Here is a 72,089-nt window from a genome sequence, read left to right as displayed (position 1 = left end):
TTAATTTCGACCTTCTTGTAAAATCAGTTGGTCTTGGTTTGAAGCCCACTTCACTGTCATGTAAAATGATTTGAGCCTCTCTGTTTTTTATATAGATTCAAAATATTGAAATCCCTACAGGATGTATCTAAAATTAAAGTTTACAACTGGTGCAAGTTTACTTTAAATGGACTTGTTGAAAATGTTTATAAGTGGGAAGAAAAAAAGACATCATATTTCCATGGACCACTAACGTTTATTTTGGTGAGTGTAGAAATTTATTTGATGTAGGTTCTAGCTTAATAATTTTTCATTTAGTTTAACGTAATATATATTTAAACAATGTTAATGTATCAGTTGTGTTACTTGGACTGGGTCGTTGAGTACTAGGTAAACAGTAAGATTTAAGGACTTTCCCTATTTTGGGATGATGGGATGACCAGAAGATGTACGACAAGATTGGTTATTAGGCTGCCCATGGGGGTTTGGACATGGTAGGGTCATTACTCGCATAGCCATTCCAAATGACCAGCCACAGATTCAAGAAACTGTGGATCCTCCACTAGAACAAGTTAGGGATGACAATCCTAACACTGAGCTGCCCACGAATGAGCAGCCTACACTTGAACAAGCTCTGAATGACCAAAATCAGAAGCCTAGGAATGAGCAGCCTCCACATGACCAAAATTGTAATTCTCATACTGAGCATTTTAGGAGTGACTATACATCCAATCTTGCATCATGTTTGTGGAAGGTTGCGACCGCTTCAGAAGCATTGGCACGAGGTGCTAAATATCTAAATGAGATGCACCACATTAACGCAATTGAACTTGTACAATCTGCTTTTGAGCCATTTACCACGGTCGTAAACTATAATTCAATCCCGAGGGAAGGCTTAACAAGGAGATTAGACCAGACAAAACATCACCAACCAAGAGAACAAGAACATCCTCCCACAATCCAAGCCAACAAGAACATCATTACTCCCAAAATCGAATCCAACAAGAACATCATTACTCCAACAACCCAAGCCAACAACAAAACCAATACTTCCACAACAGAAGCTAACAAGAACATCATTACTACCATAACCCAAGCTAACAAGAACACCATTACTCCACAAATAGAAGCAAACAAGAACATCATTACAACCACAAACCAAGACAAAAGAAACACCATTATCCCAACAATCGTAGCCTTGTCTCCTACCAAAATTTATCAACAAACAGATGATGGACCATCAAAGGCTTTAAATTTGTGCATAAACTCCCCCGAAATTTGAAAACCGATTAGTTAAGAGAGGTTATAAACACCGAAACCAACAACAACTCTCCTTTATTGTCGATATTAAAAAGTGAAGAACAATGCATCTGTACACCACCACTTAAACCTACATTGTCTCGTCTACCAAATAATGATGAACAAATGAAGGAATGGCTTGAAGGATTAAAATTACCCCCAGTATTGAATACCCCCTATTACGAGAAAATGTTTAGGGATGTCAAGTAAATATCAAACATTTAGAAGATATTTGTGGCGTTCATATTTGCTAAAAGAATTGAAAAAAGGTAATGTTTCCTCTACATTCTTATTTATTCTGAAAAAATATACTTTGTACCTCATTCTGAAACATTTTTATGGTCTTATGCAGTGATATGTTTTTTTTACTGATAAACTCACTCTCCACTTGACGCGTGCGGACATGCTTTCAATGGCTGATCAACACTAGGTAGACAGTATGATTGTTAATATTTGGTCGTATATATTGAACGACATTTGTAGCAGAAAATTAAAACATACACACAATAAGATTTTCTTCACAACCGTGATCACCGTAAGTTGTACTAACACTATTCTTTATCAATTATGTTTTTAGTGTTATAATAGAGACTATGCTGTAAACAAGCTTTTTCTGCAAATGTGATTAATTCGAAAGAGCAATTCGATTTGAGATTCTGTCGTGAATCTCGGTATTTCAACGTTTCGAAACTAGACCTCTTGAATGTGGTCCTTGTAAGTAAATCTCTCGTTGTTATATCATATAATAGCATGTACACCTCTATGCAATCTTATTTGCTTTAATTATATTTGCAAATGTTTTTCCCAATCATTGATGACCCCCATTTTTACTTGGTTTGTTATAATATCATAAAAAATAAAATTCAAGTAATTGACAATAGGAAGGTGATACAATCGCCCTCCGAGAGAAGATATAAGAATGTCCTAATTTTAGTAATACACTAAAATTTGTTTTTTAACATGTTCAATCACAATTAATTTTTGGTCTTATTTACCTTACATCATTTTGTTCATTATGTACCAGGATGGCTACATTAAAAAATATATGAACAACGTAGACCCCGTTCTTGGTATAAAGTATGACAATTTGGGAATGAAATGTTTGAAATTGTCATGGCAGGATGCCAAGAATTTCAATGATTGTGGGGTTTATTGCATGAGACACATGGAGTCATATGAAGGTAAAATTAAGGGTTGGAGAAGTGGCTTCGACGTTAAAAAATCAGTGCGCACACAAATAAAGACCTTGAGGATGATATATAATTGGCGTATCATTGGGTCGGATCTAAACAAAATAAGGACAAACTTCTACGAGGACTGCAATAAATGGCTCAATGGATGAATTTAAAAATGTATAAGATTGTGAAATTAAAATTTTCAAATAATTTTACTTGACATTTTTACATGAATGAAAATGTATACAGATTGTTTTAAATGAAATTTGTTTTTTATTAATTAATTTGTTTTCAAGACATGAACATTCAAATTCATAATTTTTACATACAAATTGTTTTACTGGACGAAGAATGTTTCGCTCGATACAGAAGCGAAGCATGCTTCACTGAAAACTGTGTTTCCATAATTTTTACATTACTCCTGGACGAAGAATGTTTCACTCGATATAGAAGCGAAGCATGATTCACTAAAAACTGTCTTTCCATAATTTTTACATTGCTCCTGGACGAAGAATGTTTCGCTCGATACAGAAGCGAAGCATGCTTCACTGAAAACTATCTTTCCATGATTTTTACATTGCTCCTGAGCGAAGAATGTTTCGCTTGATATAGAAGCGAAGCATGCTTCACTGAAAACTGTCTTTCCATAATTTTTACATTGCTCTAGGACGAAGAATGTTTCGCTCGATATAGAAGCGAAGCATTCTTCACTGAAAACTGTCTTTTCATAATTTTTACATTTCTCCGGGACAAAGAATGTGTCGCTCGATATAGAATCGAAGCATGCTTCATTGAAAACTGTATTTCCATGATTTTTTCATTGCTCCTGGACGAAGGATGTTTCACTCCATACATTATCTCTACTTTCCATTAATAGTGTTTATGGTTTTACATAGGAAAACATAGACATAAAAATTAATGCTTCATTTCTGGTTGACATGAACTAATCAATAGGTTTTCATTAATTTGGTCATTTTTTACATAAACCTCCCATGCATATATTCTACCTTGTTCATGGTTTGAAGTTAAATTTACATACAAATACATTTCAGCTTTCACATGAAACTGGAATTCAATAGTTGAGATGATAAAAGAATAGTTAACGGAGTATCGACGTCCATGCTAAAACTTTCGTCCCATTGTTGAGGAGTTGAGAATTGAGTAGTTGTTGTTGGCATTTCATTTGATGGCCGGAACGGTATAACAATTTAAAGGTTGTTAATAAATGAAGAGTAATAACCCAATTATTCTTAAAGTAGTTAAGCCAGGAAATTCATACCGGATTTATTGGTGATTCACTTATTTTTCTTGTTGATTTTCTTTTTCTTGAATTCTTCTCTAGTCCACCTTTCCTTCTCTTACCAGACTTTGTTGTCTTTTAAGTTTTTATTTCTTTCGCTCGAACATGGGCACCCTCGGCAGAACTTAATAAAACTGGTGGAGTGCGTATTTATATCCTCTCGTAATTTTTTATCCACAAACTGACACTAGCTAAGCATAATTTCTTTCACATGCCTATACGTGTCATCTTTTTCTGCTGCCTTTGTAAGTAAATGCACGGACAAGCGACACAAATCTCTATATCCTATGTTTTGAAGGTCACTCGGATCAACATTACTATTGTCCACCAGTGGATCAGTTCCAAAATATCCATCGTTTTCTGTTCTTGTCCACCTCTTTAATATCAACGTGGGAGGAATCTTCAACACGTCAATAGTCGTGAAAATCTTTAGAATGTGAGCACACGAAATCCTGCCAAATTCAAATTTACAGCAGCTACACTCGATAGTATCATCATTCTTATGAACTGTAACTGTATGAGAGTATCTCATAGTGTGAGGGTTACTTTATATTTTTTGTGTGTGTCGACATCCTCTAACATTTCTACACCACAATCATGCGACATAAACCATTGTTTTCAAAGGACTTAAATACTTCTGGAGCGTAAACATTGCATGCATCCTTTAAGATCAAAACTGGATAATTCAGACTTGGTTTGCTGATAATTGATTTGAAATTAGCCTTCAACACATCATATCTTCTTTCGTCAATTAGTCTTTTAAAGTGTTTGAAAAATTCTAAGAACTTGTGTTTGTAGGAGCAATACCTTTTCAACACACTGTTCATGCTCTCACTTCTCTGTGTTGTCGTCATATCAGCACAAAACATATATCGTCCATACACTAATTCCCACTTTCGCCTAATGCAAAACATACATTTCAACCAGTCGTTGTTTTCAAGCCCGTAGTTTGTCAACATTTCAATTCAAGCTTTAAGAAACTCTATCTCTTCATCAAAATCATATATACATGAATAAAAGTCATTTGAAAATTCTTTGAAATTATGAAACACATAGCTTAGATGTATGGCTGCATTTTGAAATATGTGCCAAATATAGAGACAATGATTTTTTTCGGGCCATGTAGACGTTAAGGCCTTAGCCATGACCGTGTCTTGATCTGTAAGAATGGTTTTAGGTTTTTTCCCACGCATAGTTGTGGTGAAAGTCTCAAACAACCATTCAAAAGTCATTGCGGTTTCATCATATAATAGAGCTGCACCAAAAATAATAGATTGTTTGTGATGATTCACACCTATAAAAAGCGCAACTGGACAACCTTCCTTATTCTTCTTGTAGGTCGTGTCGAAACTAACAACGTCTCCGAAGTATGAATAATCAGATCGCATGTTGGAATCTCATCAAAAAATATTTGTTATCAAATCGTCCACATCAAGTTGAAGAGCATTATAAAAACCTAGATCATTTGATTGCTTTTTCTGCAAATACCTAATACACTCCCTATATCCCCAAAATTACAGTCTCTATTCTTTTTGTTCGCAAGTAATTTTTGTTAGGATCTAGATCGCGGATGGCGGACCGGGGTCTGGCCGGTTTACTCTTTCTCACAACACTCAATGGTTGGAATTAATCCGGTTAGAGATTAACACCGGGTTTCAATACTACACAAACTGTCACAAACCCTTGAACCGAGTTCAAGTGCGGAAGTTGTTTGTTTCAAGTTGAAGCAACACACACAGGATGAATAGAGATAGAATTTGGAGAAAGTCGGTTTGCGGTTTAGTGAGTCGGTTTGAATGATGTAAGTCGGTTGGGACAGTACGAGTCGGTTACAAAGTAGAGCCGACAGAAAGTAAAGAACAAGACACAGGTTTTTATGGATGTTCGCAGATAAAACTCCTACGTCACCCCTTCTTCTCAAACCGCGAGAAGAATATTCACTAAGGAATACACAACCAAACTACACAATCGAGACTTATTTACTGCTCGATAAACACTCTTACAATTCTCACAGTAATTGTAATCACACTTCAAATGCACACTTAAGCTTTTTAATCTTGTAAAGAGATAAACACAACTTGTAACTTGGGTTGTTGGAACTCTTAATTGTGTAATTCTTGTAACTCGATATATTTTTTTAATAAATCAGATTGATTGCGGCCTGTCTTTCCCTTTTCTATGTCTTCTTTTCACATCATTTCCCTTAAATTTTAAGGTAGTACCATAAGAAGAAGAAATGAACAGACAATGATATTATTATCAAGGAGTGAAAATATTATAATTTTGAACTTAAAAAAAAAGGAACAATATAAGAAAATTGAAATAATTTAAATTTAGGATATTATATGTATTATTAACATGTAGTTAGATTAAGATATGTTTAAAATATCACACACGATTATTAAAATCAAACTAACTTCATATTATATTAAATACAAATTGTCATAAACATATAACTTACTATTGACGCTTTCAAATCAATCCGGATTTTCTGCTACCGATTGTCGTGTTCCTCTGTTGCGGACCAATCTAAATGCAGAAGCATTATTATATTAATAAATAAAGTTGGGTTGAAGAGAAGGGAGGGGGTATCCAGAACCCGGGTTTCATTCCAGATTTACCCTAAACGACGTTAATGGAATGTCTAGATAACGTACGGAGCGAAGCTCCCTTCCCAGCTTCCAGTTTAAAAGGAATGAAGATATATTGTTACGAGCGAAGCTCACTTCTCTCCATGCTCCATGTAATGCAGAATGGAGAGAAACGGTAAGGAGCGAAGCGTACTTCGCTTAGGCGCCCCGTTCAACGGAATGAAGAGTTGCTTTTAGATCGAAGCTAACTTCACATCAAAGGTTTTTAATACCCTGACGTTGATGTAAAACCCCCAACACACTCATGAAACGACCGTTTACCTATCATATAAATACACTTACTCATGTATGTAAATACAAAAATTAATAAAAATGAAATATTTTTATATTAAAAATTAAAATTTTTTTGAAGAGACGCTTTTTAGTGAAGCATACTTCGCTTCATTTACTTATTTTTATATTTTAAAATTTTTATTTACGAGGAGACGTTTTGCAGCAAAGCATACTTCGCTTCCATTATTTTAATAACCTGACGTACCCTGACGTTCATGTAAAAACCCCCAACACACCCATGAAAATACTGTTTACCTATCATGTAAAAACACTTATTCATGTATGTAAATACAAAAATTAACAAAAAAAAATTAAATTAAATATTGATAAATTTATGAAGAGATGTTTTTCAGTGAAGCATACTTCGCTTCAATTACTTATTTTTATATAACAAAAATTTTAAAAATTTATTTACGAAGAGACGCTTTACATCGAAGCATGCTTCGCCTCTATTAGTTTATATGTCTAGGGAATCTAGCGAAAAATACTTCGCTCATGCGCCATGTAAGAAGGAATGAATATACAGGTTTCGAGCGAACCGTCCTTCGCCCAGGCGGCATGTAAAACGTATTAAATTGAATATTTTCAAGCGAAGGCTCCTTTTCCCAGGTGCCATATAAAAAGGAATGATTAGACGCTTTTCGAGAGAAGACTCCTTTGCCTAGGTGCCATGTAAAAAGAAATGATTGTGAAGCTAGCTTCGTTTATGAATTTAAAAACTCAACCTTGTGAAGCAAGCTTCGTTAATGTTATAATTTCTGTGAAGTTAAATTCACTTTATGAAGGATTAAAACATTTTTTTCCTACTACAAATCCCACTCTTCATTTTCATAAGAAACCGTTCATATTCTCTCTCTATCTCTCAGCGATCATCTTTCTTTGAACGTTGAAACCCTAGAGTTTTCTTCTATTCTACAAGGATTGCTTGTGAAAATGTTAGAAAACAAAGGAAACAACATGCAAGTGGATACTTCGGACTCCCGAGAGATCGTCTTGGTAGTTTGTAAGAGCATAAACAAAACCGCCCCCAATCTTGTATCCAACGACAACTTCGGCGATAGACCAGAGAAGTAGGTTATTTTGATTCATATTGTGTTTAAAGTTTTTTGATTAATATTAAACCCGTTCATTCCATTTATTTTGTGAAATACTAATTTATGTTCTCCCACTGAAAATAATGAGTTGGAGGTTTTACATGAATAAATATGAAAGGAAGAGGAAGAGAAATACGAAGAAGAATACGAATACGAAGTCATCGACTAATGAATCAGTTTCCACTATTGTTGTCGAAGCTACTGATATTGCTACAGCTACACCCGTCGATGAAGATTTACCACCACCTCCCATAAAACCCAAAACCATTAAAAAAAGGAAAGTGACATTTCTAAAAAGATCATCCCCTCATGGAATTTTTCACATGATTCCAAAATTGAGCGTAGAACAGAAGGAAGTTATGAAAGAAATCGAGTTTGTTTCACTTCTTACATTGGGTGTCTCCAATTTCCCGGGTCATTTTTCGAAACACGTAGTCAGATGTTTCAACCCGGAGAAGAGTTCTCTAGTATTGGCCAACGGTGATGAGATCCTTATCAATGAAGACCTCGTCCAGCTCGTACTGAACCTCCCGAGACGGCCAATGAACGTAGTTGAGTTCGCTAGGGCGGACAAGAATAAGGACCCTGATTTTTTTTTTAATTTCTTAAGGGATCTGAAGACGAGATGGAGCGGGGAAGAATCAACATTAGATCCTGAAACATGTTCTATGATACCCAATATATTAAGTAACACAAGTGTAGACATCGATATCAAAATCGACTTTGTTGTCTTTGTTGTCTCAAGTTTTTTATGTCTAGTTCAAAATTCACGAGCCAGGTAAACATGTATTCAAACCTATTATATATCTAATTGTATTTGTGAATACTTACACATGTATTATATTAATTCATGTTCAAAATTCTCAAATCATTAATGGATGTTGATAACATAAAGAACCTGAACTGGTGCATCGATTGGTTCAAAGTGTAAGAAGTTGGAAAAAAAAGAAAAAAAAGATTAAAATCCATATTTTGATGGACCTCTAACCTTTGTATTGGAAAATAATTTATCTCTTGTATATGATTTATAGATATAAAATAATTACTAACATGTTTTCTATTCCTTTACTTCAGATTCGCTACCTAGATGGTATTTTTTTGAATGGTGTACGTCAACCTTATGAAATATTTTCCAATCATATCTTGCTAGGATGACATCACATTATTAGAGATTACCACGTTAGAAGCTCGCGCAAGTGGTTTTGGGCTGGGTAGGACAAGGGCACTCCTAATAGATAAAAAACCTGAGATTCCAATTAATTTATTGGAATTACCTGAAGACGATGAGCAAGTATGTTGAAAGAAGAATTTAACTCACATTTGAATATACTTTCTTGTTTTTTAGACTAATAATGTATGTTTTTTATAATCTACAGATGTTAACATCTAAAGTCTTGCAAACTTTTAAAGATACAACACACCAACTTAATTACCTATCAGGCGAGTTGGAGAAATGCAACATCGGTCCGAAGCCTATTTTTGAGTTTGGTTTCCAGAACCTAACAGAGTCTGAAGGGTTCATGAAACACTTGAAAGTGAATAATGATGAGGTTTGTGTAAGTAGGGAAGATCCTCCAAAGGAGGCACTTGGGGACACTTTAGAGAGTGCGGGCTTGAAAATGAATAGTCCCCTAGTTGAATACCCTTGTGAAGATGCAGTTCAGCACAATGAAGATAGTCCATCACTCTCTGTTGAACGGAATGATAAGGCTGAACGGAATGAAGAGGGTGAGGAAACTAAAGCTTTCGAAGCTTTTAAAGCTGATGAATCTTCTAAAGATGAAGATGATTGAGGATGCGTCAACATTAGAGACTATTCTAAGAGAAAGATCACAAAAATTGCGGTTCACCTTCAATACCCTTACATGGTCGATTTTGTGTTTTGTGAAGACCTTGATGAAAAGTAAGTGAAGCATGCTTTTCTAAATTTTAAATATTAAAGTAGTTATGTTCTAAATTAATCTATTTTGCAAGGAGGTACTGTACGAAGGGTCTCCGGATAATTTAACCCATAAATTATTCCAAACAATGAAAGATAAACTAGAAGTTGCGAGCGAAGTGGTGGACGCTTGGGCCATACATTTTCACTTAAAATTCAATAGGTTTGCTAGGCATGAAAATGAATTATTTGTTTTTCAACAATATCATATGTAAGTGCTTCTCTTGATTTTGTGCTATGTATTGTTAAATGTTCATGACTTTGATAATTTAGAGTTTATTTGCATATTAATATGAAGTTTAATTACAACTCATCTTGCATTTGCCTTGAAGAAGACATGAAGAACTTCAAAATAATAGAAGAACACCTAAAAAAACGTTGACCTGGTATGTACATAACAATTCCAAGTAATGAATTTGTTTATGCTTATATGCAATGATATCAAATAATTCATGTTTTTAATATTTTTACAGATATTCCTACCGGTCGTCCATGCAGACCATTTCTTTCTTGTATGTGTCAATATGTCTCTTTCCAAAATCGAAGTAATAGACAATGCCAGTCGTCCGCGTGATGTTAAAGTTGAGGACAAGTATACCAATTTGTGAGTTTCTTGGAAAAACTATGCCTAGTAAAACTAGCTGTAAAAATTAAAAAATATAAGAAAATGGCGCCAAAACTGGATTGGGAAGATAGTTCTAACAAAACCGATTGTGGTATATATTTAATGAGACATATGGAAACATATAGAGGAGATATGAAGTAGTGGGATATTGACATCGCTAGTGACAATGTAAGTGTTAAACATATGTTAGTCTATGATAATTTTTTATATTTTTTTTATACTTTCTCTTGTTCTTTTGAAGGTCGAAGAAGCTTTGAGTACACTAAGAAATAAATATTTATACAGAGCTCTTATGTCAGACCATAATGTCAATAAGATTAACTTAAAGAAGTCAATCAGATATAGATTTTAGAAAGTTGTATGAATAAATGGAATTTTAATTAGTATACTTTCACTTTATACACTTATAATTTTTTTTGTGTTTATAATTTTCAATGATTATATTTCACATTTTGCTCTTCTTGTACCCGTATTTATAATCGTTACTACCGGACAAAGGTATTGAAAAACATCTCTTCATGAATGTGAAATTTTTTATTTCTTCATGAAGCAATTTTAACTTCACAGAAATTATAACATTAACGAAGCCAACTTCACAATGTTAAGTTTTGAATTTCATAAACGAAACTAGCTTCACAAGTTCAGTTTTTAAATTCATAAATGAAGCTAGCTTCACACGTACTGTTTTTAAATTCATAAACGAAGCTAACTTCACAAGTTCAGTTTTCAAATTTATAAACGAAGCTAATTTCACAAGTTATGAAGCGATTTTAACTTGACATAGAAATTATAACATTAACGAATCTAGCTTCAAAAGGATGGGTTTTTAATTTCATAAACGAAACTAGCTTCACAGGTTCATTTTTTAAATTTTTAAACGTAGCTAGCTTTACAAGCACTGTTTTTAACTTCACAAGTCCTTTTGCATTCGAAACTTGCCATAACTTTTATGGTGTGGGAGTCATTCACTCATGGTTTTCTCTATCAATCTTGAACCTCATTTTGCATTCGAAACATGCAAGAACTTCTATGGTTGTACAATGTTTAACGTTGTTTTGTTTACCCTTCAACACGGATTTCTCAATATGACACGCATAGACGATTACATTTGGCGTGTCCAAAGAGCTGAAAGGACCATCAGCCACACACAAAGCAAACTAAACAAGCTTGTGGTTCTTGCTTTTTTTTGTGTCTGGCTGAAGGACTACGGCCTTCGGATAGGCTCCTAGAGGTACTTCCTGCACTGATGGGAAATGCCCCATGTTTGGCTGGCCTTATACTCGCTGAGACACTCCTTGGTCTTAACAACTTTGTTCCAGACCTAAATAACTATTCCCTCCGTGGATCACCTTTGGTTCTATACCTCTAATTGTTAGACAAATTGCATTAGTTACCCCGTCCTTCAATTCCTTACCCTTCCTTTGCAAATATACAGTTGCAAAGGATCGCTAGAATCGGGCTTGAGAATTATATTTCTGATATTCACCAAATTCGGTTCATTGTTCTGTGGTATCTCTTTAGTCACATGATGTACGAGATGAGGGGTTCTCCATTCATCATTGTGTTGGTCCTAGAGGGATCTACCTCCTATTGTATAGCTATGACATATCGACAATTTGGCATACGGAATCCCCTACCATGGAATGCACTCAATCCTCTTGCGGAATTAATGCCTATTTCTCCTGATTTTTACCTCCAGTACGCATCAATAATGGAGCTTTCTGTTACAGTTCAATTCCCCAATCGATGGATCAATGTTGTGAACGAAGCAGTTCAGCTATACATTTTACTCGTCATCGATCAAGAAGTCGAAGCGATGACAGGACCGAATGACGAGTCATCCTATGATGTATCAGTTTAGGGCTTAATTTATTTTTGTGAACTTCTTTTTGGTTGCTTAATCTGTATAATTTATCTACAAATATTTTGAAATGTTTTTTTGTGTTTTTTGGTACTCAAATGAAAATCAATTGTTGTGAATGATTTCAATATGGATGTCATTTTCATTTAAAACTATAATGTAGAAAACCCTAATGCCTTCATGTAAGACCCCTAATGCATTCTTGTAAACACATAGAACGAAGCTTCCTTCGCTTGATAGTTACCGTTTATAATGATTCAATATGAATAAAAATATCTTATAGTATTTACAACAATCCTATAAGTAAAGATCGCTTCACTTCACTAGTATTTACATAAATCCTATAAGTGAAGAGCGTTTCACTTCACTAGTATTTACAGAAATCCTATAAGTGAAGAGCGGTTCACTTCAATATGAATAAAAACATCTTATAGTAATAGAGAAAAGAAAGAAAAATATACCTTAAATCATGATTATCATTCTCGTTTATGTGGATTCTTTCTTTATAATTAACAAGAACAAAACCGTTTATAATGATTCAATATGAATAAAAAACATCTTATAGTATTTACAGCAATCCTATAAGTGAAGAGCGCTTCACTTCACTAGTATTTAAAGCAATCCTATAAGTGAAGAGCGCTTCATTTCACTAGTATTTATAGCAATCCTATAAGTGAAGAGTGGTTCACTTCAATATGAATAAAAACATCTTATAGTAATAGAGAAAAGAAAAACAAAAATATACCTTAAATCATGATTATCATTCTCGTTCATGTGAATTCCTTCCTGATAATTAACAAGAACAGAACGAAATCAAGTATTTAAAAAACAAACAAAATGTTATGAAGAAAACTTGAGAAGAAGATGACATTGAAAAACGTACCATTGTCAGTCCCAAATTTTAATATAGGAAAATGTATTGATTATCATGAAGTATATTTCCGGCGAAGAAAAGTCGAAATATTGTTTCGCAGACCGGAGACAGAGAAAATTGTACAAAGCTAGTCGGCATGGATGCATGACAGCATTAAATAAAAATAGGTGTTAGGTGGGGTGAGGCGACTTGATAAAAATAATTTTGGATATTAATAATTAAATGAATAACATAATTATAAATTATTATTAATCAATGTCAAGGGCTTGATCAGATAACGAAGATTGCTTTACAATAATTGAGATTTGTAAATACTTTAGGTGCGATGGCTGCATAGATTGTTATGTATTAATCAAATATATACTTTACTTTACATTACAAGATTATTTCAAGCTGGGAGATTTCATATTTGGTAATTTTCATATTAAAAACTCATTCAATTGTTCATATATTAAATGAATACTACTACAATACTAAGAACCAAAAAATGAAATATGAAATCACCAATACAGAAAACAAATTCCATTAGAAATGCAAATATTCAGTATTGTCAATAAAACAAGTCTACAAATTAAGTAAACAAAGGCTGCAAATCACAAGAAGCAATAGGTTCAAGCAAGCTTGTGTGAGGAACACCATATTCATCTAAATATACTGAAAAGGATCCACTGCCTCAAATATCCAAATGGCTTCATTAACATCGTGCCTCGTCTCATCGTATACTACTATAGTTTTGTCATCCTCGGGCTCAACAAATGGATTCTTCATTTCTTTAGTGCTACCTCCTCCAACAATTACAAACCCTATCAGATCCTGTATGTAAGCGGGATGAAATCCCCTGCAAAAATAAAAGAGTAACCGTCGAACAATTTCGGCAGCTGAAAACTAAACAAAATATTTTTAGTTATCATGGAGAATAATGAAGATATTGAGGAGGAATCAAATCAAACTTACATTGTTCAAATATCGCATTCTTCCAGCTCTTGGACCGCCCACAATCCCATGATTATCTTGTTGTACCTCGTACGGTTCCTCATCAATGTAACATTTTGATCTCATTGATGCTTTTATCCCTATATAAAAGCAGTTGGTATTTAGTTTCATATATGTGAAAATGAATATTGCGTTAAGAGTTAAGACTAACGGAGTCTCACAATCAATTGTAAGGACCAATCTCCCGTTTAATATTGCCTTCAATACTTTGATAAATTGACCACATCCACCATTAGCATCGGTAGAAGCTATGACGTGAGTTACATCGTCTCGCCACCTCATTGTTACCGTGGGACCACAAGTGTTAGCATATTGAACCATTAACTGCTGTGTAAGAACAATAATATTATCTTAGACAAACATGACAATGAAAAATTACACAATATGAAAAAAAAATGGATATAGGTTAATAATAGTACTATATCTTCACTTGTTAATTGATTTGGGCATAAAATCCAGTCTTTGCCAAAAATGTTTTGGAAGATTGCGTTGTTGGTTGCCTGCACATAAAAAAATGTCTTTGTTAATAAATACTAGGGTTTCTTGGAAATAATATACACAACCCTTACCTTATGTATGATTTCCTAAATACGAAGGATTTTCATTGAACTTGACATTTTCGGAATAGGGTTTCTGAAATATGAACGAGATAACGACCTCATTATGGTACATAATCCTAGGGTTTAGTGGTTTCATAATCCTAAATATGAAAAGTTTATTATTTTGGTGTACGTACCATTGTCGAGACGTCAAAATCTTCTGGTCTGGTAGACGGCGAGAGCCGGATGCGAATCGCCATGAAATGAGGTAGAATCTTCAAGAGAGAGAGATGAATCGGGCAGAAGTGTTTATAAAATAATCATATTAGACTTTAGATATATTAATGCTGTTAATACAAGCAAAGTATGCTTCACTGAAAAGCGTTTGTTCATAATTTTTTAATTTTTTTTATTACTTTTTAAATAATTTATTTCACATAAATGAATGAATAAATGTTTTTACATGACAGTTAAAAGGTATTTACATGGGTGTTCTGGTGGTTTTACATGAATGTATAGGCATATAACTAAGGTAAACGAAGTACGCTTCTTTTGAAAAGTGTCTATTCATTCCTTTTTACATGGCACCTGGGCGAAGGAGTCTTCTCTCGAAAAGCATCTATTCATTCCTTTTTACATGGCACCCGGGAGAAGGAGTCTTCTCTTAAAAAGCGTCTATTCATTCATTTTTACATGGCACCTGGGAGATGGAGTCTTCTCTCGAAAATAGTTTATTCATTCCTTTTTACATGGCACCTAGGCGAAGAAGTCTTCGCTCGAAAATATTCTATTCAATACGTTTTACATGGCACCTGGGCAAAGAAGTATGCTTCGTTGCAAAGCGTCTCCTCGTAAATAAATTTTTTAAATTTTTTAAATAGAAAAAAAAGAAATTTAAGCGAAGAATGCTTCACTGAAAAGCGTCTATTCATAAATTTTTTAATTTTAATTTAAAAATATTTTATTTTTGTTATTTTTTTATATACATACATGAGAAAAAAAATTTACATGATAGGTAAACGGTCTTTTATGGGTGTCTTGGGGTTTTCCATGAATGTCAGGGTATTAAAAACCTTTGAAGTGAAGTATCCGTCGATCTAAAAGAATCTCTTCATTTCGTTGAACTCATATAAGTAAGAACTCGAGTTCGAGTTATACCTAAGAGTGCTTGAATGATTTGGGTTATTTGTTTGATTAAAATTTAGTTAATTTAATCTCACATTTTATCATATAAAAAGGAAATAAATTCATATATATATATATATATATTATAACATAAATATCACTACTTCAAAAATGTTCTATAACTTAAAAAAAATAAAAAAAAAATTGATTGTGCTAAAAATAATTGATATTAAAAAAAGAATATGATAGGGTATAATGAGCTTTTCAAATAGCTATGTTAAATCAATTAAGTTTTCACCTAAAAATTATTGACACCTTATTGTCAGGTGTTACGATTGTATCCTACAATGTTTTTATTCTGATAGGATCGACTTTATCGATAGAGATGGGGTCTAGCTAAGGATGAAGGCTTATGAAAAACGGTTTGAAAGAAATCCTGTTAGGGATTTAATTCGCTTTCTATTCTACGCAAACACTTGTAAACACTTGAAACAGATTCAAGGCGAAATTGTTTACTTGGGTTTGAAGTACAAGATGAAATATGAAAAGATGACAGAAATGAAGAACACAGCAGTTTGTTTATGGATGTTCGGAGAAACTCTCCTACGTCACCCCTTCTTCCAACTACCGGAAGGATTCACTATAATATGATTCGAATCAAATACAGTTTATACACACTTAGCTCACTATTGAACATAACACTTTCTGTTCAATTACAAGATGAAGAATATCACTCAGGTAAAGGTGTTTTGATTCTAGCTCTCTCTTGATTCACACACAGTACAATCAGAAAGCATCTTCACAGTATGAGTTCAGTAAGCAAGATGATTGAGTAGTTTCTCTCTCTGCAAAATCAGATTGCTTGTTCGTTGTGTGAGGCAGATTGTCCGTTGTCCTTGAAATTTGTTAAATACTGATCAGGAGCCAACGGTCGAATCTTTTAGAATGATACGTGGCACTCTTCCATTGGAAAGCCTTCATTGTACACAGCAAGTTCTGAGCAAAAGGATCGTAGCCGTACATCACCGGTAGTGTGTAGAATATTCCAGCAGGGATGTACATGCAAAACAAGTAATGTGAGGAAAATTCTCTTACGTGGCATTCCTTGGTTGGTTGCATATAGCTGTTGTACTAATCTTCACTAGAAAGTGGAGCAGGAGTAGGGTACAACTATAGCACGTGGGTAGGTAAAATGCTAGTTTCAAGCAAACTGCTTAAACCGAGCATTAGACGTATTTCAGTTAGACGGATTTGTAAAATCAGTCTAATGAAATCAAACATCTCCTTTTAATAAAAACGTCTATTAGACTGCCTGGTCTAATAGAATTAGACTCACGTCTAATTATAATAACCATTAGACTACATGTCTAACTCCACTGAGTTAGACTGCACGTCTAATTCTGGTTCTACCTCAGACTTGTCTGAAAGAGTTAGACTCACGTCTAACTTTCACTAATTAGACTGCCCGTCTAATTATCCAATAACCATTAGACTGCACGTCTTACTCCACTGAGTTAGACTGCACATCTAATTCCGGTTGTACCTCAGACTTGTCTGAAAGAGTTAGACTCACATCTAACTTTCACTAATTAGATTGCCCGTCTAATTATCCAATAACCATTATATCATTATACTGCACGTCTAACTGCACTGAGTTAGACTGCACGTCTAATTCCGGATCAACCTCAGACTTATCTGAAGGAGTTAGACTCACGTCTAATTTTCACTAATTAGACTGCCTGACTAATTATCCAATAACCATTAGACTGTACGTCTAACTCCACTAAGTTAGACTACACGTTTAATTCCGGTTCTACCACAGACTTGTCTGAAGGAGTTAGACTCACGTCTAACTTTCACATTCTATTAGACTACACGTCTAACTCCACTAAGTTAGACTGCACGTCTAATTCCGCACAAATTAGACTATCCGTTTAATTGTAAATATATTAGACTACACGTCTAACTCCGATGACTTAGAATGTACATCTAATTCCGAACACATTAGACTTGCGTCTAATTTCGTGTATCTATTAGACCATCCGTCTAATTACACATCTATTAGACTACACGTCTAACTCCAATGAGTTAGACTATACGTATAATTCCGAACATATTAGACTTACGTCTAATTCTATGCATTCATTAGACTACACGTCTAACTCCGATGAGTTAGACTATACATCTAATTCTATGCATTCATTAGACTACACGTCTAACTCCGATGAGTTAGACTGTACGTCTAATTTTCTATGCATTCATTAGACTACATGTCTAACTCCGATGAGTTAGACTGTACGTCTAATTCTATGCATTTAATGCCAAAATCGGTCTAATGATCCTCATTAGAGTCAAATCTTATGAAATATTGTTTCAATACACGTGCATTAAAACTCATAAGTCATTTCATCATCAAAATCTCAGTGGTTAAATTTTTTCAACACTTAGTCAAAATAATTTGACCCAACATATTCAATGACATATCATCTCTATATTTTATCATATAAGAAGACTCCAACAAGAAGATCTACTTTCACCATATCTTTTTAGACTTTTGAAATTGTCTTTCTGATCCTTTTTAGGACGTTGAGTAAAAAAAACTTTTTTGAGGAAGTTAAAATTATTCATAGTTTCTATTAGCTGGTTTAATCATGTTTGTAGATAATTTTATCATTTTTTCAAGAACTTCTCAAAATAATATTATGTGTATTTCTGACATGCTTTATAAATTATCATTTGCATCATTCGATAAAAAAATTAAATACATAAATCTTCCATGTTCTTCTCAAGTAATACTCCTATCATTACTCACAACTCTCTTAGTGACATTCTTCGTATTAGAATTGCACATTGTAGTTTGTGGTTTGCTTAATCTTAGGGTAGCATAAAAATATGATCTAAAATGTAAGTTGTAAGAAATTTAAAATATGACCAACTTTAACTAGTAGAAACATTGGGGTGTTGTGGTACATAGTTGTCTTAAAAACTCTTTTCCACGCGTAACCAAATGTCAAACTCTCAAAGAATCTCTAAATGTGACGTGCATACGTCTAATTTATTTTCCTTATTTTAAAAAATTAGGTGTCGACGCTTTAGTCGTGAGGTTAATTAAAATCGAAAAACACTAAAGAAGGTTTATGATATATTTCCAAATAAATATTCTAGTCTCTCACATATTCAACATGATAATAAGTTATGAAGTTGTATGAAAAGCCTTAGTTTTGCGACCTTAAAAATTGCGCACAGTTTTAAGCATTTTTTTATTCTCTTCCTTCGACAAGAGTTGGAATTCAACCTTAATTTGACTAATCCGCAAGGATCCTATAACCATCTATATACAGAATTTTAGATCAACTAGTCTCATTTTGTCGTTATATAAGATTATATTCAAATGTTTGACGAACATGTTGCATGGGTACGTGAACCAGTGATGTTGGATATTCATATGAATTTTATCAAGGATCGTCAAATTTTTATGCATAATTTATTGCAAATAAATGCATTGACATGGAAAACTACAAGGGAGATAATATGCATTTATTATCGAAAAACATATGATCCCGTTAATTGAGATTTTTTATTTGATGTCTTAAGTAGAATGAAAATGGGGAATAAATGGATCGGTTGTATTAGATTATGCATCTCGACGTTCAAGATCTCTAAGATTGTGAATGGAAGTCCTAAAAGGTTTTTTTAAGTTTAAAGGGTATTAGACAAGGTGACCCATTGTGTCCAATCTTGTTCGTCATTGTCATGGAAGAACATTTTAAAATGTTGAAGTTTGGAGAACAAGCTGGTCTCATATAGGAGTGGATTAAGGGGCAAAATTATCTCCTTTTCTCATTACTCTTCGATGGTGTTACATTGTGCATGTTACATACCACACGTAGAAATAGAAAGCATCTACGTGATATTCAATAGTTTTTCGACGCATACTCTGAACTGGGCTTTAGACACGGACTCTTTTTTCTATTAGGAGGACAACATCTTTAAATAGTATTTTGGGCTTTAGAATTGGTACAATTTTGTCTAGTTATCTTGGAATGCCTCTTAGTGCTAAAACCCACTATAAAGCCTCTTGAAACACAATTATCTATAAAATGGAGATGTTGTTACTTATCTCGAAGAGTAAGATGATTTTAAAAGGGGGTTTCTTAGTCCTCATCAAGAGTGCATTGACCCCACTTTTATGATGTGTTTCTTTCTTATCCCCATCTGTGTGGCCATTAAGATGGGAAAATTTTTGTGCAAATTTCTTTAAGGATCCTCCGAGTCCTCCTTTTGTCATTTGATTAGTTGTATAAAGTGTAGATATTTGGATTTATTTAATAAATCTCCCTTCTCAAAATGGTGCAATTGATTCTCTTCGAAGCCACACTATTTGTGGACTGATATGATCATATATAAGTATGGAACGATGATCTAGATGGTTCAACAAAGCTAGTCCTCGACCAACAGACTCTAGTTTTAGAGAGACATCTGTACTAAGTAGAAGTCTTTTCGTGGGCAGTGCATATTCTCAGTAGGTGACGACTCTGTAGGTGACAACTCATCGATCAAGAACATATTCGATCAACACTTGAATAGTTTTGTGAGTATAATCAGATATAAGAGAAGACTTAATGATATAGAGGTAACTTTACATGAAAGTATGTTGCTCTTAGTGGGTCGCAATGTTGCGATTTTTTCTTCGCGTGATATCTTACTTGGGCAAGATATGGTTTCCTTTAAGGTTGTCCATTGTTACACATTATTTGCGAAGATTACCCTATATGACTTCCTATGGGAGAAATTATGAGATTCTAATTTTCCTTCAAAAATCTCATAATTTGGATTGAGTGTCATTAATGGAGGAATCTTGACGAATTATAGATGCATAAGAAAAAGTGCATTAGAAATGATGTATTTACAAAAAATAATAATATTAATTATGCATATATAAGGTATAATCAAAATATCCTAATGTTATTATCATAATATCTAATCTTAATAATAGTGTGATAATATTGTTAAAATATATAATAAATATGTTAATAACAAAAATATATTATTATCTCTAATAATAAATAAATCAATGTTAAAATTATATCACTGTTGGAATTTAAATTGTGACATAACAAGTCAAATTTTCTTTAGGTAGTGATATATTCAATATTTTGACTCATTTCCATCAATAACTTAGTTTAAGGATAATATTTTTTTATAGTTTTGTTATACAAACAGATTATTAAAAATGTTGTTATATCAAATGAATAAAAGTTGTCAAGAAACACAATAAATTAACATAAACAGGAAAATGTGGTGCACTATTATTTGTGGGTAATATAACTATCAAATTATGGATCAAATTTAGAGGTGGGTCGGTACGGTATACCTTAATATTTTTTTCCAAAACTTATACCTTACCTAAAATTTCGGTATGCAAAAAATGCATACCTTTACCTTACTTTGATTTCGGTATACCTTGTTTCGATATACCTTAATTTCGGTATACAAAAAATTATACCTTTACCTTACCTTAATTTCGGTATACCTTATTTTCGGTACGGTATTGGTATTATAACTTTGATACCTAAAAAATATATTAATTTTAAAAAAAATCAATCTCATCTGTAAGGTAGAGATTGCATAAATTGAATAATATTTCAATATAATTATATTTTGATATTATTCAAAAAAATTATATTTCTATAATTAAATTAATTTCAAATTTATTTAATTATTTCCTTATAAGTATTATATATAGATTTTTATATATATTAACTTATAAATACTATTTCGGTATTTCGGTATATCTCGATATACCAAAATTTTAAAAATCTCATACATTTACCGTACCAATAATTACGGTATCGGTATCATACCTTACCTCTTTTTCGGTATACCTTAAAAGTCGATATTTTCGATATATTACGGTAAGATATTTTTCATATACATTTAATATCGGTAATTTTCCCCACCCATAATCAAATTATGAGAATTTGATCATATTTAGTTATGTACATTTATTTTTTATCCAATTTCTAAAATATTTTATACGAGTTTCTAGAATTTTTTTGTACGATTTAGTTAAACGTTAATTTGAATATCTCGTTCACTCTCACAAAATATAGATATAACATTAAATAGCTTAAAATGTTAAAATAAAGAAAAACTTGATTCGATGATTATTTTTTTAATGCCACAAAAAAAACATGTAAACTCTTTACTAATATTATGTGAATAAGGTGAGTCATATATAATATAATGGAGGATATTTTTTAAGGCTTGAATTAAGTTAGATGCCTCTTTCAATTAATAATTACAAAACAAATGATTATTTGGTGGTTTATGCCCCCACCATGCTTCATGTGACTCCTCATCCTCGATTAGTTTAATACAAACTAAATCTCTAAAATATGTAATTGTTGCGTGAAATCTGTAAATCATCACAGTTTCTACTCTTTCAACCCAACCCAAACAAAACGTGTTTCTCTTCATTCAACGTATCTTCACTCCTCGATACACTCACTCATACTCAGGGGACACTCCTCGATACACTCACTCATACTCAGGGGCCGGTCCTTATAATTTTTGGCCCAAATATAAATTTAAATTTTAGGGCCCCTAAAATAGTAATTTTTTAAAAATTTTAATAATATAAGATGAGATTTAAGGATTAATATATTATAATTAGAAATAATAGATTAAAAAAGAAATAAAAAAAGTTATATATATACTGTATAATAAATATTTAATATTAAATTAGAAAATAAAAATAAAAAAAACAAAATTAATAATATATTACTATTAAATATTAAAAAATGGGGATCCTATTTAGGTGGGACCTATGAAATTGCATAGGTTGCCTTTCCCTATAGTCGGCCTTGTTCATTCATACTTAGGAGGCATGCAACAAACATGTTCGGTACATTTTGATATGCAAAATTTTGGATGAACAATCGCAGAGATCTTAAATCTGATCGTAGAGAGAACACAAAGTCAAGGAATTCCCTAACTATTATAAGACAAACTGATAATTTTTTTTCAATTTATCATAAAATATATTAAATGAAAAACATAACCATTTTCTTTTAGAGATCTACCCTTTGGGGGAACCATCAACAAATATAAAAATCTATAAATCTGAATAATTTACACCAATGAATAGGATCGTGGGACAAAGAATTATCTCACTAGAAAATTGTAATTTTCAAGAAAAACATTCTTTAAGATTTTTTGTGAGTTTAATAACACTTTTAAACAAACATTTGTTATAGGAAACATTAACTTTCCAATTATGTGTCATAGAAGATGAATGTCCAACCAACCAATATAGCAACCTAGTTTTAGAGATCTAGCCCATTGGAGGGAACCAACCATCAACAAATAATAAATAGGTAAGTTGTAGACCTCCACGAGAAAGAGAAATAGCATTTAAATAGCCTTTAATTAGTTCTTAGCCACCACAGAAGACTATTAAAAATCCATCATACTTAAACCTTTTCTCATTATCAATGGTAATTATTTCATTTGAAAGAGGAGTTATTTTTTGTTGAAATGATGATAAATATGTTGAAGATTATTGTCAAATAGATTAAAAATGATAAAAATCCAAAAGAACACAAAAGATTTAAATCTCAAATACATTGAACAAGGCTGCCAACTTTTGAAAATATGTAGATAGGTACTTATCTCTAGACCGATTTATTTGAAAATGAATTTATTGTAGATATTGTCAAAGATGTCCAAGAGCTGTTTATTTATATTAATGATTCTATCGATAATAGACTACTCAAAGATAATATATACAAACATGTATTGTAATGTAGTATTTTTGGGAATATATTATTAACCACTTGCCAAATTCATCAAATCATCAATTGCATAAAAAAAAATTTATATATTGTAAGAGTTATTGAACCCTTGACATAAATTTAAAATCATATAACTGAACTAACAACATATTTGAACCCTTAACATAAATTTATAATCATGATTTTTTTTTTGTTGATCACAAATATATGTGATTTTATTTTAGGTTGATTGAGTTTATTTTGGAATATTTATTATTAACAGTCATTTCATATACAATAAACAATTTTTCTAATGAGTTTAACATTTTATTGTGATATTTTCAATTTAATAGATAAATGATGTGTGATTTATCATTTAAAGAAAAAATTACACAATTGTCGAATTTCTTTAATTTCAATATAATTTTACATTTACAAGTTTCATAAATAAGAGGTTTCAATAAAGTGGTTAAGATAAGAAGGAGAACACAAGTTCAGACATATTATTATCAAGAAGTGAAAATTTAATAATCTCATACTTGAAAAAAAATATGGAATACAATGACAAATATGAGTTATTTAAGTTTGTAATATGATATGCATTAATAGTAAGTTATATGTCTATGATGATTTATATAGAGGTATCATAAGTTAGTTAGATTAAGGTATACATGAATTTGATATGTTATCAACATCAAACACAAATATAGCAAAATCTTAATAACTCATAAATAGACTATATAAGCCATCATAAACATATACCTAATTATTGATACTTTCATCATATTTTAAATCTCGAAACACTTGAATTTCTTTGTCGTATTAGTCTCAAGTGTGAAATTCTAATATATTAACGCTTGATAAAAACATTATCTATAAATGTCGATGTTTTTTCTCTTTAACTACTACAATTAATAAAGTCTCTTAAACATAAGATAGTAATATCAATGAACAGAGACAAATTAATTGACAATAACAATATGGCAAGATGATAACTTGTCGAATATGTCGGCAGGAGGTAAGAAGACCATCCAATATAATATATACTCTTTCTATCAATCTCTATATATTTCTATCAATCTCTATATATCTACATATGTCATTTAAGCAATAAAATTGAAATTATTTACCTGTGAATATGAGATGAAGATTCGAAAAAATTTGAGAGTGAGGAATAATGTTATCTATAATGTTCGCAGATAAAACTCCTACGTCACCCCTTCTTCTCAAACCGCGAGAAGGATATTCACTAAGGAATACACAACCAAACTACACAATCGAGACTTATTTACTGCTCGATAAACACTCTTACAATTCTCACAGTAATTGTAATCACACTTCAAATGCACACTTAAGCTTTTTAATCTTGTAGAGAGATAAACACAACTTGTAACTTGGGTTGTTGGAACTCTTAATTGTGTAATTCTTGTAACTCGATATATTTTTTTTAATAAATCAGATTGATTGCGGCCTGTCTTTCCCTTTTCTATGTCTTCTTTTCACATCATTTCCCTTAAATTTTAAGGTAGTTACCATAAGAAGAAGAAATGAACAGACAATGATATTATTATCAAGGAGTGAAAATATTATAATTTTGAACTTCAAAAAAATGGAACAATATAAGAAAATTGAAATAATTTAAATTTAGGATATTATATGTATTATTAACATGTAGTTAGATTAAGATATGTTTAAAATATCACACACGATTATTAAAATCTAACTAACTTCATATTATATTAAATACAAATTGTCATAAACATATAACTTACTATTGACGCTTTCAAATCAATCCGGATTTTCTGCTACCGATTGTCGTGTTCCTCTGTTGCGGACCAATCTAAATGCAGAAGCATTATTATATTAATAAATAAAGTTGGGTTGAAGAGAAGGGAGGGGGTATCCAGAACCCGGGTTTCATTCCAGATTTACCCTAAACGACGTTAATGGAATGTCTAGATAACGTACGGAGCGAAGCTCCCTTCCCAACTTCCAGTTTAAAAGGAATGAAGATATATTATTACGAGCGAAGCTCACTTCTCTCCATGCTCCATGTAATGCAGAATGGAGAGAAACGGTAAGGAGCGAAGCGTACTTCGCTTAGGCGCCCCGTTCAACGGAATGAAGAGATGCTTTTAGATCGAAGCTAACTTCACATCAAAGGTTTTTAATACCCTGACGTTGATGTAAAACCCCCAACACACTCATGAAACGACCGTTTACCTATCATATACATACACTTACTCATGTATGTAAATACAAAAATTAATAAAAATGAAATATTTTTATATTAAAACTTAAATTTTTTTTGAAGAGACGCTTTTTAGTGAAGCATACTTCGCTTCATTTACTTATTTTTATATTTTAAAATTTTTATTTACGAGGAGACGTTTTGCAGCAAAGCATACTTCGCTTCCATTATTTTAATAACCTGACGTACCCTGACGTTCATGTAAAAACCCCCAACACACCCATGAAAATATTGTTTACCTATCATGTAAAAACACTTATTCATGTATGTAAATACAAAAATTAACAAAAAAAAATTAAATTAAATATTGATAAATTTATGAAGAGATGTTTTTCAGTGAAGCATACTTCGCTTCAATTACTTATTTTTATATAACAAAAATTTTAAAAATTTATTTACGAAGAGACGCTTTACATCGAAGCATGCTTCACTTCTATTAGTTTATATGTCTAGGGAATCTAGCGAAAAATACTTCGCTCATGCGCCATGTAAGAAGGAATGAATATACAGGTTTCGAGCGAACCGTCCTTCGCCCAGGCGGCATGTAAAACGTATTAAATTGAATATTTTCAAGCGAAGGCTCCTTTTCCCAGGTGCCATATAAAAAGGAATGATTAGACGCTTTTCGAGAGAAGACTCCTTTGCCTAGGTGCCATGTAAAAAGGAATGATTGTGAAGCTAGCTTCGTTTATGAATTTAAAAACTCAACCTTGTGAAGCAAGCTTCGTTAATGTTATAATTTCTGTGAAGTTAAATTCACTTTATGAAGGATTAAAACATTTTTTTCCTACTACAAATCCCACTCTTCATTTTCATAAGAAACCGTTCATATTCTCTCTCTATCTCTCAGCGATCATCTTTCTTTGAACGTTGAAACCCTAGAGTTTTCTTCTATTCTACAAGGATTGCTTGTGAAAATGTTAGAAAACAAAGGAAACAACATGCAAGTGGATACTTCGGACTCCCGAGAGATCGTCTTGGTAGTTTGTAAGAGCATAAACAAAACCGCCCCCAATCTTGTATCCAACGACAACTTCGGCGATAGACCAGAGAAGTAGGTTATTTTGATTCATATTGTGTTTAAAGTTTTTTGATTAATATTAAACCCGTTCATTCCATTTATTTTGTGAAATACTAATTTATGTTCTCCCACTGAAAATAATGAGTTGGAGGTTTTACATGAATAAATATGAAAGAAAGAGGAAGAGAAATACGAAGAAGAATACGAATACGAAGTCATCGACTAATGAATCAGTTTCCACTATTGTTGTCGAAGCTACTGATATTGCTACAGCTACACCCGTCGATGAAGATTTACCACCACCTCCCATAAAACCCAAAACCATTAAAAAAAGGAAAGTGACATTTCTAAAAAGATCATCCCCTCATGGAATTTTTCACATGATTCCTAAATTGAGCGTAGAACAGAAGGAAGTTATGAAAGAAATCGGGATTGTTTCACTTCTTACATTGGGTGTCTCCAATTTCCCGGGTCATTTTTCGAAACACGTAGTCAGATGTTTCAACCCGGAGAAGAATTCTCTAGTATTGGCCAACGGTGATGAGATCCTTATCAATGAAGACCTCGTCCAGCTCGTACTGAACCTCCCGAGAGGGCCAATGAACGTAGTTGAGTTCGCTAGGGCGGACAAGAATAAGGACCCTGATTTTTTTTTAATTTCTTAAGGGATCTAAAGACGAGATGGAGCGGGGAAGAATCAACATCAGATCCTGAAACATGTTCTATGATACTCAATATATTAAGTAACACAAGTGCAGACATCGATATCAAAATCGACTTTGTTGTCTTTGTTGTCTCAAGTTTTTTATGTCTAGTTCAAAATTCACGAGCCAGGTAAACATGTATTCAAACCTATTATATATCTAATTGTATTTGTGAATACTTACACATGTATTATATTAATTCATGTTCAAAATTCTCAAATCATTAATGGATGTTGATAACATAAAGAACCTGAACTGGTGCATCGATTGGTTCAAAGTGTAAGAAGTTGGAAAAAAAAAGAAAAAAAAGATTAAAATCCATATTTTGATGGACCTCTAACCTTTTTATTGGAAAATAATTTATCTCTTGTATATGATTTATAGATATAAAATAATTACTAACATGTTTTCTATTCCTTTACTTCAGATTCGCTACCTAGATGGTATTTTTGTGAATGGTGTACGTCAGCCTTATGAAATATTTTCCAATCATATCTTGCTAGGATGACATCACATTATTAGAGATTACCACGTTAGAAGCTCGCGCAAGTGGTTTTGGGCTGGGTAGGACAAGGGCACTCCTAATAGATAAAAAACCTGAGATTCCAATTAATTTATTGGAATTACCTGAAGACGATGAGCAAGTATGTTGAAAGAAGAATTTAACTCACATTTGAATATACTTTCTTGTTTTTTAGACTAATAATGTATGTTTTTTATAATCTACAGATGTTAACATCCAAAGTCTTGCAAACTTTTAAAGATACAACACACCAACTTAATTACCTATCAGGCGAGTTGGAGAAATGCAACATCGGTCCGAAGCCTATTTTTGAGTTTGGTTTCCTGAACCTAAAAGAGTCTGAAGGGTTCATGAAACACTTGAAAGTGAATAATGATGAGGTTTGTGTAAGTAGGGAAGATCCTCCAAAGGAGGCACTTGGGGACACTTTAAGAGTGCGGGCTTGAAAATGAATAGTCCCCTAGTTGAATACCCTTGTGAAGATGTAGTTCAGCACAATGAAGATAATCCATCACTCTCTGTTGAACGGAATGATAAGGGTGAACGGAATGAAGAGGGTGAGGAAACTAAAGCTTTCGAAGCTTTTAAAGCTGATGAATCTTCTAAAGATGAAGATGATTGAGGATGCGTCAACATTAGAGACTATTCTAAGAGAAAGATCACAAAAATTGCGGTTCACCTTCAATACCCTTACATGGTCGATTTTGTGTTTTGTGAAGACCTTGATGAAAAGTAAGTGAAGCATGCTTTTCTAAATTTTAAATATTAAAGTAGTTATGTTCTAAATTAATCTATTTTGCAAGGAGGTACTGTACGAAGGGTCTCCGGATAATTTAACCCATAAATTATTCCAAACAATGAAAGATAAACTAGAAGTTGCGAGCGAAGTGGTGGACGCTTGGGCCATACATTTTCACTTAAAATTCAATAGGTTTGCTAGGCATGAAAATGAATAATTTGTTTTTCAACAATATCATATGTAAGTGCTTCGCTTGATTTTGTGCATTGTATTGTTAAATGTTCATGACTTTGATAATTTAGAGTTTATTTGCATATTAATATGAAGTTTAATTACAACTCATCTTGCATTTGCCTTGAAGAAGACATGAAGAACTTCAAAATAATAGAAGAACACCTAAAATAACGTTGACCTGGTATGCTTATATGCAATGATATCAAATAATTCATGTTTTTAATATTTTTACAGATATTCCTACCGGTCGTCCATGCAGACCATTTCTTTCTTGTATGTGTCAATATGTCTCTTTCCAAAATCGAAGTAATAGATAATGCCAGTCGTCCGCGTGATGTTAAAGTTGAGGACAAGTATACCAATTTGTGACTTTCTTGGAAAAACTATGCCTAGTAAAACTAGCTGTAAAAATTAAAAAATATAAGAAAATGGCGCCAAAACTGGATTGGGAAGATAGTTCTAACAAAACCGATTGTGGTATATATTTAATGAGACATATGGAAACATATAGAGGAGATATGAAGTAGTGGGATATTGACATCGCTAGTGACAATGTAAGTGTTAAACATATGTTAGTCTATGATAATTTTTTATATATTTTTTCACACTTTCTCTTGTTCTTTTGAAGGTCGAAGAAGCTTTGAGTACACTAAGAAATAAATATTTATACAGAGCTCTTATGTCAGACCATAATGTCAATAAGATTAACTTAAAGAAGTCAATCAGATATAGATTTTAGAAAGTTGTATGAATAAATGGAATTTTAATTAGTATACTTTCACTTTATACACTTATAATTTTTTTTGTGTTTATAATTTTCAATGATTATATTTCACATTTTGCGCTTCTTGTACCCGTATTTATAATCGTTACTACCGGACAAAGGTATTGAAAAACATCTCTTCATGAATGTGAAAATTTTTATTTCTTCATGAAGCAATTTTAACTTCACAGAAATTATAACATTAACGAAGCCAACTTCACATTGTTAAGTTTTGAATTTCATAAACGAAACTAGCTTCACAAGTTCAGTTTTTAAATTCATAAATGAAGCTAGCTTCACACGTACTGTTTTTAAATTCATAAACGAAGCTAACTTCACAAGTTCAGTTTTCAAATTTATAAACGAAGCTAATTTCACAAGTTATGAAGCGATTTTAACTTGACATAGAAATTATAACATTAACGAATCTAGCTTCAAAAGGATGGGTTTTTAATTTCATAAACGAAACTAGCTTCACAGGTTCATTTTTTAAATTTATAAACGTAGCTAGCTTTACAAGCACTATTTTTAACTTCACAAGTCCTTTTGCATTCGAAACTTGCCATAACTTTTATGGTGTGGGAGTCATTCACTCATGGTTTTCTCTATCAATCTTGAACCTCATTTTGCATTCGAAACTTGCAAGAACTTCTATGGTTGTACAATGTTTAACGTTGTTTTGTTTACCCTTCAACACGGATTTCTCAATATGACACGCATAGACGATTACATTTGGCGTGTCCAAAGAGCTGAAAGGACCATCAGCCACACACAAAGCAAACTAAACAAGCTTGTGGTTCTTGCTTTTTTTTTGTGTCTGGCTGAAGGACTACGGCCTTCGGATAGGCTCCTAGAGGTACTTCCTGCACTGATGGGAAATGCCCCATGTTTGGCTGGCCTTATACTCGCTGAGACACTCCTTGGTCTCAACAACTTTGTTCCAGACCTAAATAACTATTCCCGCCGTGGATCACCTTTGGTTCTATACCTCTAATTGTTAGACAAATTGCATTAGTTACCCCGTCCTTCAATTCCTTACCCTTCCTTTGCAAATATACAGTTGCAAAGGATCGCTAGAATCGGGCTTGAGAATTATATTTCTGATATTCACCCAATTCGGTTCATTGTTCTGTGGTATCTCTTTAGTCACATGATGTACGAGATGAGGGGTTCTCCATTCATCATTGTGTTGGTCCTAGAGGGATCTACCTCCTATTGTATAGCTATGACATATCGACAATTTGGCATACGGAATCCCCTACCATGGAATGCACTCAATCCTCTTGCGGAATTAATGCCTATTTCTCCTGATTTTTACCTCCAGTACGCATCAATAATGGAGCTTTCTGTTACAGTTCAATTCCCCAATCGATGGATCAATGTTGTGAACGAAGCAGTTCAGCTATACATTTCACTCGTCATCGATCAAGAAGTCGAAGCGATGACAGGACCGAATGACGAGTCATCCTATGATGTATCAGTTTAGGGCTTAATTTATTTTTGTGAACTTCTTTTTGGTTGCTTAATCTGTATAATTTATCTACAAATATTTTGAAATGTTTTTTTGTGTTTTTTGGTACACAAATGAAAATCAATTGTTGTGAATGATTTCAATATGGATGTCATTTTCATTTAAAACTATAATGTAGAAAACCCTAATGCCTTCATGTAAAACCCCTAATGCATTCTTGTAAAAACATAGAACGAAGCTTCCTTCGCTTGATAGTTACCGTTTATAATGATTCAATATGAATAAAAATATCTTATAGTATTTACAGCAATCCTATAAGTAAAGATCGCTTCACTTCACTAGTATTTATATAAATCCTATAAGTGAAGAGCGCTTCACTTCACTAGTATTTACAGAAATCCTATAAGTGAAGAGCGGTTCACTTCATTATGAATAAAAACATCTTATAGTAATAGAGAAAAGAAAGAAAAATATACCTTAAATCATGATTATCATTCTCGTTTATGTGGATTCTTTCTTTATAATTAACAAGAAAAAAACCGTTTATAATGATTCAATATGAATAAAAAACATCTTATAGTATTTACAGCAATCCTATAAGTGAAGAGCGCTTCACTTCACTAGTATTTAAAGCAATCCTATAAGTGAAGAGCGCTTCATTTCACTAGTATTTACAGCAATCCTATAAGTGAAGAGTGGTTCACTTCAATATGAATAAAAACATCTTATAGTAATAGAGAAAAGAAAAACAAAAATATACCTTAAATCATGATTATCATTCTCGTTCATGTGGATTCCTTCCTGATAATTAACAAGAACAGAACGAAATCAAGTATTTAAAAAACAAACAAAATGTTATGAAGAAAACTTGAGAAGAAGATGACATTGAAAAACGTACCATTGTCAGTCCCAAATTTTAATATAGGAAAATGTATTGATTATCATGAAGTATATTTCCGGCGAAGAAAAGTCGAAATATTGTTTCGCAGACCGGAGAGAGAGAAAATTGTACAAAGCTAGTCGGCATGGCTGCATGACAGCATTAAATAAAAATAGGTGTTAGGTGGGGTGAGGCGACTTGATAAAAATAATTTTGGATATTAATAATTAAATGAATAACATAATTATAAATTATTATTAATCAATGTCAAGGGCTTGATCAGATAACGAAGATTGCTTTACAATAATTGAGATTTGTAAATACTTTAGGTGCGATGGCTGCATAGATTGTTATGTATTAATCAAATATATACTTTACATTACAAGATTATTTCAAGCTGTGAGATTTCATATTTGGTAATTTTCATATTAAAAACTCATTCAATTGTTCATATATTAAATGAATACTACTACAATACTAAGAACCAAAAAATGAAATATGAAATCACCAATACAGAAAACAAATTCCATTAGAAATGCAAATATTCAGTATTGTCAATAAAACAAGTCTACAAATTAAGTAAACAAAGGCTGCAAATCACAAGCAGCAATAGGTTCAAGCAAGCTTGTGTGAGGAACACCATATTCATCTAAATATACTGAAAAGGATCCACTGCCTCAAATATCCAAATGGCTTCATTAACATCGTGCCTCGTCTCATCGTATACTACTATAGTTTTGTCATCCTCGGGCTCAACAAATGGATTCTTCATTTCTTTAGTGCTACCTCCTCCAGCAATTACAAACCCTATCAGATCCTGTATGTAAGCGGGATGAAATCCCCTGCAAAAATAAAAGAGTAACCGTCGAACAATTTCGGCAGCTGAAAACCAAACAAAATATTTTTAGTTATCATGGAGAATAATGAAGATATTGAGGAGGAATCAAATCAAACTTACATTGTTCAAATATCGCATTCTTCCAGCTCTTGGACCGCCCACAATCCCATGATTATCTTGTTGTACCTCGTACGGTTCCTCATCAATGTAACATTTTGATCTCATTGATGCTTTTATCCCTATATAAAAGCAATTGGTATTTAGTTTCATATATGTGAAAATGAATATTGCGTTAAGAGTTAAGACTAACGGAGTCTCACAATCAATTGTAAGGACCGATCTCCCGTTTAATATTGCCTTCAATACTTTGATAAATTGACCACATCCACCATTAGCATCGGTAGAAGCTATGACGTGAGTTACATCGTCTCGCCACCTCATTGTTACCGTGGGACCACAAGTGTTAGCATATTGAACCATTAACTGCTGTGTAAGAACAATAATATTATCTTAGACAAACATGACAATGAAAAATTACACAATATGAAAAAAAATGGATATAGGTTAATAATAGTACTATATCTTCACTTGTTAATTGATTTGGGCATAAAATCCAGTCTTTGCCAAAAATGTTTTGGAAGATTGCGTTGTTGGTTGCCTGCACATAAAAAAATGTCTTTGTTAATAAATACTAGGGTTTCTTGGAAATAATATACACAACCCTTACCTTATGTATGATTTCCTAAATACGAAGGATTTTCATTGAACCTGACATTTTCGGAATAGGGTTTCTGAAATATGAACGAGATAACGACCTCATTATGGTACATAATCCTAGGGTTTAGTGGTTTCATAATCCTAAATATGAAAATTTTATTATTTTGGTGTACGTACCATTGTCGAGACGTCAAAATCTTCTGGTCTGGTAGACGGCGAGAGCCGGATGCGAATCGCCATGAAATGAGGTAGAATCTTCAAGAGAGAGAGATGAATCGGGCGGAAGTGTTTATAAAATAATCATATTAGACTTTAGATATATTAATGCTGTTAATACAAGCAAAGTATGCTTCACTGAAAAGCGTTTGTTCATAATTTTTTAATTTTTTTTATTACTTTTTAAATAATTTATTTCACATAAATGAATGAATAAATGTTTTTACATGACAGTTAAAAGGTATTTACATGGGTGTTCTGGTGGTTTTACATGAATGTATAGGCATATAACTAAGGTAAACGAAGTACGCTTCTTTTGAAAAGTGTCTATTCATTCCTTTTTACATGGCACCTGGGCGAAGGAGTCTTCTCTCGAAAAGCGTCTATTCATTCCTTTTTACATGGCACCCGGGAGAAGGAGTCTTCTCTTAAAAAGCGTCTATTCATTCCTTTTTACATGGCACCTGGGAGATGGAGTCTTCTCTCGAAAATAGTTTATTCATTCCTTTTTACATGGCACCTAGGCGAAGAAGTCTTCGCTCGAAAATATTCTATTCAATACGTTTTACATGGCACCTGGGCAAAGAAGTATGCTTCGTTGCAAAGCGTCTCCTCGTAAATAAATTATTTTAATTTTTTAAATAGAAAAAAAAGTAATATAAGCGAAGAATGCTTCACTGAAAAGCGTCTATTCATAAATTTTTTAATTTTGATTTAAAAATATTTTATTTTTGTTATTTTTGTATATACATACATGAGAAAAAAAATTTACATGATAGGTAAACGGTCTTTTCATGGGTGTCTTGGGGTTTTCCATGAATGTCAGGGTATTAAAAACCTTTGAAGTGAAGTATCCGTCGATCTAAAAGCATCTCTTCATTTCGTTGAACTCATATAAGTAAGAACTCGAGTTCGAGTTATACCTAAGAGTGCTTGAATGATTTGGGTTATTTGTTTGATTAAAATTTAGTTAATTTAATCTCACATTTTATCATATAAAAAGGAAATAAATTCATATATATATATATATTATAACATAAATATCACTACTTCAAAAATGTTCTATAACTTAAAAAAAATAAAAAAAATTGTTTGTGCTAAAAATAATTGATATTAAAAAAAGAATATGATAGGGTATAATGAGCTTTTCAAATAGCTATGTTAAATCAATTAAGTTTTCACCTAAAAATTATTGACACCTTATTGTCAGGTGTTACGATTGTATCATACAATGTTTTTATTCTGATAGGATCGACTTTATCGATAGAGATGGGGTCTAGCTAAGGATGAAGGCTTATGAAAAACGGTTTGAAAGAAATCCTGTTAGGGATTTAATTCGCTTTCTATTCTACGCAAACACTTGTAAACACTTGAAACAGATTCAAGGCGAAATTGTTTACTTGGGTTTGAAGTACAAGATGAAATATGAAAAGATGACAGAAATGAAGAACACAGCAGTTTGTTTATGGATGTTCGGAGAAACTCTCCTACGTCACCCCTTCTTCCAACTACCGGAAGGATTCACTATAATATGATTCGAATCAAATACAGTTTATACACACTTAGCTCACTATTGAACATAACACTTTCTGTTCAATTACAAGATGAAGAATATCACTCAGGTAAAGGTGTTTTGATTCTAGCTCTCTCTTGATTCACACACAGTACAATCAGAAAGCATCTTCACAGTATGAGTTCAGTAAGCAAGATGATTGAGTAGTTTCTCTCTCTGCAAAATCAGATTGCTTGTTCGTTGTGTGAGGCAGATTGTCCGTTGTCCTTGAAATTTGTTAAATACTGATCAGGAGCCAACGGTCGAATCTTTTAGAATGATACGTGGCACTCTTCCATTGGAAAGCCTTCATTGTACACAGCAAGTTCTGAGCACAAGGATCGTAGCCATACATCACTGGTAGTGTGTAGAATATTCCAGCAGGGATGTACATGCAAAACAAGTAATGTGAGGAAAATTCTCTTACGTGGCATTCCTTGGTTGGTTGCATATAGCTGTTTTACTAATCTTCACTAGAAAGTGGAGCAGGAGTAGGGTACAACTATAGCACGTGGGTAGGTAAAATGCTAGTTTCAAGCATACTGCTTAAACCGAGCATTAGACGTATTTAAGTTAGACGGATTTGTAAAATTAGTCTAATGAAATCAAACATCTCCTTCTAATAAAAACGTCTATTAGACTGCCTGGTCTAATAGAATTAGACTCACGTCTAATTATAATAACCATTAGACTACACGTCTAACTCCACTGAGTTAGACTGCACGTCTAATTCTGGTTCTACCTCAGACTTGTCTGAAAGAGTTAGACTCACGTCTAACTTTCACTAATTAGACTGCCCGTCTAATTATCCAATAACCATTAGACTGCACGTCTAACTCCACTGAGTTAGACTGCACATCTAATTCCGGTTGTACCTCAGACTTGTCTGAAAGAGTTAGACTCACATCTAACTTTCACTAATTAGATTGCCCGTCTAATTATCCAATAACCATTATATCATTATACTGCACGTCTAACTGCACTGAGTTAGACTGCACGTCTAATTCCGGATCAACCTCAGACTTATCTGAAGGAGTTAGACTCACGTCTAACTTTCACTAATTAGACTGCCTGACTAATTATCCAATAACCATTAGACTGTACGTCTAACTCCACTAAGTTAGACTACACGTCTAATTCCGGTTCTACCTCAGACTTGTCTGAAGGAGTTAGACTCACGTCTAACTTTCACATTCTATTAGACTACACGTCTAACTCCACTGAGTTAGACTGCACGTCTAATTCCGCACAAATTAGACTATCCGTTTAATTGTAAATATATTAGACTACACGTCTAACTCCGATGAGTTAGAATGTACATCTAATTCCGAATACATTAGACTTGCGTCTAATTTCGTGTATCTATTAGACCATCCGTCTAATTACACATTTATTAGACTACACGTCTAACTCCAATGAGTTAGACTGTACGTCTAATTCCGAACATATTAGACTTACGTCTAATTCTATGCATTCATTAGACTACACGTCTAACTCCGATAAGTTAGACTATACATCTAATTCTATGCATCCATTAGACTACACGTCTAACTCCGATGAGTTAGACTGTACGTCTAATTTTCTATGTATTCATTAGACTACATGTCTAACTCCGATGAGTTAGACTATACGTCTAATTCTATGCATTTAATGCCAAAATCGGTCTAATGATCCTCATTAGAGCCAAATCTTATGAAATATTGTTTCAATACACCTGCATTAAAACTCATAAGTCATTTCATCATCAAAATCTCAGTGGTTAAATTTTTTCAACACTTAGTCAAAATAATTTGACCCAACATATTCAATGACATATCATCTCTATATTTTATCATATAAGAAGACTCCAACAAGAAGATCTACTTTCACCATATCTTTTTAGACTTTTGAAATTGTCTTTCTGATTCTTTTTAGGACGTTGAGTAAAAAAAACTTTTTTGAGGAAGTTAAAATTATTCATAGTTTCTATTAGCTGGTTTAATCATGTTTGTAGATAATTTTATCATTTTTTCAAGAACTTCTCAAAATAATATTATGTGTATTTCTGACATGCTTTATAAATTATCATTTGCATCATTCGATAAAAAAATTAAATACATAAATCTTCCATGTTCTTCTCAAGTAATACTCCTATCATTACTCACAACTCTCTTAGTGACATTCTTCGTATTAGAATTGCACATTGTAGTTTGTGGTTTGCTTAATCTTAGGGTAGCATAAAAATATGATCTAAAATGTAAGTTGTAAGAAATTTAAAATATGACCAACTTTAACTAGTAGAAACATTGGGGGTGTTGTGGTACATAGTTGTCTTAAAAACTCTTTTCCACGCGTAACCAAATGTCAAACTCTCAAAGAATCTCTAAATGTGACGTGCATACGTCTAATTTATTTTCCTTATTTTAAAAAATTAGGTGTCGACGCTTTAGTCGTGAGGTTAATTAAAATCGAAAAACACTAAAGAAGGTTTATGATATATTTCCAAATAAATATTCTAGTCTCTCACATATTCAACATGATAATAAGTTATGAAGTTGTATGAAAAGCCTTAGTTTTGCGACCTTAAAAATTGCGCACAGTTTTAAGCATTTTTTTATTCTCTTCCTTCGACAAGAGTTGGAATTCAACCTTAATTTGACTAATCCGCAAGGATCCTATAACCATCTATATACAGAATTTTAGATCAACTAGTCTCATTTTGTCGTTATATAAGATTATATTCAAATGTTTGACGAACATGTTGCATGGGGTACGTGAACCAGTGATGTTGGATATTCATATGAATTTTATCAAGGATCGTCAAATTTTTATGCACAATTTATTGCAAATAAATGCATTGACATGGAAAACTACAAGGGAGATAATATGCATTTATTATCGAAAAACATATGATCCCGTCAATTGAGATTTTTTATTTGATGTCTTAAGTAGAATGAAAATGGGGAATAAATGGATCGGTTGTATTAGATTATGCATCTCGACGTTCAAGATCTCTAAGATTGTGAATGGAAGTCCTAAAAGGTTTTTTTAAGTTTAAAGGGTATTAGACAAGGTGACCCATTGTGTCCAATCTTGTTCGTCATTGTCATGGAAGAACATTTTAAAATGTTGAAGTTTGGAGAACAAGCTGGTCTCATATAGGAGTGGATTAAGGGGCAAAATTATCTCCTTTTCTCATTACTCTTCGATGGTGTTACATTGTGCATGTTACATACCACACGTAGAAATAGAAAGCATCTACGTGATATTCAATAGTTTTTCGAAGCATACTCTGAACTGGGCTTTAGATATGTCTAATATTTATTCACGGACTCTTTTTTCTATTAGGAGGACAACATCTTTAGATAGTATTTTGGGCTTTAGAATTGGTACAATTTTGTCTAGTTATCTTGGAATGCCTCTTAGTGCTAAAACCCACTATAAAGCCTCTTGAAACACAATTATCTATAAAATGGAGATGTTGTTACTTATCTCGAAGAGTAAGATGATTTTAAAAGGGGGTTTCTTAGTCCTCATCAAGAGTGCATTCACCCCACTTTTATGATGTGTTTCTTTCTTAGCCCCATCTGTGTGGCCATTAAGATGGGAAAAATTTTGTGCAAATTTCTTTAAGGATCCTCCGAGTCCTCCTTTTGTCATTTGATTAGTTGTATAAAGTGTAGATATTTGGATTTATTTAATAAATCTCCCTTCTCAAAATGGTGCAATTGATTCTCTTCGAAGCCACACTATTTGTGGACTGATATGATCATATATAAGTATGGAACGATGATCTAGATGGTTCAACAAAGCTAGTCCTCGACCAACAGACTCTAGTTTTTAGAGAGACATCTGTACTAAGTAGAAGTCTTTTCGTGGGCAGTGCATATTCTCAGTAGGTGACGACTCTGTAGGTGACAACTCATCGATCAAGAACATATTCGATCAACACTTGAATAGTTTTGTGAGTATAATCAGATATAAGAGAAGACTTAATGATATAGAGGTAACTTTACATGAAAGTATGTTGCTCTTAGTGGGGCGCAATGTTGCGATTTTTTCTTCGCGTGATATCTTACTTGGGAAAGATATGGTTTCCTTTAAGGTTGTCCATTGTTACACATTATTTGCGAAGATTACCCTATATGACTTCCTATGAGAGAAATTATGGGATTCTAATTTTCCTTCAAAAATCTCATAATTTGGATTGAGTGTCATTAATGGAGGAATCTTGACGAATTATAGATGCATAAGAAAAAGTGCATTAGAAATGATGTATTTACAAAAAATAATAATATTAATTATGCATATATAAGGTATAATCAAAATATCCTAATGTTATTATCATAATATCTAATCTTAATAATAGTGTGATAATATTGTTAAAATATATAATAAATATGTTAAAAACAAAAATATATTATTATCTCTAATAATAAATAAATCAATGTTAAAATTATATCACTGTTGGAATTTAAAAATTGACATAACAAGTCAAATTTTCTTTAGGTAGTGATATATTCAATATTTTGACTCATTTCCATCAATAACTTAGTTTAAGGATAATATTTTTTTATAGTTTTGTTATACAAACAGATTATTAAAAATGTTGTTATATCAAATGAATAAAAGTTGTCAAGAAACACAATAAATTAACATAAACAGGAAAATGTGGTGCACTATTATTTGTGGGTAATATAACTATCAAATTTAGAGGTGGGTCGGTACGGTATACCTTAATATTTTTTTCCAAAACTTATACCTTACCTAAAATTTCGGTATGCAAAAAATGCATACATTTACCTTACTTTGATTTCGGTATACCTTGTTTCGATATACCTTAATTTCGGTATACAAAAAATTATACCTTTACCTTACCTTAATTTCGGTATACCTTATTTTCGGTACGGTATTGGTATTATAACTTTGATACCTAAAAAATATATTAATTTTTAAAAAAATCAATCCCATCTGTAAGGTAGAGATTGCATAAATTGAATAATATTTCAGTATAATTATATTTTGATATTATTCAAAAAAATTATATTTCTATAATTAAATTAATTTCAAATTTATTTAATTATTTCCTTATAAGTATTATATATAGATTTTTATATATATTAACTTATAAATACTATTTCGGTATTTCGGTATATCTCGATATACCAAAATTTTAAAAATCTCATACATTTACCGTACCAATAATTACGGTATCGGTATCATACCTTACCTCTTTTTCGGTATACCTTAAAAGTCGATATTTTCGATATATTACGGTAAGATATTTTTCATATACATTTAATATCGGTAATTTTCCCCACCCATAATCAAATTATGAGAATTTGATCATATTTAGTTATGTACATTTATTTTTTATCCAATTTCTAAAATATTTTATACGAGTTTCTAGAATTTTTTTGTACGATTTAGTTAAACGTTAATTTGAATATCTCGTTCACTCTCACAAAATATAGATATAACATTAAATAGCTTAAAATGTTAAAATAAAGAAAAACTTGATTCGATGATTATTTTTTTAATGCCACAAAAAAAACATGTAAACTCTTTACTAATATTATGTGAATAAGGTGAGTCATATATAATATAATGGAGGATATTTTTTAAGGCTTGAATTAAGTTAGATGCCTCTTTCAATTAATAATTACAAAACAAATGATTATTTGGTGGTTTATGCCCCCACCATGCTTCATGTGACTCCTCATCCTCGATTAGTTTAATACAAACTAAATCTCTAAAATATGTAATTGTTGCGTGAAATCTGTAAATCATCACAGTTTCTACTCTTTCAACCCAACCCAAACAAAACGTGTTTCTCTTCATTCAACGTATCTTCACTCCTCGATACACTCACTCATACTCAGGGGACACTCCTCGATACACTCACTCATACTCAGGGGCCGGTCCTTATAATTTTTGGCCCAAATATAAATTTAAATTTTAGGGCCCCTAAAATAGTAATTTTTTTAAAATTTTAATAATATAAGATGAGATTTAAGGATTAATATATTATAATTAGAAATAATAGATTAAAAAAGAAATAAAAAAAGTTATATATATACTGTATAATAAATATTTAATATTAAATTAGAAAATAAAAATAAAAAAAACAAAATTAATAATATATTACTATTAAATATTAAAAAATGGGGATCCTATTTAGGTGGGACCTATGAAATTGCATAGGTTGCCTTTCCCTATAGTCGGCCTTGTTCATTCATACTTAGGAGGCATGCAACAAACATGTTCGGTACATTTTGATATGCAAAATTTTGGATGAACAATCGCAGAGATCTTAAATCTGATCGTAGAGAGAACACAAAGTCAAGGAATTCCCTAACTATTATAAGACAAACTGATAATTTTTTTTCAATTTATCATAAAATATATTAAATGAAAAACATAACCATTTTCTTTTAGAGATCTACCCTTTGGGGGAACCATCAACAAATATAAAAATCTATAAATCTGAATAATTTACACCAATGAATAGGATCGTGGGACAAAGAATTATCTCACTAGAAAATTGTAATTTTCAAGAAAAACATTCTTTAAGATTTTTTGTGAGTTTAATAACACTTTTAAACAAACATTTGTTATAGGAAACATTAACTTTCCAATTATGTGTCATAGAGGATGAATGTCCAACCAACCAATATAGCAACCTAGTTTTAGAGATCTAGCCCATTGGAGGGAACCAACCATCAACAAATAATAAATAGGTAAGTTGTAGACCTCCACGAGAAAGAGAAATAGCATTTAAATAGCCTTTAATTAGTTCTTAGCCACCACAGAAGACTATTAAAAATCCATCATACTTAAACCTTTTCTCATTATCAATGGTAATTATTTCATTTGAAAGAGGAGTTATTTTTTGTTGAAATGATGATAAATATGTTGAAGATTATTGTCAAATAGATTAAAAATGATAAAAATCCAAAAGAACACAAAAGATTTAAATCTCAAATACATTGAACAAGGCTGCCAACTTTTGAAAATATGTAGATAGGTACTTATCTCTAGACCGATTTATTTGAAAATGAATTTATTGTAGATATTGTCAAAGATGTCCAAGAGCTGTTTATTTATATTAATGATTCTATCGATAATAGACTACTCAAAGATAATATATACAAACATGTATTGTAATGTAGTATTTTTGGGAATATATTATTAACCACTTGCCAAATTCATCAAATCATCAATTGCATAAAAAAAAATTTATATATTGTAAGAGTTATTGAACCCTTGACATAAATTTAAAATCATATAACTGAACTAACAACATATTTGAACCCTTAACATAAATTTATAATCATGATTTTTTTTTTGTTGATCACAAATATATGTGATTTTATTTTAGGTTGATTGAGTTTATTTTGGAATATTTATTATTAACAGTCATTTCATATACAATAAACAATTTTTCTAATGAGTTTAACATTTTATTGTGATATTTTCAATTTAATAGATAAATGATGTGTGATTTATCATTTAAAGAAAAAATTACACAATTGTCGAATTTCTTTAATTTCAATATAATTTTACATTTACAAGTTTCATAAATAAGAGGTTTCAATAAAGTGGTTAAGATAAGAAGGAGAACACAAGTTCAGACATATTATTATCAAGAAGTGAAAATTTAATAATCTCATACTTGAAAAAAAATATGGAATACAATGACAAATATGAGTTATTTAAGTTTGTAATATGATATGCATTAATAGTAAGTTATATGTCTATGATGATTTATATAGAGGTATCATAAGTTAGTTAGATTAAGGTATACATGAATTTGATATGTTATCAACATCAAACACAAATATAGCAAAATCTTAATAACTCATAAATAGACTATATAAGCCATCATAAACATATACCTAATTATTGATACTTTCATCATATTTTAAATCTCGAAACACTTGAATTTCTTTGTCGTATTAGTCTCAAGTGTGAAATTCTAATATATTAACGCTTGATAAAAACATTATCTATAAATGTCGATGTTTTTTCTCTTTAACTACTACAATTAATAAAGTCTCTTAAACATAAGATAGTAATATCAATGAACAGAGACAAATTAATTGACAATAACAATATGGCAAGATGATAACTTGTCGAATATGTCGGCAGGAGGTAAGAAGACCATCCAATATAATATATACTCTTTCTATCAATCTCTATATATTTCTATCAATCTCTATATATCTACATATGTCATTTAAGCAATAAAATTGAAATTATTTACCTGTGAATATGAGATGAAGATTCGAAAAAATTTGAGAGTGAGGAATAATGTTATCTATAATGTTCGCAGATAAAACTCCTACGTCACCCCTTCTTCTCAAACCGCGAGAAGGATATTCACTAAGGAATACACAACCAAACTACACAATCGAGACTTATTACTGCTCGATAAACACTCTTACAATTCTCACAGTAATTGTAATCACACTTCAAATGCACACTTAAGCTTTTTAATCTTGTAGAGAGATAAACACAACTTGTAACTTGGGTTGTTGGAACTCTTAATTGTGTAATTCTTGTAACTCGATATATTTTTTTTAATAAATCAGATTGATTGCGGCCTGTCTTTCCCTTTTCTATGTCTTCTTTTCACATCATTTCCCTTAAATTTTAAGGTAGTTACCATAAGAAGAAGAAATGAACAGACAATGATATTATTATCAAGGAGTGAAAATATTATAATTTTGAACTTCAAAAAAATGGAACAATATAAGAAAATTGAAATAATTTAAATTTAGGATATTATATGTATTATTAACATGGAGTTAGATTAAGATATGTTTAAAATATCACACACGATTATTAAAATCTAACTAACTTCATATTATATTAAATACAAATTGTCATAAACATATAACTTACTATTGACGCTTTCAAATCAATCCGGATTTTCTGCTACCGATTGTCGTGTTCTTCTGTTGCGGACCAATCTAAATGCAGAAGCATTATTATATTAATAAATAAAGTTGGGTTGAAGAGAAGGGAGGGGGTATCCAGAACCCGGGTTTCATTCCAGATTTACCTTAAACGACGTTAATGGAATGTCTAGATAACGTACGGAGCGAAGCTCCCTTCCCAACTTCCAGTTTAAAAGGAATGAAGATATATTGTTACGAGCGAAGCTCACTTCTCTCCATGCTCCATGTAATGCAGAATGGAGAGAAACGGTAAGGAGCGAAGCGTACTTCGCTTAGGCGCCCCGTTCAACGGAATGAAGAGATGCTTTTAGATCGAAGCTAACTTCACATCAAAGGTTTTTAATACCCTGACGTTGATGTAAAACCCCCAACACACTCATGAAACGACCGTTTACCTATCATATACATACACTTACTCATGTATGTAAATACAAAAATTAATAAAAATGAAATATTTTTATATTAAAACTTAAATTTTTTTTGAAGAGACGCTTTTTAGTGAAGCATACTTCGCTTCATTTACTTATTTTTATATTTTAAAATTTTTATTTACGAGGAGACGTTTTGCAGCAAAGCATACTTCGCTTCCATTATTTTAATAACCTGACGTACCCTGACGTTCATGTAAAAACCCCCAACACACCCATGAAAATATTGTTTACCTATCATGTAAAAACACTTATTCATGTATGTAAATACAAAAATTAACAAAAAAAAATTAAATTAAATATTGATAAATTTATGAAGAGATGTTTTTCAGTGAAGCATACTTCGCTTCAATTACTTATTTTTATATAACAAAAATTTTAAAAATTTATTTACGAAGAGACGCTTTACATCGAAGCATGCTTCACTTCTATTAGTTTATATGTCTAGGGAATCTAGCGAAAAATACTTCGCTCATGCGCCATGTAAGAAGGAATGAATATACAGGTTTCGAGCGAACCGTCCTTCGCCCAGGCGGCATGTAAAACGTATTAAATTGAATATTTTCAAGCGAAGGCTCCTTTTCCCAGGTGCCATATAAAAAGGAATGATTAGACGCTTTTCGAGAGAAGACTCCTTTGCCTAGGTGCCATGTAAAAAGGAATGATTGTGAAGCTAGCTTCGTTTATGAATTTAAAACCTCAACCTTGTGAAGCAAGCTTCGTTAATGTTATAATTTCTGTGAAGTTAAATTCACTTTATGAAGGATTAAAACATTTTTTTCCTACTACAAATCCCACTCTTCATTTTCATAAGAAACCGTTCATATTCTCTCTCTATCTCTCAGCGATCATCTTTCTTTGAACGTTGAAACCCTAGAGTTTTCTTCTATTCTACAAGGATTGCTTGTGAAAATGTTAGAAAACAAAGGAAACAACATGCAAGTGGATACTTCGGACTCCCGAGAGATCGTCTTGGTAGTTTGTAAGAGCATAAACAAAACCGCCCCCAATCTTGTATCCAACGACAACTTCGGCGATAGACCAGAGAAGTAGGTTATTTTGATTCATATTGTGTTTAAAGTTTTTTGATTAATATTAAACCCGTTCATTCCATTTATTTTGTGAAATACTAATTTATGTTCTCCCACTGAAAATAATGAGTTGGAGGTTTTACATGAATAAATATGAAAGAAAGAGGAAGAGAAATACGAAGAAGAATACGAATACGAAGTCATCGACTAATGAATCAGTTTCCACTATTGTTGTCGAAGCTACTGATATTGCTACAGCTACACCCGTCGATGAAGATTTACCACCACCTCCCATAAAACCCAAAACCATTAAAAAAAGGAAAGTGACATTTCTAAAAAGATCATCCCCTCATGGAATTTTTCACATGATTCATAAATTGAGCGTAGAACAGAAGGAAGTTATGAAAGAAATCGGGTTTGTTTCACTTCTTACATTGGGTGTCTCCAATTTCCCGGGTCATTTTTCGAAACACGTAGTCAGATGTTTCAACCCGGAGAAGAATTCTCTAGTATTGGCCAACGGTGATGAGATCCTTATCAATGAAGACCTCGTCCAGCTCGTACTGAACCTCCCGAGAGGGCCAATGAACGTAGTTGAGTTCGCTAGGGCGGACAAGAATAAGGACCCTGATTTCTTTTTAATTTCTTAAGGGATCTAAAGACGAGATGGAGCGGGGAAGAATCAACATCAGATCCTGAAACATGTTCTATGATACTCAATATATTAAGTAACACAAGTGCAGACATCGATATCAAAATCGACTTTGTTGTCTTTGTTGTCTCAAGTTTTTTATGTCTAGTTCAAAATTCACGAGCCAGGTAAACATGTATTCAAACCTATTATATATCTAATTGTATTTGTGAATACTTACACATGTATTATATTAATTCATGTTCAAAATTCTCAAATCATTAATGGATGTTGATAACATAAAGAACCTGAACTGGTGCATCGATTGGTTCAAAGTGTAAGAAGTTGGAAAAAAAAAGAAAAAAAAGATTAAAATCCATATTTTGATGGACCTCTAACCTTTTTATTGGAAAATAATTTATCTCTTGTATATGATTTATAGATATAAAATAATTACTAACATGTTTTCTATTCCTTTACTTCAGATTCGCTACCTAGATGGTATTTTTGTGAATGGTGTACGTCAGCCTTATGAAATATTTTCCAATCATATCTTGCTAGGATGACATCACATTATTAGAGATTACCACGTTAGAAGCTCGCGCAAGTGGTTTTGGGCTGGGTAGGACAAGGGCAATCCTAATAGATAAAAAACCTGAGATTCCAATTAATTTATTGGAATTACCTGAAGACGATGAGCAAGTATGTTGAAAGAAGAATTTAACTCACATTTGAATATACTTTCTTGTTTTTTAGACTAATAATGTATGTTTTTTATAATCTACAGATGTTAACATCCAAAGTCTTGCAAACTTTTAAAGATACAACACACCAACTTAATTACCTATCAGGCGAGTTGGAGAAATGCAACATCGGTCCGAAGCCTATTTTTGAGTTTGGTTTCCTGAACCTAAAAGAGTCTGAAGGGTTCATGAAACACTTGAAAGTGAATAATGATGAGGTTTGTGTAAGTAGGGAAGATCCTCCAAAGGAGGCACTTGGGGACACTTTAGAGAGTGCGGGCTTGAAAATGAATAGTCCCCTAGTTGAATACCCTTGTGAAGATGTAGTTCAGCACAATGAAGATAATCCATCACTCTCTGTTGAACGGAATGATAAGGGTGAACGGAATGAAGAGGGTGAGGAAACTAAAGCTTTCGAAGCTTTTAAAGCTGATGAATCTTCTAAAGATGAAGATGATTGAGGATGCGTCAACATTAGAGACTATTCTAAGAGAAAGATCACAAAAATTGCGGTTCACCTTCAATACCCTTACATGGTCGATTTTGTGTTTTGTGAAGACCTTGATGAAAAGTAAGTGAAGCATGCTTTTCTAAATTTTAAATATTAAAGTAGTTATGTTCTAAATTAATCTATTTTGCAAGGAGGTACTGTACGAAGGGTCTCCGGATAATTTAACCCATAAATTATTCCAAACAATGAAAGATAAACTAGAAGTTGCGAGCGAAGTGGTGGACGCTTGGGCCATACATTTTCACTTAAAATTCAATAGGTTTGCTAGGCATGAAAATGAATAATTTGTTTTTCAACAATATCATATGTAAGTGCTTCGCTTGATTTTGTGCATTGTATTGTTAAATGTTCATGACTTTGATAATTTAGAGTTTATTTGCATATTAATATGAAGTTTAATTACAACTCATCTTGCATTTGCCTTGAAGAAGACATGAAGAACTTCAAAATAATAGAAGAACACCTAAAATAACGTTGACCTGGTATGCTTATATGCAATGATATCAAATAATTCATGTTTTTAATATTTTTACAGATATTCCTACCGGTCGTCCATGCAGACCATTTCTTTCTTGTATGTGTCAATATGTCTCTTTCCAAAATCGAAGTAATAGATAATGCCAGTCGTCCGCGTGATGTTAAAGTTGAGGACAAGTATACCAATTTGTGACTTTCTTGGAAAAACTATGCCTAGTAAAACTAGCTGTAAAAATTAAAAAATATAAGAAAATGGCGCCAAAACTGGATTGGGAAGATATTTCTAACAAAACCGATTGTGGTATATATTTAATGAGACATATGGAAACATATAGAGGAGATATGAAGTAGTGGGATATTGACATCGCTAGTGACAATGTAAGTGTTAAACATATGTTAGTCTATGATAATTTTTTATATATTTTTTCATACTTTCTCTTGTTCTTTTGAAGGTCGAAGAAGCTTTGAGTACACTAAGAAATAAATATTTATACAGAGCTCTTATGTCAGACCATAATGTCAATAAGATTAACTTAAAGAAGTCAATCAGATATAGATTTTAGAAAGTTGTATGAATAAATGGAATTTTAATTAGTATACTTTCACTTTATACACTTATAATTTTTTTTGTGTTTATAATTTTCAATGATTATATTTCACATTTTGCGCTTCTTGTACCCGTATTTATAATCGTTACTACCGGACAAAGGTATTGAAAAACATCTCTTCATGAATGTGAAAATTTTTATTTCTTCATGAAGCAATTTTAACTTCACAGAAATTATAACATTAACGAAGCCAACTTCACATTGTTAAGTTTTGAATTTCATAAACGAAACTAGCTTCACAAGTTCAGTTTTTAAATTCATAAATGAAGCTAGCTTCACACGTACTGTTTTTAAATTCATAAACGAAGCTAACTTCACAAGTTCAGTTTTCAAATTTATAAACGAAGCTAATTTCACAAGTTATGAAGCGATTTTAACTTGACATAGAAATTATAACATTAACGAATCTAGCTTCAAAAGGATGGGTTTTTAATTTCATAAACGAAACTAGCTTCACAGGTTCATTTTTTAAATTTATAAACGTAGCTAGCTTTACAAGCACTATTTTTAACTTCACAAGTCCTTTTGCATTCGAAACTTGCCATAACTTTTATGGTGTGGGAGTCATTCACTCATGGTTTTCTCTATCAATCTTGAACCTCATTTTGCATTCGAAACTTGCAAGAACTTCTATGGTTGTACAATGTTTAACGTTGTTTTGTTTACCCTTCAACACGGATTTCTCAATATGACACGCATAGACGATTACATTTGGCGTGTCCAAAGAGCTGAAAGGACCATCAGCCACACACAAAGCAAACTAAACAAGCTTGTGGTTCTTGCTTTTTTTTTGTGTCTGGCTGAAGGACTACGGCCTTCGGATAGGCTCCTAGAGGTACTTCCTGCACTGATGGGAAATGCCCCATGTTTGGCTGGCCTTATACTCGCTGAGACACTCCTTGGTCTCAACAACTTTGTTCCAGACCTAAATAACTATTCCCGCCGTGGATCACCTTTGGTTCTATACCTCTAATTGTTAGACAAATTGCATTAGTTACCCCGTCCTTCAATTCCTTACCCTTCCTTTGCAAATATACAGTTGCAAAGGATCGCTAGAATCGGGCTTGAGAATTATATTTCTGATATTCACCCAATTCGGTTCATTGTTCTGTGGTATCTCTTTAGTCACATGATGTACGAGATGAGGGGTTCTCCATTCATCATTGTGTTGGTCCTAGAGGGATCTACCTCCTATTGTATAGCTATGACATATCGACAATTTGGCATACGGAATCCCCTACCATGGAATGCACTCAATCCTCTTGCGGAATTAATGCCTATTTCTCCTGATTTTTACCTCCAGTACGCATCAATAATGGAGCTTTCTGTTACAGTTCAATTCCCCAATCGATGGATCAATGTTGTGAACGAAGCAGTTCAGCTATACATTTCACTCGTCATCGATCAAGAAGTCGAAGCGATGACAGGACCGAATGACGAGTCATCCTATGATGTATCAGTTTAGGGCTTAATTTATTTTTGTGAACTTCTTTTTGGTTGCTTAATCTGTATAATTTATCTACAAATATTTTGAAATGTTTTTTTGTGTTTTTTGGTACACAAATGAAAATCAATTGTTGTGAATGATTTCAATATGGATGTCATTTTCATTTAAAACTATAATGTAGAAAACCCTAATGCCTTCATGTAAAACCCCTAATGCATTCTTGTAAAAACATAGAACGAAGCTTCCTTCGCTTGATAGTTACCGTTTATAATGATTCAATATGAATAAAAATATCTTATAGTATTTACAGCAATCCTATAAGTAAAGATCGCTTCACTTCACTAGTATTTATATAAATCCTATAAGTGAAGAGCGCTTCACTTCACTAGTATTTACAGAAATCCTATAAGTGAAGAGCGGTTCACTTCATTATGAATAAAAACATCTTATAGTAATAGAGAAAAGAAAGAAAAATATACCTTAAATCATGATTATCATTCTCGTTTATGTGGATTCTTTCTTTATAATTAACAAGAAAAAAACCGTTTATAATGATTCAATATGAATAAAAAACATCTTATAGTATTTACAGCAATCCTATAAGTGAAGAGCGCTTCACTTCACTAGTATTTAAAGCAATCCTATAAGTGAAGAGCGCTTCATTTCACTAGTATTTACAGCAATCCTATAAGTGAAGAGTGGTTCACTTCAATATGAATAAAAACATCTTATAGTAATAGAGAAAAGAAAAACAAAAATATACCTTAAATCATGATTATCATTCTCGTTCATGTGGATTCCTTCCTGATAATTAACAAGAACAGAACGAAATCAAGTATTTAAAAAACAAACAAAATGTTATGAAGAAAACTTGAGAAGAAGATGACATTGAAAAACGTACCATTGTCAGTCCCAAATTTTAATATAGGAAAATGTATTGATTATCATGAAGTATATTTCCGGCGAAGAAAAGTCGAAATATTGTTTCGCAGACCGGAGAGAGAGAAAATTGTACAAAGCTAGTCGGCATGGCTGCATGACAGCATTAAATAAAAATAGGTGTTAGGTGGGGTGAGGCGACTTGATAAAAATAATTTTGGATATTAATAATTAAATGAATAACATAATTATAAATTATTATTAATCAATGTCAAGGGCTTGATCAGATAACGAAGATTGCTTTACAATAATTGAGATTTGTAAATACTTTAGGTGCGATGGCTGCATAGATTGTTATGTATTAATCAAATATATACTTTACATTACAAGATTATTTCAAGCTGTGAGATTTCATATTTGGTAATTTTCATATTAAAAACTCATTCAATTGTTCATATATTAAATGAATACTACTACAATACTAAGAACCAAAAAATGAAATATGAAATCACCAATACAGAAAACAAATTCCATTAGAAATGCAAATATTCAGTATTGTCAATAAAACAAGTCTACAAATTAAGTAAACAAAGGCTGCAAATCACAAACAGCAATAGGTTCAAGCAAGCTTGTGTGAGGAACACCATATTCATCTAAATATACTGAAAAGGATCCACTGCCTCAAATATCCAAATGGCTTCATTAACATCGTGCCTCGTCTCATCGTATACTACTATAGTTTTGTCATCCTCGGGCTCAACAAATGGATTCTTCATTTCTTTAGTGCTACCTCCTCCAGCAATTACAAACCCTATCAGATCCTGTATGTAAGCGGGATGAAATCCCCTGCAAAAATAAAAGAGTAACCGTCGAACAATTTCGGCAGCTGAAAACCAAACAAAATATTTTTAGTTATCATGGAGAATAATGAAGATATTGAGGAGGAATCAAATCAAACTTACATTGTTCAAATATCGCATTCTTCCAGCTCTTGGACCGCCCACAATCCCATGATTATCTTGTTGTACCTCGTACGGTTCCTCATCAATGTAACATTTTGATCTCATTGATGCTTTTATCCCTATATAAAAGCAATTGGTATTTAGTTTCATATATGTGAAAATGAATATTGCGTTAAGAGTTAAGACTAACGGAGTCTCACAATCAATTGTAAGGACCGATCTCCCGTTTAATATTGCCTTCAATACTTTGATAAATTGACCACATCCACCATTAGCATCGGTAGAAGCTATGACGTGAGTTACATCGTCTCGCCACCTCATTGTTACCGTGGGACCACAAGTGTTAGCATATTGAACCATTAACTGCTGTGTAAGAACAATAATATTATCTTAGACAAACATGACAATGAAAAATTACACAATATGAAAAAAAATGGATATAGGTTAATAATAGTACTATATCTTCACTTGTTAATTGATTTGGGCATAAAATCCAGTCTTTGCCAAAAATGTTTTGGAAGATTGCGTTGTTGGTTGCCTGCACATAAAAAAATGTCTTTGTTAATAAATACTAGGGTTTCTTGGAAATAATATACACAACCCTTACCTTATGTATGATTTCCTAAATACGAAGGATTTTCATTGAACCTGACATTTTCGGAATAGGGTTTCTGAAATATGAACGAGATAACGACCTCATTATGGTACATAATCCTAGGGTTTAGTGGTTTCATAATCCTAAATATGAAAATTTTATTATTTTGGTGTACGTACCATTGTCGAGACGTCAAAATCTTCTGGTCTGGTAGACGGCGAGAGCCGGATGCGAATCGCCATGAAATGAGGTAGAATCTTCAAGAGAGAGAGATGAATCGGGCGGAAGTGTTTATAAAATAATCATATTAGACTTTAGATATATTAATGCTGTTAATACAAGCAAAGTATGCTTCACTGAAAAGCGTTTGTTCATAATTTTTTAATTTTTTTTATTACTTTTTAAATAATTTATTTCACATAAATGAATGAATAAATGTTTTTACATGACAGTTAAAAGGTATTTACATGGGTGTTCTGGTGGTTTTACATGAATGTATAGGCATATAACTAAGGTAAACGAAGTACGCTTCTTTTGAAAAGTGTCTATTCATTCCTTTTTACATGGCACCTGGGCGAAGGAGTCTTCTCTCGAAAAGCGTCTATTCATTCCTTTTTACATGGCACCCGGGAGAAGGAGTCTTCTCTTAAAAAGCGTCTATTCATTCCTTTTTACATGGCACCTGGGAGATGGAGTCTTCTCTCGAAAATAGTTTATTCATTCCTTTTTACATGGCACCTAGGCGAAGAAGTCTTCGCTCGAAAATATTCTATTCAATACGTTTTACATGGCACCTGGGCAAAGAAGTATGCTTCGTTGCAAAGCGTCTCCTCGTAAATAAATTATTTTAATTTTTCAAATAGAAAAAAAAGTAATATAAGCGAAGAATGCTTCACTGAAAAGCGTCTATTCATAAATTTTTTAATTTTAATTTAAAAATATTTTATTTTTGTTATTTTTGTATATACATACATGAGAAAAAAAATTTACATGATAGGTAAACGGTCTTTTCATGGGTGTCTTGGGGTTTTCCATGAATGTCAGGGTATTAAAAACCTTTGAAGTGAAGTATCCGTCGATCTAAAAGCATCTCTTCATTTCGTTGAACTCATATAAGTAAGAACTCGAGTTCGAGTTATACCTAAGAGTGCTTGAATGATTTGGGTTATTTGTTTGATTAAAATTTAGTTAATTTAATCTCACATTTTATCATATAAAAAGGAAATAAATTCATATATATATATATATATATTATAACATAAATATCACTACTTCAAAAATGTTCTATAACTTAAAAAAAATAAAAAAAATTGTTTGTGCTAAAAATAATTGATATTAAAAAAAGAATATGATAGGGTATAATGAGCTTTTCAAATAGCTATGTTAAATCAATTAAGTTTTCACCTAAAAATTATTGACACCTTATTGTCAGGTGTTACGATTGTATCATACAATGTTTTTATTCTGATAGGATCGACTTTATCGATAGAGATGGGGTCTAGCTAAGGATGAAGGCTTATGAAAAACGGTTTGAAAGAAATCCTGTTAGGGATTTAATTCGCTTTCTATTCTACGCAAACACTTGTAAACACTTGAAACAGATTCAAGGCGAAATTGTTTACTTGGGTTTGAAGTACAAGATGAAATATGAAAAGATGACAGAAATGAAGAACACAGCAGTTTGTTTATGGATGTTCGGAGAAACTCTCCTACGTCACCCCTTCTTCCAACTACCGGAAGGATTCACTATAATATGATTCGAATCAAATACAGTTTATACACACTTAGCTCACTATTGAACATAACACTTTCTGTTCAATTACAAGATGAAGAATATCACTCAGGTAAAGGTGTTTTGATTCTAGCTCTCTCTTGATTCACACACAGTACAATCAGAAAGCATCTTCACAGTATGAGTTCAGTAAGCAAGATGATTGAGTAGTTTCTCTCTCTGCAAAATCAGATTGCTTGTTCGTTGTGTGAGGCAGATTGTCCGTTGTCCTTGAAATTTGTTAAATATTGATCAGGAGCCAACGGTCGAATCTTTTAGAATGATACGTGGCACTCTTCCATTGGAAAGCCTTCATTGTACACAGCAAGTTCTGAGCACAAGGATCGTAGCCATACATCACTGGTAGTGTGTAGAATATTCCAGCAGGGATGTACATGCAAAACAAGTAATGTGAGGAAAATTCTCTTACGTGGCATTCCTTGGTTGGTTGCATATAGCTGTTGTACTAATCTTCACTAGAAAGTGGAGCAGGAGTAGGGTACAACTATAGCACGTGGGTAGGTAAAATGCTAGTTTCAAGCATACTGCTTAAACCGAGCATTAGACGTATTTAAGTTAGACGGATTTGTAAAATTAGTCTAATGAAATCAAACATCTCCTTCTAATAAAAACGTCTATTAGACTGCCTGGTCTAATAGAATTAGACTCACGTCTAATTATAATAACCATTAGACTACACGTCTAACTCCACTGAGTTAGACTGCACGTCTAATTCTGGTTCTACCTCAGACTTGTCTGAAAGAGTTAGACTCACGTCTAACTTTCACTAATTAGACTGCCCGTCTAATTATCCAATAACCATTAGACTGCACGTCTAACTCCACTGAGTTAGACTGCACATCTAATTCCGGTTGTACCTCAGACTTGTCTGAAAGAGTTAGACTCACATCTAACTTTCACTAATTAGATTGCCCGTCTAATTATCCAATAACCATTATATCATTATACTGCACGTCTAACTGCACTGAGTTAGACTGCACGTCTAATTCCGGATCAACCTCAGACTTATCTGAAGGAGTTAGACTCACGTCTAACTTTCACTAATTAGACTGCCTGACTAATTATCCAATAACCATTAGACTGTACGTCTAACTCCACTAAGTTAGACTACACGTCTAATTCCGGTTCTACCTCAGACTTGTCTGAAGGAGTTAGACTCACGTCTAACTTTCACATTCTATTAGACTACACGTCTAACTCCACTGAGTTAGACTGCATGTCTAATTCCGCACAAATTAGACTATCCGTTTAATTGTAAATATATTAGACTACACGTCTAACTCCGATGAGTTAGAATGTACATCTAATTCCGAATACATTAGACTTGCGTCTAATTTCGTGTATCTATTAGACCATCCGTCTAATTACACATTTATTAGACTACACGTCTAACTCCAATGAGTTAGACTGTACGTCTAATTCCGAACATATTAGACTTACGTCTAATTCTATGCATTCATTAGACTACACGTCTAACTCCGATAAGTTAGACTATACATCTAATTCTATGCATCCATTAGACTACACGTCTAACTCCGATGAGTTAGACTGTACGTCTAATTTTCTATGCATTCATTAGACTACATGTCTAACTCCGATGAGTTAGACTATACGTCTAATTCTATGCATTTAATGCCAAAATCGGTCTAATGATCCTCATTAGAGCCAAATCTTATGAAATATTGTTTCAATACACCTGCATTAAAACTCATAAATCATTTCATCATCAAAATCTCAGTGGTTAAATTTTTTCAACACTTAGTCAAAATAATTTGACCCAACATATTCAATGACATATCATCTCTATATTTTATCATATAAGAAGACTCCAACAAGAAGATCTACTTTCACCATATCTTTTTAGACTTTTGAAATTGTCTTTCTGATTCTTTTTAGGACGTTGAGTAAAAAAAACTTTTTTGAGGAAGTTAAAATTATTCATAGTTTCTATTAGCTGGTTTAATCATGTTTGTAGATAATTTTATCATTTTTTCAAGAACTTCTCAAAATAATATTATGTGTATTTCTGACATGCTTTATAAATTATCATTTGCATCATTCGATAAAAAAATTAAATACATAAATCTTCCATGTTCTTCTCAAGTAATACTCCTATCATTACTCACAACTCTCTTAGTGACATTCTTCGTATTAGAATTGCACATTGTAGTTTGTGGTTTGCTTAATCTTAGGGTAGCATAAAAATATGATCTAAAATGTAAGTTGTAAGAAATTTAAAATATGACCAACTTTAACTAGTAGAAACATTGGGGGTGTTGTGGTACATAGTTGTCTTAAAAACTCTTTTACACGCGTAACCAAATGTCAAACTCTCAAAGAATCTCTAAATGTGACGTGCATACGTCTAATTTATTTTCCTTATTTTAAAAAATTAGGTGTCGACGCTTTAGTCGTGAGGTTAATTAAAATCGAAAAACACTAAAGAAGGTTTATGATATATTTCCAAATAAATATTCTAGTCTCTCACATATTCAACATGATAATAAGTTATGAAGTTGTATGAAAAGCCTTAGTTTTGCGACCTTAAAAATTGCGCACAGTTTTAAGCATTTTTTTATTCTCTTCCTTCGACAAGAGTTGGAATTCAACCTTAATTTGACTAATCCGCAAGGATCCTATAACCATCTATATACATATACAGAATTTTAGATCAACTAGTCTCATTTTGTCGTTATATAAGATTATATTCAAATGTTTGACGAACATGTTGCATGGGGTACGTGAACCAGTGATGTTGGATATTCATATGAATTTTATCAAGGATCGTCAAATTTTTATGCACAATTTATTGCAAATAAATGCATTGACATGGAAAACTACAAGGGAGATAATATGCATTTATTATCGAAAAACATATGATCCCGTCAATTGAGATTTTTTATTTGATGTCTTAAGTAGAATGAAAATGGGGAATAAATGGATCGGTTGTATTAGATTATGCATCTCGACGTTCAAGATCTCTAAGATTGTGAATGGAAGTCCTAAAAGGTTTTTTTAAGTTTAAAGGGTATTAGACAAGGTGACCCATTGTGTCCAATCTTGTTCGTCATTGTCATGGAAGAACATTTTAAAATGTTGAAGTTTGGAGAACAAGCTGGTCTCATATAGGAGTGGATTAAGGGGCAAAATTATCTCCTTTTCTCATTACTCTTCGATGGTGTTACATTGTGCATGTTACATACCACACGTAGAAATAGAAAGCATCTACGTGATATTCAATAGTTTTTCGAAGCATACTCTGAACTGGGCTTTAGATATGTCTAATATTTATTCACGGACTCTTTTTTCTATTAGGAGGACAACATCTTTAGATAGTATTTTGGGCTTTAGAATTGGTACAATTTTGTCTAGTTATCTTGGAATGCCTCTTAGTGCTAAAACCCACTATAAAGCCTCTTGAAACACAATTATCTATAAAATGGAGATGTTGTTACTTATCTCGAAGAGTAAGATGATTTTAAAAGGGGGTTTCTTAGTCCTCATCAAGAGTGCATTCACCCCACTTTTATGATGTGTTTCTTTCTTAGCCCCATCTGTGTGGCCATTAAGATGGGAAAAATTTTGTGCAAATTTCTTTAAGGATCCTCCGAGTCCTCCTTTTGTCATTTGATTAGTTGTATAAAGTGTAGATATTTGGATTTATTTAATAAATCTCCCTTCTCAAAATGGTGCAATTGATTCTCTTCGAAGCCACACTATTTGTGGACTGATATGATCATATATAAGTATGGAACGATGATCTAGATGGTTCAACAAAGCTAGTCCTCGACCAACAGACTCTAGTTTTTAGAGAGACATCTGTACTAAGTAGAAGTCTTTTCGTGGGCAGTGCATATTCTCAGTAGGTGACGACTCTGTAGGTGACAACTCATCGATCAAGAACATATTCGATCAACACTTGAATAGTTTTGTGAGTATAATCAGATATAAGAGAAGACTTAATGATATAGAGGTAACTTTACATGAAAGTATGTTGCTCTTAGTGGGGCGCAATGTTGCGATTTTTTCTTCGCGTGATATCTTACTTGGGAAAGATATGGTTTCCTTTAAGGTTGTCCATTGTTACACATTATTTGCGAAGATTACCCTATATGACTTCCTATGAGAGAAATTATGGGATTCTAATTTTCCTTCAAAAATCTCATAATTTGGATTGAGTGTCATTAATGGAGGAATCTTGACGAATTATAGATGCATAAGAAAAAGTGCATTAGAAATGATGTATTTACAAAAAATAATAATATTAATTATGCATATATAAGGTATAATCAAAATATCCTAATGTTATTATCATAATATCTAATCTTAATAATAGTGTGATAATATTGTTAAAATATATAATAAATATGTTAAAAACAAAAATATATTATTATCTCTAATAATAAATAAATCAATGTTAAAATTATATCACTGTTGGAATTTAAATTGTGACATAACAAGTCAAATTTTCTTTAGGTAGTGATATATTCAATATTTTGACTCATTTCCATCAATAACTTAGTTTAAGGATAATATTTTTTTATAGTTTTGTTATACAAACAGATTATTAAAAATGTTGTTATATCAAATGAATAAAAGTTGTCAAGAAACACAATAAATTAACATAAACAGGAAAATGTGGTGCACTATTATTTGTGGGTAATATAACTATCAAATTATGGATCAAATTTAGAGGTGGGTCGGTACGGTATACCTTAATATTTTTTTCCAAAACTTATACCTTACCTAAAATTTCGGTATGCAAAAAATGCATACATTTACCTTACTTTGATTTCGGTATACCTTGTTTCGATATACCTTAATTTCGGTATACAAAAAATTATACCTTTACCTTACCTTAATTTCGGTATACCTTATTTTCGGTACGGTATTGGTATTATAACTTTGATACCTAAAAAATATATTAATTTTTAAAAAAATCAATCCCATCTGTAAGGTAGAGATTGCATAAATTGAATAATATTTCAGTATAATTATATTTTGATATTATTCAAAAAAATTATATTTCTATAATTAAATTAATTTCAAATTTATTTAATTATTTCCTTATAAGTATTATATATAGATTTTTATATATATTAACTTATAAATACTATTTCGGTATTTCGGTATATCTCGATATACCAAAATTTTAAAAATCTCATACATTTACCGTACCAATAATTACGGTATCGGTATCATACCTTACCTCTTTTTCGGTATACCTTAAAAGTCGATATTTTCGATATATTACGGTAAGATATTTTTCATATACATTTAATATCGGTAATTTTCCCCACCCATAATCAAATTATGAGAATTTGATCCTATTTAGTTATGTACATTTATTTTTTATCCAATTTCTACAATATTTTATACGAGTTTCTAGAATTTTTTTGTACGATTTAGTTAAACGTTAATTTGAATATCTCGTTCACTCTCACAAAATATAGATATAACATTAAATAGCTTAAAATGTTAAAATAAAGAAAAACTTGATTCAATGATTAATTTTTTAATGCCACAAAAAAAACATGTAAACTCTTTACTAATATTATGTGAATAAGGTGAGTCATATATAATATAATGGAGGATATTTTTTAAGGCTTGAATTAAGTTAGATGCCTCTTTCAATTAATAATTACAAAACAAATGATTATTTGGTGGTTTATGCCCCCCACCATGCTTCATGTGACTCCTCATCCTCGATTAGTTTAATACAAACTAAATCTCTAAAATATGTAATTGTTGCGTGAAATCTGTAAATCATTACAGTTTCTACTCTTTCAACCCAACCCAAACCAAACGTGTTTCTCTTCGTTCAACGTATCTTCACTCCTCGATACACTCACTCATACTCAGGGGACACTCCTCGATACACTCACTCATACTCAGGGGCCGGTCCTTATAATTTTAGGCCCAAATATAAATTTAAATTTTAGGGCTCCTAAAATAGTAATTTTTTTAAAATTTTAATAATATAAGATGAGATTTAAGGATTAATATATTATAATTAGAAATAATAGATTAAAAAAGAAATAAAAAAAGTTATATATATATACTGTATAATAAATATTTAATATTAAATTAGAAAATAAAAATAAAAAAAACAAAATTAATAATATATTACTATTAAATATTAAAAAATGGGGATCCTATTTAGGTGGGACCTATGAAATTCCATAGGTTGCCTTGCCCTATAGTCGGCCTTGTTCATTCATACTTAGGAGGCATGCAACAAACATGTTCGGTACATTTTGATATGCAAAATTTTGGATGAACAGTCGCAGAGATCTTAAATCTGATCGTAGAACACAAAGTCAAGGAATTCCCTAACTATTATAAGACAAACTGATAATTTTTTTTCAATTTATCATAAAATATATTAAATGAAAAACATAACCATTTTCTTTTAGAGATCTACCCTTTGGGGGAACCATCAACAAATATAAAAATCTATAAATCTGAATAATTTACACCAATGAATAGGATCGTGGGACAAAGAATTACCTCACTAGAAAATTGTAATTTTCAAGAAAAACATTCTTTAAGATTTTTTTTGAGTTTAATAACACTTTTAAACAAACATTTGTTATAGGAATCATTAACTTTCCAATTATGTGTCATAGAGGATGAATGTCCAATCAACCAATATAGCAACCTAGTTTTAGAGATCTAGCCCATTGGAGGGAACCAACCATCAACAAATAATAAATAGGTAAGTTGTAGACCTCCACGAGAAAGAGAAATAGCATTTAAATAGCCTTTAATTAGTTCTTAGCCACCACAGAAGACTATTAAAAATCCATCATACTTAAAACTTTTCTCATTATCAATGGTAATTATTTCATTTGAAAGAGGAGTTATTTTTTGTTGAAATGATGATAAATATGTTGAAGATTATTGTCAAATAGATTAAAAATGATAAAAATCCAAAAGAACACAAAAGATTTAAATCTCAAATACATTGAACAAGGCTGCCAACTTTTGAAAATATGTAGATAGGTACTTATCTCTAGACCGATTTATTTGAAAATGAATTTATTGTAGATATTGTCAAAGATTTCCAAGAGCTGTTTATTTATATTAATGATTCTATCGATAATAGACTACTCAAAGATAATATATACAAACATGTATTGTAATGTAGTATTTTTGGGAATATATTATTAACCACTTGCCAAATTCATCAAATCATCAATTGCATAAAAAAAATTTATATATTGTAAGAGTTATTGAACCCTTGACATAAATTTAAAATCATATAACTGAACTAACAACATATTTGAACCCTTAACATAAATTTATAATCATGATTTTTTTTTTGTTGATCACAAATATATGTGATTTTATTTTAGGTTGATTGAGTTTATTTTGGAATATTTATTATTAACAGTCATTTCATATACAATAAACAATTTTTCTAATGAGTTTAACATTTTATTGTGATATTTTCAATTTAATAGATAAATGATGTGTGATTTATCATTTAAAGAAAAAATTACACAATTGTCAAATTTCTTTAATTTCAATATAATTTTACATTTACAAGTTTCATAAATAAGAGGTTTCAATAAAGTGGTTAAGATAAGAAGGAGAACACAAGTTCAGACATATTATTATCAAGAAGTGAAAATTTAATAATCTCATACTTGAAAAAAAATATGGAATACAATGACAAATATGAGTTATTTAAGTTTGTAATATGATATGCATTAATAGTAAGTTATATGTCTATGATGATTTATATAGAGGTATCATAAGTTAGTTAGATTAAGGTATACATGAATTTGATATGTTATCAACATCAAACACAAATATAGCAAAATCTTACTAACTCATAAATAGACTATATAAGCCATCATAAACATATACCTAATTATTGATACTTTCATCATATTTTAAATCTCGAAACACTTGAATTTCTTTGTCGTATTAGTCTCAAGTGTGAAATTCTAATATATTAACGCTTGATAAAAACATTATCTATAAATGTCGATGTTTTTTCTCTTTAACTACTACAATTAATAAAGTCTCTTAAACATAAGATAGTAATATCAATGAACGGAGACAAATTAATTGGCAATAACAATATGGCAAGATGATAACTTGTCGAATATGTCGGCAGGAGGTAAGAAGACCATCCAATATAATATATACTCTTTCTATCAATCTCTATATATTTCTATCAATCTCTATATATCTACATATGTCATTTAAGCAATAAAATTGAAATTATTTACCTGTGAATATGAGATGAAGATTCGAAAAAATTTGAGAATGAGGAATAATGTTAAAATGACTCTTTATTTATAGTATTATGATTTACATAAAAATGATGTATTTATAGAAAATAATAATTTTAATTATGCATATAAGGTATAATTATGCATATAAGGTATAATAATATTATCGTAATAATATTATCACAATATCTTATTTTATTGTGATAATATTGTTAAAATATTATTATATAGTTTAAGAAATAAATCAAAACTATATGACTGTTGTAATTTAAATTTAGATTCTATAAATAACTTTATTAAGTGTAAGAGAAAATGTATTGAATAAATAATTAATTAATAGGCAAATAAAGGTTTCTTAAGATATTTATATTTCAATGTTTTATTCATTTTCATCATTATTTTTAGGAGTGTAGAGATTTTTTTTTTTTTGTACAATTTTAATTTACAAAAGTGTAATTCAAATTATCATTATAGTTATAGCTTAAGTATAAAAAAATTAAGCCATTCAACACAATAAATTAACATAAATAGAAAAACAAAGTGCAATTATTATTTGTGGGTGTCACATGCAAATTATAAAAATTTAGTTAGTCAAGTTTATAGTATCAATTATAATCTTTAAAAGTCTTGTAACCAAATTAGAGAAAAACATTTCTTTTTAAATATCTTAAATTTTGAAATAAATATAATTTATATCATGTAAATGAATATTATAACATGTCCTATCAAATAGAATATATAATATAAGATTGTCAACAAACATCTCTTTTAATTTTCTAAATTATAATATTTGTTTTTTAAAATCTGTGTAAATGTACATTAACTAAATCTTAGTTAGATTTTAAATTATTAAATTATTTAAGATACATAATTTACATTTACATAACTTATTATTTTGGAAATGAACTATTCATAATATATGATTATTTATGTCAACTCCTATCTAAATGACAAGTGTGAATTTATTTAAATTGAGACATTAAGAATATTACAATTAACTTTTATTTTAAAATTTATTTGATGCGATTAAAATGTCAAATTAAGTGATAGAAATTTGTGTCTTAAGAATTGAAGGTTACATGTAAAATTTCTACTCAAATCAATTTAAATTGAATTTAAATAATGAGTATAGATAAAAAAAAAATTAAAGATGATATTTTATTATTATTTAAAACTTCATAAATTGAATTAAAATGCAATAATGTTGCTAATAAATTGTCATTATTTTTTTAACAAAATAAAAATATTTAAGTTACTCATATGTTATATTAACATATTTTATTTAAATTAATAAATTAATAATAGATTGTGAGTCTAGCATAAAAAAGAAATAAATTGTAGTGGTATGTTTGAGCATTTATTATCATTAAAAATGTTAATTATTCTAAATTATGAAAATAGGTCAATTATTAGTTTTAATAATAATAATAATAATAATAATAATAATAATAATAACACTTAACTACATCTAACGAGTTTCTGTACGAAACACACAAGTAATTATGTGAGTAATTATGTGAGTGTAAACAGATTATGTTATTGGTTTGTAGGTTGACCCGTTCTTGAAATTTAGAACGATTCTTAAAAAGATGATAAGATTAAAGTAACATGTATAAGACTTCATATACCTCATATGTGTAGGACTCTAACAAACTAAGATATATAACTTTTATATTTTAAAATCAACCAAAATAATTTTATTGGCTTGGAAAAAAGAAAATATGTGAGGAGAAATAATAGAGAGATATTTTTTTTTTAATAAATCAGATTGATTGCGGCCTGTCTTTCCCTTTTCCATTCTTCTTTTCACATCATTTCCTTTAAATTTTAAAGTAGTTACCATAAGAAGAATAAATGAACAGACAATGATATTATTATCAAGGAGTGAAAATATTATAATTTTGAACTTAAAAAAAATGGAACAATATAAGAAAATTCAAATAATTTAAATTTAGGATATTATATGTATTATTAACATGTAGTTAGATTAAGATATGTTTAAAATATCACACACAATTATTAAAATCTAACTACCTTCATATTATATTATATACAAATTGTCATAAACATATAACTTACTTACTATTGACGCTTTCAAATCAATCCGGATCTTCTGCTATCGATTGTCGTGTTTCTCTATTGCGGACCAATCAAAATGCAGAAGCATTATTATATTAATAAATGAAGCTGGGTTGAAGAGAAAGGAGGGAGTATCCAGAACCCGGGTTTCATTCCAGATTCACCCTAAACGACGTTAATCGAATGTCTCGATAACGTACGGAGCGAAGCTACCTTCTCCCTGCTTCCGGGTCAAAAGGAATGAAGATATATTGTTACGAGCGAAGAACACTTCTCTTCAGGCTCCATGTAATGCGGAATGAAGAGAAACGGTAAGGAGCGAAGCATACTTCGCCAAGGCGCCCCGTTCAACGGAAAGAAGAGATGCTTTTAGATCGAAGCATACTTCGCATCAAAGGTTTTTAATACCCTGACGTTCATGTAAAACCCCCAACACACTAATGAAAAGTCCGTTTATCTATCATGTAAATACACTTACTCATGTATGTAAATACAAAAATTAACAAAAATGAAATATTTTTATATTAAAAATTAAAACATTTATGAAGAGACACTTTTGAGTGAAGCATGCTTCGCTTCATTTACTTAATTTTATATTTTAAAATTTTTATTTACGAGGAGACACTTCGCTTCCATTATTTTAATAATCTGACGTTCATGTAAAAACCCCCCAACACACCCATGAAAGTACCGTTTACCTATCATGTAAAAACACTTATTCATGTATGTAAATACAAAAATTAACAAAAAAAATAAAAAAAATTAAATTAAAAATTGATAAATTTATGAAGAGATTCTTTTCAGTGAAGCATACTTCGCTTCAATTAGTTTATATGTCTAGAGAATCTAGCGAAAAATACTTCGTTCATGCGCCATGTAAGAAGTGATGAATATATTGGTTTCGAGCGAACCGTCCTTCGCCCAGGAGGCATGTAAAACGTATTAAATAGAATATTTTCGAGCGAAGGCTCCTTTTCACAAGTGCCATATAAAAAGGAATGATTAGACGCTTTTCGAGAGAAGACTCCTTTGCCCAGGTGCCATGTAAAAAGGAATGATTGTGAAGCTAGCTTCGTTTATGAATTTAAAAACTCAACCTTGTGAAGCAAGCTTCGTTAATGTTATAATTTCTGTGAAGTTAAAATCACTTTATGAAGGATTAAAACATATTTTTCCTGCTACAAATCCCACTCTTCATTTTCATAAGAAACCGTTCATATTCTCTCTCCATCTCTCAGTGATCATCTTTCTTTGAACATTGAAACCCTAGAGTTTTCTTCTATTCTACAAGGATTGCTTGTGAAAATGTCAGAAAATGAAGGAAACAACATGCAAGTGGATACTTCAGACTCCCGAGAGACCGTCTTGGTAGTTTTTAAGAGCATAAACGAAACCGCCCCCAATCTTGTATCGAACGACAACTTCGGCGATAGACCGGAGAAGTAGGTTATTTTGATTCATATTGTGTTTAATGTTTTTTGATTAATATTAAACCCGTTCATTCCATTTCTTTTGTGAAATACTAATTTATGTTCTCCCACTGAAAATAATGAGTTGGAGGTTTTACATGAATAAATATGAAAGGAGGAGGAAGAGAAATACGAAGACGAATATGAAGTCATCGACTAATGAATCAGTTTCCACTATTGCTGTCGAAGCTACTGATATTGCTACAGCTACACCCGTCGATGAAGATTTACCACCACCTCCCCTAAAAACCAAAACCATTAAAAAAAAGGAAAGTGACATTTCTAAAAAGATCATCCCGACATGGCCCTTTTCACATGATTCTTAAATTGAGCGTAGAACAGAAGGATGTTGTGAAAGAAATCGGGTTTGGTTCACTTCTTACACTGAGTGTCTCCAATTGCCCAGGTAATTTTTCGAAACACGTAGTCAGATGTTTCAATCCGGAGAAGAGTTCTCTGGTATTGGCCAACGGTGATAAGATCCTTATCAATGAAGACCTCGTCCAGCTCGTGTTGAACCTCCCGAGAGGGCCAATGAACGTAGTTGAGTCCGCTGGGGCGAACAAGAATAAAGACCCTGATTTTTTTTAATTTCTTAAGGGATTGGAAGACGAGATGGGGCCAATGAACATGTTCTATGATACCCAAGATATTAAGTAACACAAGTGCAGACACCGATTTCAAAATCGACTTTGTTGTTTTTGTTGTCTCAAGTTTTTTATGTTGGGTCAAATTATTTTGACTAAGTTTTAAAATAAATTACTCACTGATATTTTGATGATGAAATAATCTATGAGTTTTGATACAGGTGTATTAAGACAACATATTATTAGACTTGGATCTAATTAGGGTCATTAGACCAATTTTTATCTCCATTCGCATAAAATTAGACACAGGTCTAATGGAATTAGACGCACAGTCTAACTCAACAGAGTTAGATGGGCAGCCTAATAAACGCATGAATTAGACGTGAGTCTAATAGAAGTAGACGTACAGTCTAACTCATCGGAGTTAGACGTGTAAGTCTAATAGATGTGTAAAGAATTAGACGGATAGTCTAATGAATACATGGAATTAGACGTGAGTCTAATAGAATTAGACGTACAGTCTAACTCATCGGAGTTAGACGTGTAAGTCTAATAGACGTAAAGAATAAGAAGGGTGGTCTAATGAATACGCGGAATTAGACGGGGCAGTCTAACTCAGTGGAGTTAGACGTACCGGTCTAATGGTTATTTTAATTAAACGGGTTGTCTAATTAGTGAAAGTTAGACGTGAGTCTAACTCTTTCAGACAAGTCTGAGGTAGAACCTGAATTAGATGGGGCAGTCTAACTCAGTGGATTTAGACGTGCCGGTCTAATGGTTATTTTAATTAGACGGGTTGTCTAATTAGTGAAAGTTAGACGTGAGTCTAACTCCTTTAGACAAGTCTGAGGTAGAACCGGAATTAGACGGGGCATTCTAACTCAGTGGAGTTAGACGTGCCGGTCTAATGTTTATTTTAATTAGACGGGTTGTCTAATTAGTGAAAGTTAGACGTGAGTCTAACTCCTTCAGATTAGTCAGAGGTAGAACCGGAATTAGACGTGTAGTCTAACTCAGTGGAGTTAGACGTACCCGTCAAATGGTTATGTAAATTAGACGCGAGTCTAATTATATTAGACTAGGTGGTCTAATAGACGTTTTTCATTAGAAGGAGTTGACTTATTTAATTAGACTGATTTTTCCAAATCCGTCTAACTGAAATACGTCTAATGCTCTGTTCAAGCAGTACGCTTGAATCTAGCATTTCTCCTACCCACGTGCTATAGCTATACCCTACTCCTGCTCCACTTTCCTGTGAAAATTAGTACAACAGCTATATGCATCCAATCAAGGAATGCCACGTAAGAGAATTTTCCTCATATTACCCGTTTTGCAGGTATATCCCTGATGGAATATTCGGCGCACTACCAGTTCGGTACAGCCACAATCCTTGTGCTCAGAACCTGCTGTGTATAATGGAGGCTTTCTAATGGAAGAGTGCCACGTATCATTCTTAAAGATTCGACCGTTAGCTCCTGCTTAGTATTTAATCAATCCTTAGAGCAACGGACGAAGCACCGGATCTTGCCTTAACCAATCTTACGAACAAGCATTCTGATTTTGCAGAGAGAGACTACTCAATCACTTTGCTTACTGAAGTTATTTTGTGAAGCTTCTTTCTGATTGTACTGTGTGTGAATCGGGAGAGAGAGCTAGAATCAAAACACCATTAGCTGAGTGATATTCTTCATCTTCTTGTAATTGAACATAAAGTGTTTTGTTTAATAGTGTGATAAGTGTGTGTGTAAACTGTATTTGATTCTCATCATATAGTGAATCCTTCCGGTGGTTGGAAGAAGGGGTGACGTAGGAGAGTTTCTCCGAACATCCATAAACAAACTGCTGTGTTCTTCTTTTCTGTTATCTTTTCATATTTCATCTTATGCTTCAAACCCAAGTAAACAATTCCGCCTTGATTCTGTTTCAATTGTTTACACAAGTTTGCGTAGAATAAAAAGAGATATTAATCCCTAACAGGATTTCTATCAAACCGTTTTTCATAAGCCTTCATCATTAGCCAGACCCCCGTCTCTATTGATAAAGTCGATCCTATCAATTGGTATCAGAGCCTTGTTTCTATTCTCAAGCATCAAGTTCCCAAAGCATGTCTTGCATCAATGAAATCCCTCTTCTGTCAAAGGACAACTATGATGTGTGGATGGTAAGAATGCAAGCTCACTTGGTTGCTATTGACTATGATATGTGGAGTGTTATCACCGATGGTCCCATAAAGATCTCAAAGCCAAGAAGTGAGTGGACCACTGAAGATAAAGTGACCAACAACCTGGATAATATTGCTAAGAACATTCTGTTCCAGTCTCTCAACACGAAGATGTTCTGTGAGATTAAGTCCTGTTCTAATGCAAAAGAAATATGGGATAAGCTCAGCCAGATCCATGGAGTGAACAACCCTGAGGCAAAGAACAACCAGAATGCATTCATTTGTAGTCAGAACAAATCCAGATGGGCTGACAGTGATACTGAGGAATCTCCCACCGAAAAAGAGAATGAAGTTGTAACATGCCTGATGGCAGATGACCAACCTAAGGTACAAATAAATGAAGGACTGGAGGAATCTGTATGGTATCTTGATAGCGGATGTTCTAGGCATATGACTGGAAACAGACGGCTTCTCACTGATAATCAGACTGCTCTGGAACTAAGATCACATTTGGTGACAACAAGAAGGGTAAGACCATGGGTAAGAGTAAGATTACCCATGGTAACCTAACCATTAATGTTGTGCTGCTAGTTGACAACTTGTGTTATAATTTAATAAGTATCAGTCAACTATGTGATAACGGTTTGTCAGTAGATTTTCAAACTCATGCATGTTTAGTTAAAGACCAAGATAGAAACATTTTATTAACTAGAAGTAGAGTAGGAAACTCATATAAAATGAATTTGAAAAAAGAAACATCTGATCCTATGTGCATGATTGCCAAAAATGACCAGAAATGGTTATGGAATAAACGTCTGAACCACTTGAATTTTAAAACCATCAACAACATTTGTTCAAACAATTTATTTATTGGTTTACCCAACCTTCAGTTTTTAAAGGACAAGATTTGAACTGCTTGCCAGTTAGGCAAACAGGGCAGATCATCGTTCAAAAGTAAAGGGAAATCACAATCCAGCCGTATCCTAGAACTTTTACATATGGATCTTTTTGGTCCAATTCCTGTAAAAAGTGTAGGGGGAATGAGATTTGCCTTAATTGTTATTGATGACTTAACACGTTTTACATGGATTGCATTTTTACCATCAAAAGATAAAACTGCTGAAAATTTGATTAGGATATTTAGAGGAATTCAGAATCAGAAATTTCTAAATATCACATGTATCAGAAGTGATCAGGGAACTAAATTCACTAACAGATATCTATCATCTTATCTTGAGGAGACTGGGATTAGGCACGAGTTGTCTAGGCACGAGATGTTCCTCAGAGGTTCTGGGCGGAAGTCATTAGTACTGCTTGTTATACTCGAAACCGGTAAATAATCAACAAACGTTTTGATAAAACTCCCTATGAACTGTATTATGGGAGAATTCCCACAGTTTCTTACTTTAAGATTTTTGGGTGTAAATGTTTTATCCATAACAATGAAAAGGTTTATTTGACTGCTTTTGACGCTAAAGCAGATGAAGGATTCATTTTGGGATACTCATCAGTAAGCAAGGCTTACAGAGTATACAACAAAAGAACACAGACTGTTGAAGAATCCCTTCATGTAATTTTTGATGAGCCTGTTGAGAGCAAATCCAAAGAATCCATTGATCTCGCTGACAAACTACAAGCGGCTAGTCTTGCGTCTGTAAGTGAAGATGAAGAAACCTTGGACAAGCGGATGGCTTTATCTGATCCTGTGGCTGATCCGGTTGAAACTCAACCAGATGTACAAACTCATGTTCAACAATATGTTGAATGTTTGGATGTCGCGGTGTCACCGGTTCAGATGACCAATCCCCTTGGTTCCAACTTCAGATGGAACAGAAATCATCCACCAGAACTGATAATTGGTAACCCTTTTTCTCCTCGAAGGACAAGACGTCATTTGATGGATGAAATGGCCAATTCTGCAATTATTTCTCAAATTGAACCAAAGAAAATTGGTGAAGCTATAGTTGATCCATATTGGATCAATGCTATGCAAAAGGAGTTAAACCAATTTGATAAAAATAAAGTGTGGTATCTTACTCCTAGACCAACTGGCAAGTCAGTTATAGGAACAAGATGGGTTTTTAGAAACAAGCTTAGTGAAGATGGCCTAGTCATTAGAAACAAAGCTCGTTTAGTTGCTCAAGGATATAGACAAGAGGAAGGTATTGATTTTGATGAGTCTTTTGCACCTGTTGCAAGACTAGAGGCAATCAGAATCTTCCTATCATATGCATCATTTAATAATTTTAAAGTTTTTCAAATGGATGTGAAAAGTGCATTTTTAAATGGAAAATTAAGTGAAGAAGTATATGTTGAGCAACCCCCTAGTTTCGTAGATCATGTTTTACCTAATCATGTTTATAGGCTTAACAAAGCATTGTATGGTCTAAAACAAGCTCCTAGAGCTTGGTATGACACCTTAACCAATTTCTTATTTATCATGATTTTGTTGTTGGAACAGTGGATAAAACCCTGTTTACATTTGCTAAAGATTCCCATATATTACTTGTTCAAATATATGTTGATGACATTATCTTTGGGTCAACTAACCCCAAACTGTGTGAGAAATTTGCCAAGCTGATGCAGGATAGGTTTGAAATGAGCATGATGGGAGAACTTACATTCTTCCTTGGACTTCAAATCCGTCAGCTAGAAAACGGAACTCTCATCAACCAGGCCAAATACACCAAAGAATTGCCAAAGAAATTTGGCTTGGAGAATTGTTCTGCAGCAGCTACTCCTATGAGCTGCTCAGTTAAATTGGATAAAGATGAAGGTGGCCAAAGTATAGATGTTACAGCATATAGAGGACTCATCGGTTCCTTACTATATGTAACCGCTAGTAGGTCAGACATTCAATTTGTTGTTGGTGTCTGTGGCAGATTTCAGGTTGATCCTAAACTCTCTCATTTTACTGCTGCTAAACGTATTCTTAAATACTTGAAGGGAACTCAAAATGTGGGAATGTGGTATCCGAAGGATTCTAGTTTCAATTTAATTAGTTTTTCAGATGCAGATTATGCAGGATGCAAAATTGATAGAAAAAGCACAAGTGAACTTGCCAGTTCCTTGGAGATCGTCTAATCACAT

Source organism: Impatiens glandulifera, chromosome 9 (genome assembly GCF_907164915.1).
Source record: "Impatiens glandulifera chromosome 9, dImpGla2.1, whole genome shotgun sequence".
Taxonomy (NCBI): domain Eukaryota; kingdom Viridiplantae; phylum Streptophyta; class Magnoliopsida; order Ericales; family Balsaminaceae; genus Impatiens; species Impatiens glandulifera.
This window is presented reverse-complemented; position numbering follows the sequence as displayed.